Here is a 61,934-nt window from a genome sequence, read left to right on the forward strand (position 1 = left end):
TGTGCCCACCCCCCCTCCGGGCCCCTGCGATAGCTGGGGGGTGGGGGTGTTAATTGAGGCCAGCTGCAGCAGCAGAGGTCTGACCAATCTCACTCTCTCGCAGGGCTTTGTCGTTGCAACTGCACATGTGCAGCCATAGAGGTCTACACATGTGCAATAGCTCCCTCTGCTGATAGAACAGGCTGGCTGGTGATTTAAGCCCTGCCCACTGCCTCTAGTGGCTGGAAATGGTCTAGTCCATTTTTTCATTGTCTATGTGCATAAGATTCTGAGTAAAGACTCATCCAAAAAACAGATCTGAAACTCTCCCGTGTTCACAATAGGTGGGCACTTGGAATTTTTCTCATAAAATCGCCCCCAAAGCCATTTTTTTTAGCATTCTACATAACTGGTTGCAGACATTGTCAAAAGTGCTGTTTTTCAGACGAGCAATTAAACCAAGGCCTCTTTTGCCCTCTCAGGCAGAGGTAAAAGTGTGTATGCCCCAGTTTAAATGTCGAAATGGGGAGTTCTCCCTCGCCAATATTATTTTCTAAATCTAACCATTGCCTCATCCATCTCCATCTCTGTAACCCTCACCCCTGCCCTACATCCCTCTGTGTTTCATCAAGTATCCAACATTGTTGTCTGTGTCTGCAGCTTGCTCGGTTTTAAGCTCTGGAATTTCTTTCTTAATTGCCTCCACCTTTCTTTCCACTGTTAAGATGCTCCTTAATATCTACCTCCTCAGTTAAGTGTTTGATAACCTAGGTATATTGGTGTAACATTTTGTTAGATAATGCTCCCATGAAACACCTTGGGATGATTTAATGCATAAAGGCATTCTGCAAATACAAGCTGTTCTTTTGCAACAACCTAAAGAATGACCTTCCTATCGTGTCCAAAGATGTGCGGGTTAGGTTGATTGGCCAGGTTAAAAATTGCCCCTTAGAGTCCTGAGATGCGTAGGTTGGAGGGATTAGCGGGTAAATATGAGGGGGTAGGGCCTGGGTGGGATTGTGGTCGGTGCAGACTCGATGGGCCGAATGGCCTCCTTCTGCACTGTAGGGTTTCTATGATTCTATGATTCTATGATTCTATGTGTTGAACCACTTCCATCATCCACAAGTGTTTCACACAATAGGTTTCTCTGAATTGCAGTGACATAGAAGTCATTGAACTGTTTTGAAATTAGACTGTGGCCGGATCAGGTGCGTGATGAAGGAGCAGCGCTCCGAAAGCTCGTGATTCCAAATAAACATGTTGGACTTTAACCTGGTGTTGTGAGACTTCTTACTGGACCTACATCGTAGCAGACAACTGGCTGATTCAGTCAGATGAACAGTCTTGCACTATATTAATGGCCTATTCAATTATTTGTACTCTATCGCATGGTCTAATCGCCAGGTGAATAATGTTTACAGAATAATCTTCTGTGTACATTTCTAATTGTGGGTGGTGAGTAAATGTATTAAACCATATCACAGATTACTACAGTACAAATAGGATTGCAATGGTTTATATAATCTGTTGCACTTGAAGTTTGGAAGAAAGTACCCTTGTATGTTTCCTTTCCTGTTCAGCTCACCTCATCCTTTAATGGAAGTACAAGTTCAACGTATTTTAAATAGTGCCAAAGATGTTCAGCATCATGCCTGGAAATGTGCAGTGACCCAAACTTACCTGTGCACCACTCTTTGCCTTTTTACAGGTGAACAATACGCACCATGAGGTTTGGTATGATGATCCAGCGAGCATTTCAATGAAGTCGTCTATCTTGAAGAAATTAAAACTTCGCGGCATAGGCGTGTGGATTGGAAATTTCTTGAATTATAGTGTCAATCCTGAAGCAGCAATGCAGACTGACAACATGTGGGATGCTCTGAAAGTTGACTGAAGAAAATGTTGAGCTTGAACTATTTAATTTTCATATAATGCGATTCTTTAATTTTACAACACAAAGTGAGATAACTTCCATCATTGAAACAATAACATAGACCTAAGGAACAGCTTTAGCATTTGATCTTATCAATGAATTTCTAGTCAATGGAAGCAAATTTATGAATATAAATTTCATTCCAAGATGAAGCCACTTCAGGCAAACCTGTAGCAATTTTCATTGTGGTTAGTGACATTGAAAGTTAAAGCTTCATGCCGAGAAATACTTACAATTCAGGGAAAATTCAACTTTGCCTTCAGGTCATAATCCAATTCTGGCATGCACATGTGTGCTGTCTGGTTTATAAAGAACAAAGAAAATTACAGTACAGGAACAGGCCCTTCGGCCCTCCGAGTCTGCACCGGCCATGCTAGCCGACTGAACTAAAACCCACTACCCTACCCAGGACCATATCCCTCTATTCCCATCCTAATTATGTACTTGTCAAGACGCCCCTTAAAAGTCACTTCCGTATCTGCTTCCACTACCTCCTCCGGCAGCGAGTTCCAAGCACCATCCTCTGTGTAAGAAACTTGCCTCATACTTCTCCTTTAAACCTTGCCCCTCGCACCTTAAACCTATGCCCCCTAGTAATTGACTCTTCCATCCACTTCTGACCATCCACTCTGTCCATGTCCCTAATAATTTTGTAGATTTTGATCAGGTCGCCCCTCAACCTTTGTCATTCCAGTGAGAACAAAACAAGTTTCTCCAACCTCTCCTCATAGCTAACACCTTCCATACCAGGCAACATCCTGGTAAATCTTTTCTGTACCCGCTCCAAAGCCTCCACATCCTTCTGGTAATGTGGCAAAATCTTATCCACATCTTAATTTTTGTTTGCCTTTTTTTTATCACAGAATCATGGAATTGTTATGGTGCAGAAGGAAGCCATTTGGCCCATTGTGTCTGTACTGGCTCTCCAAATGAGCATTATGGCTTACTGCCACTCCCCTGCCTTTTCTCTGTACCCTTGCATATTGTTTCTATTCTAGTAATCATCTCATACCCTCTTGAATGCTTAGGTTGAACCTGCCTCCATCACACTTCCAGACAGCGCATTCCAGACGAGGATCACTTGCTGTGCGAAAAAATTGCTTCTTTTACCAACACTTCAAATCTGTGCTCTCTCATTCTTGATCCTTTTATGATTTGGAACATTTCCTCCCTATCTACTCTGTCCAGTCCCCTCCTGAAATTGAATATCTCTACCAAATCTCCTCTTAACCTGCTCCTCTCGAAGGAGAATAGTCTCAACCTCTCCAATGTATCCTCATAACTGAAGTTTCTCATAAGAACATAAGAAATAGGAGCAGGAGTAGGCCATCTAGCCCCTCAAGCCTGCTCCGCCATTCAATAAGATCATGGCTGATCTGACAGTGGGTTCAGTTCCACTTACCCGCCTGCTCCCCATAACCCTTAATTCCCTTAATGGTTAAAAATCTATCTGTGATTTAAACACATTTAACAAGGTAGCCGCTACTGCTTCATTGGACAGAGAATTCCAAAGATTCACTACCCTCTGGGAGAAGAAGTTCCTCCTCAACTCTGTTCTAAATTGACTCCCCCGTATTTTGAGGCTATGCCCCCTAGTTCTTGTTTCCATTATAAGTGGAAATAACCTCGCTGCTTCTACCCTGTCTAGCCCCTTCATTATCTTATCTGTCTCTATAAGATCTCCCCTCAACCTTCTAAACTCCAATGTGTACAGGCCCAGTCTACTCAATCTCTCCTCATAAGCTAACCCCCTCATCTCTGGAATCAACCTGGTGAACCTTCCCTGTAACCCCTCCAAAGCTAATATATCCTTTCTTAAATAAGGGGACCAAAATTGTACACAGTACTCTAAGTGCAGCCTCACCAGTACCCTGTACAGTTGCAGCATAACCTCCCTGCTTTTATACTCCATCCCTCTCGTGATAAAGGGATAAATTCTCATCCCTGGAATTATTCTTGTAAATCTCCTCTGCCTTCTCCAATGCATTCAAATCCTTCCTATAGTGTGGCACCCAGAATTGTACACAATATTCCAGCTGAGGTGTAACTAGTGTCTTGTACAAGTTCAGCATATTCTCCTTGCTCCCGTACTCTGTGCCCCTTCCAATAAAGTATTATATGCTTTATTAACTGCTCTCTACCTGTCCTGCCACCTTCATTGATCTATGCACATATACATTCACATTCCTCTACTCCTGCACCTGTTTTAGAATTTTGCCCCTTATTTTATATTGCCTCTCCATATTCGTCCCACTAAAATGTGTCACCTCACACTGCTTCTGTCACTTAGCTGCCCACTACACCAACTTGTCTATTTCCTTTTGAAGTTCTACTCTGTGCTTCTCACTATTTACAGTACTTCCAAGTTTTAGATCATCTGCAAACTTTGGAACTGTTGCCACTGCACTAAGGTGTAGATCATTAACATACACCATGGTTTTATTTTGCTGTTGGATATAATTTTGAATTTGGACGTCTATTTTTCAGTCTCCCTCGCTAAGGGATGTCAATGTTTCTTTTCTTAATTGTAATAATGCAAAACATTGTAACTCTTTGAATTTTAAATCCTCGTGAGACATGAGTGTCTTGCATTTGTCTATTATGGAAAGGCAAGTTGAATTTAAATGTGTATATGTGCTTCACAAAATAAAATGTTGTTTTCAAAGAACATTTTGGTTGTGTTACTCAAGAAATGAGAATAGTGTAAATATAAAGCAAGGATGTGGTTCTGGTTTTAAAAGCACCCACGGGTCAGAGCTTGGTACCTATGTCTTTAGTTAATCACCTCTCCTCATTGCCAACGTGCAACACTCAGCATTGGTGTTGGGTGGGTAAATCTACCATTTTCTCCATGCTTGTAGTTCCACACAATAAGAATTGTGATGGTTTTACTCTTGATAAAAATGTGTGCTGTGACACTGAGCTTTTAGTAAGTTTTTGATGAGATCACTGTCTCACCATCTTCTAGATAAGAGTGCAAATGTGTTTTAGAAATTGCAAGGACACAATGAAATCAAGATCAAGGTAAAGAAGAAAAAAGGGGAAAAAAAACTATTTTAGTGATGAGGAAAGCTACCTTTCTTAGTTTTTGGCAAACTGCAATCTTCTTGTTGATTAGTGTGTTTCATTGGGTTTTAGGTGTGCAGCGGGCTGGGAAATGTCAGCGGGATGGGAAAAATGGGATTCGCCACCGGCATTCAGCCAGTCGCAAGCTTCCCGGTCCATTATTTTGGATGTAACCAGCATCATTCCGGGGAACAGCAACAATATTCGAAAGAAGAAGAAGGAGGCACATTGCATGCATTGGCAGCTGGGATCAAGTGGATCCCTTGAAGAGTATAGAGGGTGTCAGAGTAGAGTTAAGAGAGAAATCAGGAGGCCAAGAAGGTGACACGAGATTGCTTTGGCCGATAAGGCAAAGGGGAATCCAAAGAGCTTCTACAAATGCATAAAGGGCAATAGAATAACTAGGGAGAGAGTAGGGCCTCTTCAGGATCAACAAGGTCATCTATGTATGGATCCACAAGAGATGATTGAGATCCTAAATCAATATTTCTCGTCAGTATTTACTGTTGAGAAAGGCATGGATGTTGGGGAACTTGGGGAAATAAATAGTGATGTCTTGAGGAGTTATATATTATAGAGAAGGAGGTGCTGGAAGTCTTAAAGCACAGCAAGGTAGATAAATCCCTGGGACCTGATGACATGTATACCAGGATGCTGTGGGAGACTAGGGGGGAAATTGCGGGTCCCCAAGCAGAGATATTTGAATGATCGACAGCCACAGGTGAGGTGCCTGAAGATTGGAGGGTGGCAAATGTTGTGCCTTTCTTTAAGAGGGGCTGCAGGGAAAATGGGAACTACAGGCATTGAGTCGAAAGTCTGTAGTGAGTAAGTTGTGAGAAGGTATTCTGAGAGACAGGATCTACAGGCATTGAGAGAGACGAGGATTGAGTCAGCTTGGCTTTGTGAGTGGAAAATCATGTCTCACAAATTTTATTGAGTTTTTTGAAGGGGCAACCAAGAAGGTAGATGAAGGCAGTGTAGTTGACATTGTTTATATGGACTTTAGCAAGGCCTTTGACAAGGTACCGCACAGTTCGTTGTTGCATAAGGTTAAATCTCATGGGATCCAGGCTGAGGTAGCCAATTGGATACAAAATTGGCTTGACGACAGAAGACAAGGTATTTGTAAAAGGTTGTTTTTCAAACTGGAGATCGATGGCCAGCGGTGTGCCTCAGGGACCAGTGCTGGATCCACTGTTATTTGTCATTTATATTAATGATTTGGATGAGAATTTAGGAAGCGTGGTTAGCAAGTTTGCAGATGATACAAAGATTGGTGGCATAGTGGATAGTGAAGAAGGTTATCTAGGATTGCAACGGGATCTTGATCAATTGGGTTAGTGGGACTTAGGAGGGCAAAAAGAGGCCTGAAGTGTTGTTGGCAGGCAGGATTAAGGACAATCCCAAAGCTTTTTATTCGTATATAAGGAGGAAGAGGCTAGATAAGGAAAGGATAGGTCCACTTAAGGACAGTGGAGAGAATTTGTGCATGGGGCTAGATGAGGTGGGTGAGGTCCTTAACGAATACTTTGCATCAGTATTCACAAAGGAAAAGGATGTGATGGATGGTGATGTAGAAAGGAGGATGTTGGCATTCTAGGACATGTTGAGATAAAGAGGGAGGAGGTATTGGAGGTTTTGAAAAATATTCAATCTGCACACTGAGGTAATATGGGCTGAGGTTAGAAATAGGAAATGAGCGGTCACGTTGTTAGGAGTTTACTATAGGCCCCCAAATAGTAATAGAGATGTGGAGGAAGAAATTGCTAAGCAGATTATGGATATGTGTGGGGGTCACAGGGTAGTTGTCATGGGGGACTTTAACTTTCCAAATATTGATTGGAACCTTTGTAGGTCAAATAGTTCGGATGGGGCAGTTTTTGTGCAGTGTGTGCAGGAGGGTTTCCTGACACAATATGTGGATAGGCCGACAAGAGGTGAGGCCACATTGGATTTGGTACTGGGAAATGAACCGGGACAGGTGTTAGATTTGGTTGTGGGAGAGCACTTTGGAGACAGTGACCACAATTCGGTGTCTTTTGTTATTGCAATGGAGAGGGATAGGGCCGTACGGCAGGGCAAGGTTTACAATTGGGGGAGAGGTAATTATGATGCGATTAGGCAAGAATTAGGGGGCATAAGTTGGGAACAGAAACTGTCAGAGAAAGGCACTAATGAAAAGTGGAACTTTTTCAAGGAACAAATACTGGGTGTCCTTGATAGGTATGTCCCTGGCAGGCAGGGAGGAAATGGACGAGTGAGGGAACCATGGTTCACGAAAGAGGTGGAATGTCTTGTGAAAAGGAAGAGGGAAGCTTATGTAGGGATGAGGAAACAAGGTTCAGTTGGCTCGATTGAGAGTTACAAGTTAGCAAGGAACGAGCTGAAAAAGGGGCTTGTTCCTCTGTTTAAGAAAGGGAATAGAAATGACCCTGGTAATTATAGACCGGTTAGTCTTACTTCGGTGGTTGGTAAATTGATGGAAAAGGTCCTTAGGGATGGGATTTACGACCATTTAGAAAGATGCGGATTAATCCGGGATAGTCAGCACGGATTCGTGAAGGGCAGGTCGTGCCGCACAAATTTGATAGAATTTTTTGAGGAGGTAACTAAGTGTGTTGATGAAGGTAGGGCAGTTGATGTCATATACATGGATTTTAGTAAGGCGTTTGATAAGGTCCCCCATGGTCGGCTTATGATGAAAGTGAAGAGGTGTGGGATAGAGGGAAAGTTGGCCGATTGGATAGGTAACTGGCTGTCTGATCGAAGACAGAGGGTGGTGGTGGATGGAAAATTTTCGGATTGGAGGCAGGTTGCTAGCGGAGTGCCACAGGGATCAGTGCTTGGTCCTCTGCTCTTTGTGATTTTTATTAATGACTTAGAGGAGGGGGCTGAAGGGTGGATCAGTAAATTTGCTGATGACACCAAGATTGGTGGAGTAGTGGATGAGGTGGAGGGCTGTTGTAGGCTGCAAAGAGACATAGATAGGATGCAAAGCTGGGCTGAAAAATGGCAAATGGAGTTTAACCCTGATAAATGTGAGGTGATTCATTTTGGTAGGACTAATTTAAATGTGGATTACAGGGTCAAAGGTAGGGTTCTGAAGACTGTGGAGGAACAGAGAGATCTTGGGGTCCATATCCACAGATCTCTAAAGGTTGCCACTCAAGTGGATAGAGCTGTGAAGAAGGCCTATAGTGTGTTAGCTTTTATTGTAAGAAGTTTAACAACACCAGGTTAAAGTCCAACAGGTTTATTTGGTAGCAAAAGCCACACAAGCTTTCGGAGCTGCAAGCCCCTTCTTCAGGTGAGTGGGAATTCTGTTCACAAACAGAGCATATAAAGACACAAACTCAATTTACATGAATAATGGTTGGAATGCGAATACTTACAACTAATCAAGTCTTTAAGAAACAAAACAATGTGAGTGGAGAGAGCATCAAGACAAGCTAAAAAGATGTGTATTGACTGTAACATTACATTCTGCATTCTCTCCTTTCCTTCCCTATGTACGGTGTGTTTTATCTGTATAATACGCAAAAAACAATACTTTTCACTGTATACTAATACATAACAAAGAACAAAGAACAATACAGCACAGGAACAGGCCCTTCGGCCCTCCAAGCCCGCTCCCTGGTCCAAACTAGACCATTCTTTTGTATCCCTCCATTCCCACTCCGTTCATGTGGCTATCTAGATAAGTCTTAAACGTTCCCTGTGTGTCCGCCTCCACCACCTTGCCCGGCAGCGCATTCCAGGCCCCCACCACCCTCTGTGTAAAATACATCCTCCTGATATCCGTGTTAAACCTCCCCCCCCCCCCCCCCCGCCTCACCTTGAATCTATGACCCCTCGTGAACTTCACCACCGACCTGGGAAAAAGCTTCCCACCGTTCACCCTATCTATGCCTTTCATAATTTTATACACTTCTATTAGGTCACCCCTCATCCTCCGTCTTTCCAGTGAGAACAACCCCAGTTTACCCAATCTCTCCTCATAACTAAGCCCCTCCATACCAGGCAACATCCTTGTTAACCTCCTCTGCACTCTCTCTAAAGCCTCCATGTCCTTCTGGTAGTGTGGCGACCATGTGACAATAAATCAAATCAAATCAAATATATGCGATTTAGGTTGATTGGCCATGCTAAATTGCTCCTTAGTGTCAGGGGGAAAAGAGGGAATATAAGTGGGGTTATGGAGATAGGGCCAGGGTGGGATTGTTGTCGGTGCAGGTTTGATGGGCTGAATGGCCTCCTTCTGCTCTGTAGGGATTCTATACATGTAACCTCAGACCCACAGCAACGTGGCTGACTCTAAACTGTCCTATGAAACTGCCTAACAAGCTGCTCAGCTCAAGGGCAACTCGGGATGGGCAATAAATGCTGTCCAGCCAGTGATGCCCATGTCCCTCAAATGAATTTTTTAAAAATTAATCTGGGTATTGATTCTAGACAACTCTAGAATGGGAATTCCGTGGTTTGGTTATGATCATACTTGCAAAGAATTCTTTGAGGTAAGAACAAATGATCTTCCCTCCATCATAGAGTCAAGATGCAAATGTTCACTGATTCCTAACTACTTAAATAATGAGGCAGTCCATGTCCACAAGCAGCAAGATAGAGACAACATCCAGACTGGGCTAATAGATGTCAAGTAACATTTCTGTCGCCCAAATGTCAGACAATGAATAAGCAAGAAGCTAACCATCTCTCCTTGACATTCAGCAGCATAATGATTGCTGAAATTCCAGCATCAATATCCTGGGAGTTCCCATCAGATTAAATTGACATGACCAACCCAAAATACTGATGCTACAAGAGTGGGACAGAGTCTACAAATTCTGCAGTGAGGAATTCATCAACAAACTCTCTAAAACCTGTCCACAGGTCAGTATTGTGGCGGAATACTCTTCGCTTATAGAGTCATAGAGGTTTACAGCATGGAAACAGGCCCTTTGGCTCAACTTGTCCATGCTGCTCTTTTTTTTAACCGCTAAGCTAGTCCCCATCGCCTGTGTTGCTGGGATGAATTGCTAGGATAGGTGCCAGTCCAAGATCACTAAAACTCAATCCACCCAGGGCAAGCAGCCTGCTTGATTGGCATCCCAGTCCCATGTTGAAACAATTATTTCCGCCATCACCAGTCCACATTGGCAGCAGTTTGGACAATTTTCAAGACATACAGCAGTAACTTAGATTCTTTCAGTTGCAACCTCCATCACCTGGAAGAAAAATGACAGCTGACACATGGGATCACCATCACTTGCAAGTTCTCTATCAACTCACCCACTGCCCTGTCTTGGAACCATATCACTGTGCCTCCACTTTCTGGGTCAAACCCCTGAAACACACTTCCCAGCAGCACTGTGGGTGTCACTACACCAGATAAATTACAACGGTTCAAGATGGCAGCTCACCACCAAGTCATTGAGGATAATTTAGGATGGGGAATAAATTGTGGCCTTGCCAGCAATGCACACATTCCAAAAAGGGTTAAATCTAAAGATAAAGTGGTGGCAATGGGCAGTTTTATTGAGTTAGAGATCCACTTTGGGTCAAATAGAGGTTGTGAATATTCAGCCTAGGTGAATGCTGCATTATCACAAATGTTGTTGTGTTTTAGATTAGAGGCTTTTTCAATCAGGTAATTGGAAAGGATCACACGGTAATATTTGAAAACAAGTGCTGTTCTCCCTATATTCTGATCAACATTCATCCTTAACCAACAACACCAAAAGATGATAATATACCTCAGCGCTGTTTGTGAGACATTGTTGTGAGAATATTGACTGTCACTCACTCCCACATTGCAATATTGAGTATGTTACATAATTACTTCACTGGCTGTGAAATGCCGTGTGATGTCATGACCATGTGGAAGACACAATGGGCCATAACCTCCTGGCTCCCCAGTGTTACATTTGGAATTATCCCAAAAACGTGCTGGGGACTTTGTCTTGGAAGTTCCCAGGTAAGGGTTTATCTGGAATTTTGCAGAAGGGCTAACGTCACCTGGACAACTGCGCTGGGTTGGGAACTATCTGGCAAAGTGATTTAAATTGCTAACTTTGGGTGTCTCTGCCAGGTTTACACTGCTGCATGGGCTGATTCTCTCAGCGCTTCCTGTCAGCAGGATCATCTGATCCCACTGATGTAGACCCCCCTTCCCCCCCATCACGCTATATTCCCCAGCGACAGAGGGTGCGAGCCACACAAAACACCATGGACATTGGCAGGACCGGAAGATCCCACCAGCAGCCAATGACAAGTTGCCTGTGCTGCTGGAAAGCATGTGTCTGAATGGCTGGAAAATCCGGCCAATAGTTACTCTGAAAGAGTTAGAAGGGAAAAAATAATTCTACCTTCAGAGTAGCTATTTTAAACACCCAGACCAAGCCCCACACGGTACACGCCATACACCCTGAGTGGAACCCCATCATATCATTCCTTCAAATAAGCACCCACCTCTAATGCTATTCCCCAGCCACACGGAGTTCCCGACCTGAACCCCTGAGCTGAATGACAAACACCCCTGTCCCAAATCAACCCCCGACCCGCCACCCTCCACCCGATAAACAACCCCCCACTTCTCCCTGACGTGACATCCTCTGACTCAACCAACAAACCACACCACCATCACCCCTGCCCGAAAGACGCACCCTCCGACCCAGTCCCTCAGCTCTTTCAATGTGTGGATCCCCACCCTATCATGATGTTTGGTCCCCTCAACACCCTGATGTCCAGACCCCCAACTCCCCCATGATACCCAAATCCCCACCTTCCACAATGACTGGGGAAACATTTCGCTTCTTGAGTCCTACGCGGCCTAAGTCAGGAAGTTTGGGAGAGACAGGTGCTTTCCATTCCAAGTGTTGGGAAGTCGCTGTGGAATGACATTGACATTCTGAGGAAGTTAACATTTAAATACAGATTAATTCTTTCTTCCTTACTGATGACTCTCTCAGGCTGAGTAAGAAGTCTCACAACACCAGGTTAAACTCCAACAAGTTTATTTGGTATCACGAGCTTTCGGAGCACTGCTCCTTCATTAGGTGAGTGGAGAGTTGGGTTCACAAACACGGCATATATAGACAGAGACTCAATTGCAAGATAATGGTTGGAACGCGAGTCTTTACAGGTAATCAGTCTTTACAGGCACGCCTCCATCTCCACATCATCTCTCAAGTGGTAAAGGCTTGGAATGGACGGCACGGAGAGACTGTCCAGGCCACTAACACAGCAATTTGAAGAGACCATTGGAGAGACTCATACTGAAGATACTGAAGAAAAGAATGAAGAGAAACTGGGTATTTGTGATCTAGGAATGGTCAGAGAGGCAAAATGTTTCTCTCCTGAACATTTCCATGTTGGGACAAGTGGAATCTCACAAATTTTGCATCATTGTGCTCTCCTCCTGGAACACAACTGGATACTTTATTATCGATCTGTTCTCTCAGTGCCAGGAGAGCTCTGTTCTTTATTGGTTGGATGGTTGATAACGTCATTAAGGGAGTGAAGGATGGGGGTGGGGAAGAGAGAGAAGAATGTATCCATGTGGTTCAAGGTCTGAGTAATTCCTGCTCTTATCTGCTGTCATCTCTAAAACTATTCACAAAACTTTATTTCAGTTTGCTGAATACAAGATATGACAATAAACTTTCCATTCATTATCTAATGGTGTTTCAATCATCATGGAACACAAACAACTTTATTTCAACAAGGTCTTACATAGAATTACATGTGTAGCATTTACAACACAGAAACAAGCCATTCGGCCATTGTTTCTATCCATGAGAACCTCCACTCACCTCATTTCACCCTCACTCACTTCAGTTCATCCTATCAACAAAAATCCCTCTCTTCTCCCCAAACACCTTTTTCAAGCTTCCACTCAAAGCAATGACACTAACTGTGACTACTTCCTGTAATAGCTCGACCCCTAGTGGTAGCCAAATAACCCAGACACCGAAGCAACAACCAGCCAGAGCAATTGTACCAAAGGGAAGTAATATCAGACATGGTCCATTACCCTCAGCCCAAGCCCATAATACAGGAGGTTGCCGCACACCAGCTGGAGTTTGTGCCGACCTCATTGCAATTCCCACCTGATGCAAAACAGTGTTTAAAATTCCCGAAGACTTTCAAACTTTCCGTGAAGTAAATCCCTATTCAGTTCCCTCCCTGTCATAGAGTCATATAGAGTCATACAGCAATACAGCACGGAAACAGGCCCTTCAGCCTGCAACGAGTTCCAGGCACCCACCACTCTCTGTGTAAAAAATCTGCCTCGTACATCTCCTTTAAACCTTGCCCCTCGCACCTTAAACCTTTGCCCCCTAGTAATTGACTCTTCCACCCTGGGAAAAAGCTTCTGACTATCCACTCTGTCCATGACTCTCATAATCTTGTAGACTTCTATCAGGTCTCCCCTCAACCTCCGTCGCTCCAGTGAGAACAAACCAAGTTTCTCCAACCTCTCCTCATAGCTAATGCCCTCCATACCAGGCAACATCCTGGTAAATCTTTTCTGTACCCTCTCCAAAGCCTCCACATCCTTCTAGTAATGTAGCGACCAGAATTGAACACTATATTCCAAGTGCGGCCTAATTAAGGTTCTATAAAGCGTCAACATGACTCGCCAATTTTTAAACTCAATGCCCCGGCCGATGAAGGCAAGCATGCCGTATGCCTGCTTGACTACCTACTCCATCTGCATTGCCACTTTCAGTGGCCTATGTACCTGTACACCCAGATCCCTTTGCCTATCAATACTCCTCAGGGTTCTGCCATTTACTGTATATTTCCTATCTGTATTAGACCTTCCAAAATGCATTACCTCACATTTGTCTGGATTAAACTCCATCTGCCATCTCTCCACCCAAGTCTCCAACTGATCTATATCCTGCTGTATCCTCTGATGGTCCTCATCGCTATCCGCAAATCCACCAACCTTTGTGTCATCCGCAAACTTACTAATCAATCCAGTTAATTTTCCTCCAAATCATTTATATATATTACAAACAGCAAAGGTCCCAGCACTGATCCCTGAGGAACACCACTTGTCACAGTCCTCCATTCAGAAATGCACCCTTCCACTGCTACCCTCTGTCTTCTTTGACCGAGCCAGTTTTGTATCCACCTTGCCAGCTCACCTCTGATCCCATGCGACTTCACCTTCTGCACCAGTCTGCCATGAGGGACCTTGTCAAAGGCCTTACTGAAGTCCATGTAGACAACATCCACTGCCCTACCCTCATCAATCATCTTTGTCACTTCCTCGAAAAACTTGATCCAGTTCGTGAGACACGACCTCCCCTTCACAAAACTATGTTGCCTCTCACTAATACGTCCACTTATTTCCAAGTAGTTGGATAGTTGGATAAGAGCTTTGAAAATAGACCAGATGTATGAAACTCTTAGAGAAATGATTATTTTGGAGGAGTTTAAAAATTAATTTCCTGATGTAGTGAGAACCTATGTGGAAGAGAAGAGGATTAAAAGGTTTAGTGGGCCGAGTGAGGGGAATTATTTGATAAGAACGCCAGATAGAAGGAAAACTCGCACTGTGACATGCAAAAATGCTTAGGAGGTATTTTGATAGGAAAAGAGAGCAGAAGGAGGATGTTTTAGTGGTTATAACTCAGAGTGAAGAACCAAATCCAGATTATTCTGAATTGGACATTCTTCAAAGTAAATTGGACAATGAGGAAGTTATTAGAAATTGGAATAAAATTATTGAGTCGTCTTCCAGAGGAAAATCGAATTGACCTGAAAGAGTTATTAGAATCACATGGACATTTATGTGGGCACATGCTGGGAAGTACTAGAATGGTTATACATGATGTCGATATGGGAAATGCTGTTCCAATTAAACAACATCCTTATAGACTTAACCCTCTTAACTTGTCACAGGTTGAAAAGGAGATTGAAAGTACGCTTAAAAATGACAAAATTGAAGTGAGCTGCAGCAAGTGGAGCTCACCCATAGTGATTGTACCAAAATTAGCTGGTACCCAGTGATTGTTAAAGTTAATGCAGTTACAAAACCAGACTCATATCATTTTCCTCGGTTGGAGGACTGCAGTGAGAAGGGGGGGCAATCAATTCTTATCTCCAAACTGGATTTACTCAAAGCTCACTGGCAGGTACCTTTAGCCAAAAGGGTGAAGAAAATTTTCAGCTTTCGCGACACCAGGTGGTTTGTAGCAGTTCACAGTTCTGCCATTTGGAATGAAAAATATCCCAGCCAAATTTAAAAGATTAACCAACAAGGTCATTTCAGGGTTATCCAACTGTGTACATAGGCGGTCCGGTGACTTTTAGCCATACCGCGCCTGGCGGAATTATTTGATCAACTTCAGGAGGCGGGCTTGGTGGTAAACCTGGCTAATAGTGAGTTTGGAAAAGCCCAAATCACGTTTCTTAGCCATACGTTTGGACATGGACAGATGGCCCCCAGGACGTGAAAACAAATGTTATTGGGGAGTTCCCTATACCATTGACAAGAAGGAAGTAATGAGATTTCTGGGCCTGCATGGCTTTTAACCAGAAATTTGTGCCGAAGTTTAGCAGCGTGGCTGCTCCACTGACTGACTTGTTGAAGAAGCAAAGCAAATTTCAGTGGACGGCAAAGTGTCAACAGGCATTTGACAGCCTGAAGGCTGTGTTAACCACTGCCCCTCTATTGGCCACCCCAATTTACACAAAACCATTCAAGTTGGCCATTGATGTGAGTGATGTGGGCCTTGGTGTCATGATGTTACAAGAAGATGATGAAAGAATAGAGCAGCCTATTGGGTATTTTTTCCAACAAATTGAATGATCATCAGAAGAAATATTCAACGATTGAAAAAGAGACTTGAGTTTGGTGCTGGCTTTGCAACATCTTAACATTTATGTTGCCAGTAATTGATCTGAGATGATTGTGTATACTGATTGCAATCTGTTGAAGTTTTTGGAGAAATTTAAAAATAAAAATGCCAGACTGTTACGATGGAGTCTATTATTGCAGCCATTTAATTGTAAAATTATATATGTGTCAGGAAGTGAGAGTGTGATTGCCGATACTTCGTCACAAATAGAACATAGAACATAGAACATAGAACATTACAGCGCAGAACAGGCCCTTCGGCCCACGATGTTGCACCGACCAGTTAAAAAAAAAACTGTGACCCTCCAACCTAAACCAATTTCTTTTCGTCCATGAACCTATCTACGGATCTCTTAAACGCCCCCAAACTAGGCGCATTTACTACTGATGCTGGCAGGGCATTCCAATCCCTCACCACCCTCTGGGTAAAGAACCTACCCCTGACATCGGTTCTATAACTACCCCCCCTCAATTTAAAGCCATGCCCCCTCGTGCTGGATTTCTCCATCAGAGGAAAAAGGCTATCACTATCCACCCTATCTAAACCTCTAATCATCTTATATGTTTCAATAAGATCCCCTCTTAGCCGCCGCCTTTCCAGCGAAAACAATCCCAAATCCCTCAGCCTCTCCTCATAGGATCTCCCCTCCATACCAGGCAACATCCTGGTAAACCTCCTCTGCACCCTCTCCAAAGCCTCCACATCCTTCCTGTAATGTGGGGACCAGAACTGCACACAGTACTCCAAGTGCGGCCGCACCAGAGTTGTGTACAGTTGCAACATAACGCTACGACTCCTAAATTCAATCCCCCTACCAATAAACGCCAAGACACCATATGCCTTCTTAACAACCTTATCTACTTGATTCCCAACTTTCAGGGATCTATGCACACATACACCTAGATCCCTCTGCTCCTCCACACTATTCAAAGTCCTCCCGTTAGCCCTATACTCAACACATCTGTTATTCCTACCAAAGTGAATTACCTCACACTTCTCCGCATTAAACTCCATCCGCCACCTCTCGGCCCAACTTTGCAACCTGTCTAAGTCTTCCTGCAAACTACGACACCCTTCCTCACTGTCTACCACACCACCGACTTTGGTGTCATCAGCAAATTTGCTAATCCACCCAACTATACCCTCATCCAGATCATTAATAAATATTACAAACAGCAGTGGCCCCAAAACAGATCCCTGAGGTACACCACTTGTAACCGCACTCCATGATGAATATTTACTATCAACCACCACCCTCTGTTTCCTATCCGCTAGCCAATTCCTGATCCAATTTCCTAGATCACCCCCAATCCCATACATCTGCATTTTCTGCAGAAGCCTTCCATGGTGAACCTTATCAAACGCCTTACTAAAATCCATATATACCACGTCCACTGCCTTGCCCCCATCCACCTCCTTGGTCACTTTCTCAAAAAACTCAATAAGGTTAGTAAGGCACGACCTACCTGCCACAAAACCATGCTGACTATCACCTATCAATTCATTACTCTCCAAATAACTATAAATCCTATCCCTTATAATTTTTTCCAACATCTTGCCGACAACAGAAGTGAGACTCACCGGTCTATAATTCCCGGGGAAGTCTCTGTTCCCCTTCTTAAACAATGGGACAACATTCGCTAACCTCCAATCTTCTGGTACTATACCAGAGGCCAACGACGACCTGAAGATCAGAGCCAGAGGCTCTGCAATCACTTCTCTTGCCTCCCAGAGAATCCTTGGATAAATCCCATCCGGACCAGGGGATTTATCTATTTTCAGACCCTCCAGAATATCCTGCACATCCTCCTTATCAACTGTAATACTGTCTATTCTACTCCCTTGCAACCCAGTGTCCTCCTCAGCTATATTCATGTCCCCTTGCGTGAACACCGAAGAGAAATATTGGTTCAATGCTTCACCAATCTCCTCCGGTTCCACACATAACTTCCCTCTGCCATCTATAACTGGCCCTAAACTTGCCCTAACCAACCTTCTGTTCTTGACATACCTATAGAACGCCTTAGGATTCTCTTTAACCCTATCCGCCAAAGTCTTCTCATGTCCCCTTTTAGCCCTTCTAAGCTCGCTCTTCAACTCCCTCTTAGCCAATCTAAAGCTTTCTAGTGCACTACCCGAGTGCTCACGTCTCATCCGAACATAAGCCTCCTTTTTCTTTTTAACCAACAAAGAAACTTTTTTGGTGCACCACGGTTCCCTAGCCCTACCAATTCCTCCTTGCCTGACAGGGACATAGCTATCACAGACTCGCAGTAGCTGCTCCTTGAAAAAACTCCACATGTCGGACGTTCCCAGTCCCTGTAATCTCCTAGTCCAACCTATGTTTCCTAATTCTCTCCTAATAGCCTCATAATTACCCTTCCCCCAGCTAAAACCACTGGCCCGAGGTTCATGCCTATCCCTTTCCATCACTAAGGTGAACGTAACCGAATTGTGGTCACTATCACCAAAATGCACACCAACTTCCAAGTCTAGCACCTGGTCTGGCTCATTTCCCAGCACCAGATCCAATATAGCCTCACCTCTAGTTGGCCTGTCTACATACTGAGTCAAAAAACCTTCCTGCACGCTTTGAACAAAAACTGACCCCTCTAACGAGCTAGAGCTATAACAATTCCAGTCAATATTAGTCAAGTTAAAATCCCCCATAACAATTGCCCTATTACTTTCACTCCTAAGCAGGATTGACTCCGCAATCCTTTCCTCAACCTCTCTAGAACTTTTAGGAGGTCTATAAAAGACTCCCAACAGGGTGACCTCTCCTCTCCTATTTCTAATCTCCGCCCATACTACCTCAACAGATAAGTCCTCATCAAACCTCCTCTCTGACACTGTGATACAATCTCTGACCAATAATGCTACCCCTCCCCCTCTTCTACCTCCTTCCCTACTTCGACTAAAACATTTGAACCCCGGGACCTGCAGCATCCATTCCTGCCCCTGCTCTATCCATGTCTCTGAAATAGCCACAACATCGAAGTCCCAGGTACTGATCCACGCTGCAAGTTCACCCACTTTATTGCGAATACTCCTGGCATTGAAGTATACACATTTCAAACCCTGCTCCACCCCACCTCTGCAATGCCGTGCATTGCAGTCCCCATCCATGCATCCCTCACTTTCAGCCCCACTACTCAGGATCCCTCCCCCCCCCCCGAATCAGTTTAAACCTCCCTGCATGGCCTTAGCAAATTTACCCCCCAGGATATTGGTCCCCTTCTGATTAATGTGACACAGTAAGGAGGAGTGTTCAATGTTGGAAACCAAGGACTGAAATGGACTATATTACTGTTTTGTCTGCATGTTCTGATTTTGTAAAATGTATGTATATTTATTGTAGAGTACTAGTCGTGTGAAAGTGAAAGGGTTTGAATAATGAAACCATCTTTGAATTTTTTTTCTTCCTTTTTCACTTTTTCCTGAAGGGGCAGGTGTGACGTTACTCTAGCTTTAAGAAATGTATTTTTTAAAATCATGTTCTCTGAAGTTTGTGAGCAAGCTCTGTTTATTTTTCATTGTGGCACCGGCTGCCTGCTTAGAAGTTCTTTTACTGTTGCTTCAATGGTTGAAATGGGGTTTTGTTTATTTTTACTCTGAGCCTCAGATATTTTCTGGGATTTTTTTATGGTCCTGAATTGTTGGAGGAAGAATGATTGAGGTGACCAGTTCTTACTTTAGTTTTGGTCTGCTGGCTGCTGCTTTTAGGTTGGAAGGTGTTTACATTTCAGGCTGGATGCAATGTTCCCTCTCTCTCTCCCTGTGGTTTGCTGAGAGAAACTAGAGGTCAGCAATGGCATCATCTCTACCTCGAGGTCTGCTGGAAGTTACAAGGCTGGGAAGTCAGAGTTTCAACCAAAGGACTAAGTTCCAGCATTGAGTGAGCATCCTTGATTTCTGTGATAAACCTGGAGTAGAGGTGCTTGTTTATGGGGTTTGTTTGGTTGGAATGGGATTTAGCTGTAAGATTTATACAATAACATGGTTGTGTTTTTTCTTGTTTCTAATTGGTAAAAATATTGTTCATTTTCTTTCTATGTTAACTGTGTTCACAAATAAAGTTTGTTTGAGAAAAGCTCCCTTGCGGGTCATTTGAATCATACCTGGAGTGAAACATCTCATGTTTAACCAAATTCAAACCGCAAAACTTGATCCAGGATGACTACAGAAAATACCTTGGAGTTTCTGACCTGGATTGTAACGGTCTTTCTTTCTTGCTCGGATCGACTATTATTTCTAATTTCACGATAAACCAGTGTTTGACCACCTTGCTGCACACATGCCGAGCACAGCAAATGTTCCTGGTTTCCCACATTGAACACTGAGAGCACCTCACAGCTTTGTGATATCCAGCCACGACCTTTAAATTAAACCTTTGGAAGATGCTTAAAATCAAAGAATATCAATTACTCTGGGGCCCCTCTTTCCTGATCTGTGTTATTATAGAATATAGCCCATACAAATTATTAACCACAGAAAGACCTTAGAAATTATAAGTGATTAATGTAGGAAATACTTATCCAGCCTCTCCACCAGTCTGCTCCCACCCTTATAGCCTCTCCTGCTACAGCAGGGCAAGACCACTCTGAAGATTTAAGAAATTAGAAAACAAAGGGCGGCACGGTAGCACAGTGGTTAGCACTGCTGCTTCACAGCTCCAGGGACCTGGGTTCGATTCCCGGCTTGGGTCACTGTCTGTGTGGAGTTTGCACATTCTCCTCGTGTCTGCGTGGGTTTCCTCCGGGTACTCCGGTTTCCTCCCACAGTCCAAAGATGTGCGGGCTAGGTTGATTGGCCAGGCTAAAAAAAAAAATTGCCCTTAGTGTCCTGAGATGTGTAGGTTAGAGGGATTAGTGGGTGGATATGGGGGTAGGGCCTGGGTGGGGTTGTGGTCGGTGCAGACTCGATGGGCCGAATGGCCTCTTTCTGTACTGTAGGGTTTCTATGAAAGGAACAAAAGCAAAAAGCACCTCTTTCCCCTCTACACTGAATTCCCAATGTGTCCCAAATTCCAAGACCCACACTCACGCTGGTTGTTTCACACTCAGGGTGAGTTCACTCCCACTGCTAGTGCACAAAGCTCACTGATGTTTATGTGACTTTGGAACTCTCTGTGGGCAATCTAAGTGCCAAAAGAGTGTGAAAACAGAAGAGAATCACACCCATTTTTGGGCTCACTCCCAGACGCAATAGTATGGCACTTAGAATAAAAGATGCAACAATGTGTGATTCTCACCAGCAGGGGGAGTGGGCAGAGCCTATTCATGTCAGGAAATTGGCTGCTGAGCTGTAGTGGTGCCATTGCCCATGTGCCCTGATCTTCCAGTGCACTGTGTACAATCACTCCACCCCACCCCGGACATTGCTCCCATTTGCCCCTGGACATGCTCCCTCATTGGCTGATCGCTGGCCCCATTCCCACCCTCCCTGGCCGATCTCCGAGGCAGAGTTTCCACATCCCCCGGCTGAACGTTGCCCCAACCAATCCATGATGGAGAGCATCCCTCCCTGCCAATCATTGCTCCTGCCGATCCCCAGGGAAAATAATCTCACCTTGCCAATCGCCGTCCCGGCCGATCCCTGTGTCGGAGTGCATCCCCCCGTCTCCATGTCATTGACCCATCCCCCATCATGGGCCCGTCCGCTTTACACCCTGTATGCCCACCCCTTGCCAATGTCTGGTTCGTGGAGGGCAGTGCCAGGGTGGACAGTGGGGCCTGCCAAGGTGCAATGCTGCAGTGCCAGAGTGCCACACTGGCAGTGCCAGGCTGGTACTGCTCAAGGGGCACTGCATGCCCTTGCCCCCGATGACCTATGAGGCTTCAATGCCCTCCTGTCCCACCAGCTGAAGTTGCATTTTTGCTGATGACACCACCATAGTGGGTTGGTCCACAAACAATGATGAGGCGTAATACAGGAAAGAGACGAAGAAACTGGTGAACTGGTGCGACAACAATAATGTCTCCCTTAATGTTAACAAAACGATGGAGATAGCCATCGACTTCAGGAAGCATCGTGGAGGACATGCCCCTGTCTACATCAATGGAGGCAAAGTAGAAATGGTCGAGAGCTTCAAGGTTTTACATGTCCAGATCACCAAAAACCTGTCATGGTCCCTCCATGCCAACGCTACATTTAAAAAAGCCCACTGATGCATCTACTTTCTCAGAAGACTAAGGAAATTTGGCATGTCAGCTAATACTCTCACCAACTTTTACAGATGCACCACAGAAAACATTCTTTCTGGTTGTATCACAGCTTGGTATGGCTCCTGCTTTGTCGAAGACCGCAAGAAACTACAAATAGTTGTGAATGAAGCCCAGTCCATCACTCAAACCAGCCTCCCACCACTGACACTGTCTACATTTCCCACAGCCTTGGAAAAGTAGCCAACATAAGTAAGGACCTCATGCACCCTGGACATTCTCTCTTCCACCTTCTTCCATCAGGGAAAAGATACAAAAGTCTGAGGACACGCACAATCGACTCAAGAACAGCTTCTTCCCTGCTGCCATCAGACTTTTGAATGAACCTACCTCGCACCCTAGCTATGACTGTAACAGTACATTCTGCACTCTCTCCTTTCCTTCTCTATGTATGGTATGCTTTGTCTGTATAGCGCGCAAGAAATAATCGGGGCGATTCTCCCAAAAAAATTCTAAGTGTTGAATTCACTTGAAAACTGGAGTAAATCTCATTGTTTTTTTTCAGTGGGAGTTCAGAGAAGAATCTCCCACGCTCTGTGCACTGCAAAGTGCATCAGTGTGAATCACTCTGGACAGTGGGCAAGGCCTATTCCCGCTGGAGAGGCCGGAAGCACAGCGGAGAGTGAGCCCTTGTGCATGCACCGATCTGTCAGTGTCAAGATCGGCGCATGCGCAGTAGCCCCCATCTGGGCGGCACGGTAGCACAGTGGTTGGCACTGCTGCTTCACAGCTCCAGGGACCTGGGTTCGATTCCTGGCTTGGGTCACTGTCTGTGTGGAGTTTGCACATTCTCTTCGTGTCTGTGTGGGTTTCCTCCGGGTGCTCAGGTTTCCTCCCACAGTCCAAGGATGTGCGGGTTAGGTTGATTGGCCGTGATAAAAATTGCCCCTTAGAGTCCTGAGATGCGTAGCTTAGAAGGATTAGCGGGTAAATATGTAGGGATATGGGGGTAGGGCCTGGGTGGGATTGTGGTCGGTGAAGACTCGATGGGCCAAATGGCCTCTTTCTGCACTGTAGGGTTTCTATGATTCTATTATTCTATTCCGGCCTCCCGATCACTGGCCAGCCATGCAATCCTACAACACTGGCTCTCTCAACCCCTCACAGCCCGATTGCTGGCCTCCCGAACATCCCTGGTCCAGCCTTGACCATCTCCCGCTCCTCCCGGTCTAGCCATTCTCCAGTACCTCCCCCCCCAACGCAGTGCCAACACCCCCCTGCCCCCAGCTATACTGATACCCCCCCCCCCACAACCCTGACCGCCCCCCCTCCCCCCAGCAAGCTGCCCCCCATCCCAATAGCCAGCTCCAATCGCTGGCCTTCCTCCCTCACACCGAACCCAACTGCAGAGTGGCAGCCGGACACCAGGCCCATCAGGCTCTGTCCCTTTAGACCCTTCCACCTTGGCACTACCTGATGCCTGGTGTGCAGTGCCAAGGTGCCCCGAGGCATTGGCACTTTGCCCCTTGCGCAGTTCCAGGGGGGAAGACTGGCACTGCCATGGTGCCAATGCCCAGGTGGCATCCCCCCAGTGGCCAGTTCTCTTGGTGGGCCTGATTACCCTTCTTCACTCCAGCAGGGTTGGGCTGCCAGTTGCCCGAAAGTGGGGAGCTGCTGTAAACCATGCTGGAGTGAAATGCTCCTGGCAGGGGGGGGGGGCGATACTAGTGGGCCTGCAGCTTTCAGTTCAGGACCTGCTCATCGCATTTGAAGTATATTTAAATTATAATTGAAATGAATTGTGGGGCTCCGTGCCTATTCCTGGCATGGTGCTGATGGCGCCGGATACCTGGCACTGGGTGATGTCCTCGGAGCCAAACTCCCACAAATCGGGCGCTACCTAAATCTCCCAGCTCGCTGCGCTAATATTTTAGCACAGCAGGACGGGACAATAGCCCCTCAATATTTCTTACTGAAAACTAATACATGTGACAATAATAAATCAAATCAAATCAAATTAGCGAGGCCAGCACATCAGCTCCCTGCTGGTGGGGACCATACGTGATCTTCACTGGTGAGGACATCCACGGGAGGGTTGTTAAGGCAAGTGAGCCCAGATGACTGCATCTAGGACTCACAAATCATATTAAAATCAGTTCATACATATCTAAATCAGCCTTGCGCTCTTCCCGCGTGTGAGGCTGATTACGACGGCAGAACGGTCCCGATTACACTGCGAGAGGTGAGAAATCAGGCATGAACTCGGTTTTTCGCCTCTGAACCGACTGTACCAGCTTGCCACGCTGATCGACCGGTAAGATTGCCCCCTCTGTCTCAGGGATCGCTGAATATTTTTAAGGCTGGCACAGATAGATCAATTCTTGTTACACAAAGGAATCAAAGGTTATCGGGGTTACATGGGGAAAATGGAACTCAACACAAACAGATCGGACATAATCTTATTGAATCGCGGAGCAGGTTCAATGGGCCGAATGGCCTACTTTGCTTCTATTGGTATAGTCGTATGTTCAGATGAAGTGACCAGATCTTGTCGTGCTAATCATATTAGTAAATTTGCTGTCCATCGATTAGGAATTCACTCATTAACTACAATGTTAAATCAGTTCACCAGATCTGTATGAGTTTATTTATTAATGTTGGAAGCAATCTCATTTTCTGTTGCATTTTCTAGCAAAATGAATGACATCATATGCAGATTAAATTATTCAATTTCTCAATTTTCTTCTTACAGGGTACAGAGCATTCCACATTTCTTCAGTTTGCATTGCTGCTATTAGATTAACACTGTAATTTAGGCTATTTCCAAACCAGGCACCTACACCACCGAGATTTAATTTCCTTACGATCGTTGACCTTAACGAGATGCTCTCTGGATCGTCATACCAGACCTCGTGGAATGTATTGTTAACCTGCCATAAAAATCAAAGGAGTTACATAGATAGGTGACACTTTTGGATCAATGTAACATTCTAGTCATCTCAAAAAGCATTATTTAAACAACAATAAATTCCGACTTGTATTAAAAGATACACTTACTGAGAGATTGAGCAGATTAGGTTTGTACTCGTTGGAGTTTAGAAGGCTGAGGGGTGATCTTATAGAGGCATATAAGATAATGAAGGGGTTGGATAGGGTAGAAGTGGAGAGATTCTTTCCACTTAGAAAGGAAACCAGAACTAGAGGGCACAGCCTCAAAATAAAGGGGGGTCAGTTTAGGACAGAGTTGAGGAGGAACTTCTTCTCTCAGAGGGTGGTGAATCTCTGGAATTCTCTGCCCACTGAAGTGGTGGAGGCTACCTCGTTGAATCTGTTTAAATCACGGATAGATGGATTCCTGATCAGTAAGGGAATTAGGGGTTATAGGGATCAGGCGGGTAAGTGGAACTGATCCACTTCAGATCAGCCATGATCTTATTGAATGGCGGGGCAGGTCGAGGGCTAGATGGCCTACTCCTGCTCCTATTTCTTATGTTCTTATGTTCTTAATTATTGACCCAGCGACACAACTTTTCACTAACCAATACTAAGATTTCCTTTATAAAGTTCCAAAGTTTTCCATGGCTTCACTTTGAAAAAAAGCGCATCAGAAAATAAAAAATAGAATCCGGAGTAGGCCTGTTGGTCCTCCCAGCTGACTCTGCCAATCAGCAAGACCGTGGTTGACCTTTCACCTTAGCTCCACCTTTCTGCAGTTTCCCCTTTCCCTCAATGACCTTTTCCTGAACCAATCTAGCGAATCTTTGTTGTACATCTTCTCAGGCAACAATATCCTTTCTAATGTAGGGAGACCAGACCTGTGCACACAGCTTTCGATCTGCCCTCACAAATACCCGATAAAATTATTGGAATACTTATTTACATTTATACTAAAATCCCTTGGTAATAGGGTGGCATCACCAATGCCTGGTATAATTGCCAAAAGGCTTCTTTACATTTTCCATATTCCTATACAATTCTCCAGCAGGCACAATTCTCCAGCAGGAAACATGGTACAATTCTTGACAGGTGGTTCAGCACAATCCGGATCACAATACTCCTCCACTTGGTCATTTTTTTGGAGGTTGGGTGTGTTTTTCGCAGTGAATGAGAGGCGCAGGATCTATAGACGCTGGTGGGTCTAATGGTCCACTACCTCCTTAATCCAGGTTCAGCGTCCCCCCTTCCCCTTCCCCCCCTCCCCAATGTCTGGCATCAGGCCCTGCTCCACACCCAACAGCGGTGTCTAACAACCCCTCAAAGCTCGTATCATGCCCCTGCCTCAATGCTGCTCACATGAGTGAGACTCCGCTATGGGATTGCCAAAGGACCCCCATCTTCAGGCACTGTCTCCTCCAGGCGCCACCCCTTTGCAGTGCCAATGGGACAATGCCAGTTAGGCTCTGTCAGGTTGGCCCTGCCATGTCAGGTTGACACAGTGGGGGCCGGGGTGTCAGGGTGCTGTGGAAAGTTCCAGGGTGCCGGGGCAATGCCCTGATCACCGTTGGTTGCAATGGCCTCTGCACCCCTGGGTGTGGTCATCGTGATGGGTCCCCATTTTCGGATACTAATAGTAATTCCCGCTAGCATGTGGGAGCATTTGACATTCCCAGAGAATTCAGCTTAAAGCCGATTGTTAATATGTAAATCATCATTAGTACATGCGAATCTGGTTCATGCCCTCACTGGACGTGAGTACATCACTGGCCAGGGACAGGGAGAATCTCAAAATGAGATCTCCCCATCATTGTGGCCCCTCTCGCAAGAGTGAGCGGCGATAATGGGATTTGCACCTGTGCTCGCGGGGCCAGAGAATCATCCCCATCATTTTCTTTCCTAATTCATGTACCTGCATTCTAACTTTATGATTCATGTTCAAGGACACGAAGGTTCCCAGCCTCTCGCTGTTCAAAAAATATTCTGCTTTTAGTTTTTCCAACCATCCTTCCATGTTCTTGCCCACTCACCCAATGTGTCTACATTCTTCTCAGTTTCTTTGCTTCCTTCTTACCACTTACTTTCTAAACTAACTTTGTAGCATCAGCAAACAAAAGAGAAAATTCTGGAAAATCTCAGCAGGTTGGGCAGCATCTGTAAGGAGAGAAAAAAGCCGACGTTCCGAGTTCAGATGACCCTTTTTCAGAGCTAAAAGGAACAGAAAATAGAAGATGAGCCTCCCCCTTTGCTTCTCCTTTTCCCCTTTTTCTCAATTTTACCTCTCTCCCATCCATTACCCCCTCCACCACATCTCCATCTGTCACAGCGTACTCTCTGCTTTCAGCTTCTCTGCCGCTTAGCCATTCACACTCTTTATTCTCTCTATGGGCTGCCATTAGCAGCCTTTCCCCTGGTTTCTGTGGCTATGACTTATCTTTCATTCCCTCACCCTGCAGTATAAATATCTCCCACTTTCTCTGCCTTTTATCTTTGACAAAGGGTCATCTGGACTGGGAACATCAGCTCTTTTCTCTCCTTACAGATGCTGCCAGACCTGCTGAGATTTTCCAGCATTTTCTCTTTTGGTTTCAGATTCCAGCATCCGCAGTGATTTGCTTTTATAGCATCCGCAAACTTGGACGTGTTACACTCAGTGGCCTCATCTAAATCTTCATGGCACGGTATTGGTCTCCTTATTTAGGGAAGGACATAAATACATTGGAAGCAGTTGAGTGAAGGTTTGGTAAACCAATAGCTGGATTGAGTGGGTTGTCTTATGAGGAAAAGCTGGACAGGCTAGAGTTGTATCGGCTTGAGTTTAGAAGAGTGAGAGGCGACTTGATTAAAATATATATGATCCAGAGGGACCTTGACAGGGTCAATGTGGGGAGGGTCTTCCATCTTGTTGGAGAATGTAGTTGCAGGGGCCATTGGGTGGCCCTGGATCAGCATTCACATCACACCACCCGCCAATACGTGATAAAACCCAGGGAAGTCAACGATCCTACAAGTAAACTGAATGCAGCAAACTGAGTTCCCAAAATCCCCAATAAACCACAACTAAAACCACCAGCGACATGAATTCCTGTAGATCCCTCAACATCAGACCACTCTCTACATCCTGTCACTCAACATTGAGGGCTAACATCTTACACCAGACAGAGCCAGAGGTGGAGAAAATCTTGAATGCTAAACAAGTTGGATTCTGACGAGTGCGAAGCAGATGTGTCCAAGTCCTTGTCCTGGGCAAGGATAAGGAGTACCCGATCCTGGTTCTGGGAGAAAGGGGAAGGGGTACGTGCCATGGTGCGGGAGATGGGTTGGACACATTTGAGAGCCCTGTCAACCACATTGGATGGGAAACCACGATTAAGGAAAAAGGAAGACATGATAACAAAGCAGTTTTGCAAAGTAGCATCATCAGAACATAAGTGACGGAGGCGAAGAAACTGAGAAAATGGGATGGAGTCCTTACAGGATGGGGGGTGTGAAGAGCTGTCATCCAGTTCCCTGGCTATAACTGCCTCCTCTTTACCATGGATGTTCAATCCCTCTAGAACTCCATTCCCCACCAGGATGGTTTGAGGGCTCTCTGCTTCTTCCTTGAACAAAGGCCTGAACAATCCCCGTCCACCCCCACTCTCCTCTGCTGCCTGAACTTGTCCTTCCACTGAACAATTTCTCCTTTAACGTGTCTCACTTCCTCCAAATAAAAGCTGTGGCTGTAGGTATCTGTATGTATCCCAGTTTTTCCGGTCTCTTTATGGGATATGTGGAACATTCTTTGATGCAATCCTATTCCGGCACCCTCCCATAATTCTTTTACCAGTACATCAATGACTGTTTAGTGCTTCATGTTCTCGTCTGGACCTGGAGAAATTTCTCAATTTTGCTTCCAATTTCCATCCCTCTATCACCTTCACATGGTCCATCTCCGACACTACCCTTCCCTTCGTTGATCTCTCTGTTTCCATTTCTGGTGATAGACTGCCCACCAGTATCCATTACAAGCCCACTGACTCCCACAGCTACTTTGATGACAGCTCTTCACACTCCATGTCCTGTAAGGACTCCGTCCCATTCTCTCAGTTCCTTTTCCTCCATCGCATCTGTTCCAATAAATCCACTTTCCAGTCAGCGCTGCTGACATGTCTTCTTTCTGTGGTTGGCAGGAATCTCAACCATGTCCAACCCATTTCCCATTCCAGTCCTCTCATCCCGTCCCTTCCCTCCCAGAACCACGAAAGGGGCACCTTTGTGCTCACTTTTCACTCCCACCAGCCTGGAGGAGCCTCTCGGTTGCAGTTCAGTAAAGGAGACATGAGTCCTGCTTCTTCATAAACTACTTTTATTTCTTTGATTCAACACCACATATAATTCTCTCCCAACACCCAGTGCCACCTGTAACCTCTTTATATATCCCAGTGACTTCCAGTAAATGATTAACATCCAATTTAGAACTTAAATGGAAGGTAACCATTAACCCATTCCTAACAGTCTCCCCTTCCTTGGAGAAAAAAAAGTATTTTGATGAATATTGATTCCACAAAAAAAACAGAAAACATAAAACACACTCTATTTCTCCTTCCCCCATTTTTCATATACATTTCTTGAAGAAAAGAAAAAAACATATATTCACAGAAAGATACGCCCTTCCTTAATAATGTCCAAAAGTTTCTTTGAACTAGCCCCTCTCTTTGTAAAACAATTGGACAACTAATACTTACTGTCACCCCATTTAATTTTTGATATTTCCCCCTTGTCCAACACTTGCTTTAAGCAGGCAATGTCTCTCTTCAACCTTTCCTCGTTTACACTCTTTGTGGAGTGTACATTTTCCCAAAGGGACTTATTTTCAATGTGACACTCAATGGGTATTTTACCCAAATCCCCTGACCCCAGAATTTCTGTTAATATTTGGAATATGAAAAAGGCCATATCCACTGCCTCTGCAAGGCTTCGTGTCTCGGCAGCCAATGTCCTTTTTACCATTCTCCTTATTTTCTTTGTCTCCCCATACAAAAGGGCAACATTTAACATTTTCCCCCAAAAGAAAGATTATAAAACCTCCCGTGCTTGAAAACCCATCACACCAATTGGCATAGGATGCATCATTATAAACTATGAGTTTCAGGTTCCTATGATCAACCACAAACGGGAACCTCAAAATACACTCCTGCATTTTTAGTTTGGCTTTCATTTTGTTTGCTCTTATTATGTCTTCCACTGTAGGATCATTCATTTTTGTACTCAGCTCTAGGACATCAAAACTAGTGTTCGGTCTGGACTGTCTACCTAGCCAATTCAGTTGCCCAATCAAACTTCGGAGTTCCTCTTTTTCCGTCTTAGAAACCAACACATCCTTTTGTGAAGTCCTACCATGACTAATTGCTATTGGGCCGAACTCTCCAAATAAGATTGCTGACGTAAAGTGACACCTGACTCAGTCTGTCCAATTTCCAGCCCAATATATTTGAAAGCGCCTGAAGCCTGAATTCCTTCCTCAGCCCAGAAATTACAACAGCTTCAAAATCACGGACATGCATCATAAAGATACCAGAAAGTTTCCCTTCATAGTGCCAGTAAAACATCACAGGATCTGCTTTCAACTGGCAACAGCCTAACTTTCACAAAACTGACCTTACCGAAAAGTACCTAACACTAAACATATCATTTAGCCCATACACACATTTATTTAAATTCCAGAGTATCCCTTCTGTGTTAGCTGCCTCTTTAGGAGGACTGAGAAAAATGTCTCTCTGAAGCTGATGCCCCTGCAAATAGGCAGCTTTAATATCAATAGATTTGCATTCCTAGGCCCTGGTAGCTATCAGAGCCAAGACTATCTTTAAAATAAGCTTTCCTGCCATAGGTGAATCCACCCTTAACTCCTGGTCTCCTAAATTTTCTTCAAATCCCCTTGCCACAAACCTGGCCTTTGCCTCAGAAGTTCCATCAGGAAGTACCTATTCCGTGCAATTCCATCTGGAAGGTAGAGCTCTTTGTCCGCTGATGGGGGTAGCATAGAATTCTTAGTATGAGGCCCTTCATTTTAGTTTTACTATAGAACATAGAACATAGAAAGCCACAGCACAAACAGGCCCTTTGGCCCACAAGTTGCGCCGATCACATCCCCACCTCTAGGCCTATCTATAGCCCTCAATCCCATTAAATCCCATGTACTCATCCAGAAGTCTCTTAAAAGACCCCAACGAGTTTGCCTCCACCACCACCGACGTCAGCCGATTCCACTCACCCACCACCCTCTGAGTGAAAAACTTACCCCTGACATCTCCTCTGTACCTACCCCCCAGCACCTTAAACCTGTGTCCTCTCGTAGCAACCATTTCAGCCCTTGGAAATAGCCTCTGAGAGTCTACCCTATCCAGACCTCTCAACATCTTGTAAACCTCTATCAGGTCACCTCTCATCCTTCGTCTCTCCAGGGAGAAGAGACCAAGCTCCCTCAACCTATCCTCATAAGGCATGCCCCCCAATCCAGGCAACATCCTTGTAAATCTCCTCTGCACCCTTTCAATGGCTTCAACATCTTTCCTGTAATGAGGTGACCAGAACTGCGCGCAGTACTCCAAGTGGGGTCTAACCAGGGTCCTATAAAGCTGCAGCATTATCTCCCGACTCCTAAACTCAATCCCTCGATTAATGAAGGCCAGTACGCCGTACGCCTTCTTGACCGCATCCTCCACCTGCGAGGCCAATTTAAGAGTCCTATGGACCCGGACCCCAAGGTCCTTCTGATCCTCTACACTGCTAAGAATGGTACCCTTCATATTATACTGCTGCTTCATCCCATTGGATCTGCCAAAATGGATCACCACACACTTATCCGGGTTGAAGTCCATCTGCCACTTCTCCGCCCAGTCTTGCATTCTATCTATGTCTCGCTGCAACTTCTGACATCCCTCCAAACTATCCACAACACCACCTACCTTGGTGTCGTCAGCAAACTTACCAACCCATCCCTCCACTTCCTCATCCAGGTCATTTATGAAAATGACAAACAGCAAGGGTCCCAGAACAGATCCCTGGGGCACTCCACTGGTCACTGACCTCCATGCAGAGAAAGACCCCTCCACAGCCACTCTCTGCCTTCTGCAGGCAAGCCAGTTCTGGATCCACAAGGCAACAGCCCCTTGGATCCCATGCCCTCTCACTTTCTCAAGAAGTCTTGCATGGGGGACCTTATCGAACGCCTTGCTGAAGTCCATATAGACCACATCCACCGCTCTTCCTTCGTCAATGTGTTTGGTCACATTTTCAAAGAACTCAACCAGGCTCGTAAGGCACGACCTGCCCTTGACAAAGCCGTGCTGACTACTTTTGATCATACTAAACTTCTCTAGATTATCATAAATTCTGTCTCTCAGGATCCTCTCCATCAACTTACCAACCACTGAGGTTAGACTCACCGGTCGGTAATTTCCCGGGCTGTCCCTGTTCCCTTTCTTGAATATAGGGACCACATCTGCAATCCTCCAATCCTCCGGAACCTCTCCCGTCTCCATCGACGATGCAAAGATCATCGCCAAAGGCTCCGCAATCTCCTCCCTCGCCTCCCACAGTAACCTGGGGTACATCCCATCCGGTCCCGGCGACTTACCAACCTTGATGCCATTCAATAGTTCCAACACATCCTCTTTCTTTATGTCCACATGCTCGATCCTTTCTGTCCACCGCAAACTAGGCTAAGGCAATTAAATAGTGCCTTATCTATAGTGAGAATTCACAATGTGCAAAATATGCAAAGATATCATAAACTGTAAAGGTATTATAACCTGCATAACCACAAATTAACCAAGTATTATAAGGTTAAACTGTATTTTCAATATATATGCATTGTGCGCCTTGGCCAACTTCCTTCTGAATGCAGCATGATGGGAAACACAGTGGTAGACAGACCAACTTCTTTTAATACCATGGAGCATGGAAAGACAGCTTCTTTTACCTGTTTTTGGATAGGCAAAAGCAAGTTGAATAGACCTGGTATGTAAGGGAGTGGATTCCTTCATGGGTAGCGAGGCTGGAGAAGTCTCTTAAGCTGATAAGAAAAGGCCAGATTCGGGTAGAGAATGACTTCTTTCACCAATTAAAATTCACAGATGTTAGCTATGGCCTTGATTACTGGAATTGACGTGGGTTAGGTTTCCTAGGTAATGGGGGAGGACCTACAGGGACAATGAGCTAATGAACTATTCCTGTTGACAGATGGAACGTTATTGGCTAAGGTAATAATGTGTAATATTGTAATTGGACCCTCCAGTCTGGTTGATGAGGCTGGGCGGGATATTGAATTTTTCAGAATAACAACAATTTTACATTCATGAGATTAGCTCAGAGAGGACAGGCAACCCTCATTGACTGTGTCTCTCTCTTGATGCATTAGCAAATAAGTTCCTTTTCACTCTTTAACTATACACTGTCTTTCATAGGCTATGTATTGGTTGAGTGAGGTCAACTAAATACAGTTCACGCAGTGGGACACCTCAGAAAATTTCTCTTACAATTTGGCACCATGACAGCAGGGTACTCACCAGTGACTGGCGGCGAGATGTGTTCCCAAAAGGTGGGTGAGTACATTCTTTAAATACTACCCATAGTTAGGGGGCTACACGTCTGGCAGCCGGAAGCTGTAAGTTGAGTACCTCGGATGGGGGAAGAGGTGCAAAGGCAGTGTGTATGTAAAGAGCCCACGCTTAAGGTAGAGAGGTCAGGTACAGACACTTGGATCTCCTACAGAGTGTAGCGTAAAGCTGCATGTGTAGAAGGGGCGTTTGCAGAAAAGCTACGCTTAAACATAGCGGGGCCAGAGACGGACACTAGGACCTCTTATGCAGTGGACCAAAAAGCCACATCGCTAGAGAAGCAAGAAGGGGCCAGCCCATGCGTACAGATGGTGGCTGGCTCGGTCACAAGGAACTCACAGGAAGGGATTCCGGAGGTAGAGAAGGGAGTACAGGTCTCCTGTGAGAGAGAGAGCCAAAGAGAAATTGGTTGGTTTGGAGTGTCATAGACCAAAGAGGGGAGTAAAGGGTTAACAGAAGAAAGCGGGTGACTGACTCTCTGTGTATGACAAAGAGACAGAGAGAAAGGATGTAATTGTGTGATCTAGAGCATCATGTGGTGGAGTAGGGGATAGCGGGTCAGAGTGAATTTGCGTCTTTGTGTGCAAGTTTAATAATTTACTTTCCCCCAGTTGAGATTTTACGATAGTGCAATTGAGGCAGGGTCAGGATTTCTTGGTCTTGCTGATGATCGATGGCCATGGTCATTTTCAAGAATAGGAATCCGACAGAGATTGTGATCTGCCATGTTGGGAAGGGAAAATCAATTTCAAGATGGCGTTATGTTATGTCTGAAAAGTTGTAGGGAGAGTTAATCATTTCAGCACATAGTTGATTTGATTTTGTATCTGCCTGTGTTGGTTGCAGAGGCAGAGTTGTAGAAATAATTAAACATGTAAACTTCGAGCTTAAGCTAGAGAGATTGTAAGTGTAAAAGTCTTAATTTAGAAGGGATAAAAATAAATCTCATTTTGGATTAATCTGGATCAGGCTTGTTGTTAAATTCAAAAATGTATTCTTGATATAACTGACAATCAAAAGATAAATGGAAAGAATTATTCCTGAGTGTTTGAAGTGATGATGTCTATCTGAGTGAACTTACTCCGCCCCTTCTGAAACAAGCAGAGAATTAACCCATTCTGTCCCAGACAGGATGGATCTTTGTGTTAAAAGACCTGCAGTAGTTTTAAGACATAAAATCAAAAGTCTACCAGAAAGGGGGAGAACGTTTAGTGGGGAGCTACATAAGGTGAAATAGGAATGCATGTTTAATGATGGGAATTATTATACTGCCATAATGCACTCTAGTTGAAAGGTGTGACATGGATTTGCAAAGTTAGTGAATCAATCACAAGATTGGAGTAGTTCTGAACATAAAGCACACCCTGTTGTAAATTATGAATATGGGAAGGTTGAAAACTGTATTAGATGCCAGATGGGCTAACAGAGAGAGTTCCGCCTATAACACTGAATTGACAGGTGAATATCATTAGAGATGAGGGAAATTATTTGATGGAATAAATGAGAAAGGAAAATGAACAGGGTAATAAAAGATATGTTATAGAGGAGTTGATAGTAAACAGAGGAGGATAGAATTAAAAGTGGGATTCATTGGATACAAGAGAGACATTTAAAGGGATTCCAGTAAATAGAACGCAGTTTAGGTGATAGCTATGGATGAAGGGACAAAGTTTTCTTAAAAGAAAGAAGAGATAAAATAGACAGTAACGAACAGTTGAAGGCCCAAAACTCTGTTTTCTGAGTTTGGGATGATTCTGACATTAAAAAATGTGCTGTAAGCAAGTTACCCTAATCAAATGATGTTATTTAAGATAAGAACAATCAAAATAAGTTATGGCCTGTGATCAAATTGAAAGGTTTGATTTCTGTTTCAAAGATGTTATTATGTTATAGAATTCGGGGGAAAAAAAAGAGATTCCAGAGGACCGGGGGAAGGTTATTTGTTTACTAAGGCTTTTCATCGGGAAAAGGTTAAGGCAAGTATTGAAGATTTTTTAACTTTCGTAGGAATTTTGTGGAAGATCATGCCCAAGTGGTAAAACCCTTACAGGACTTGATAAAGGGAGGAAGGGCTAGTCAGGAAAAGATAAAGTGGGGAGATGCAGAAGTGCAAACTTTTATCAGATTTGAAACACGCTTTAGTGGCAGCCCCAGCTCACCAAACCATTCCAGATTTTCTGTGAGGAAAATGATGGAATACAGAGAGCTGTCGTTGCTCAGCGGCATGGGGACAGATTGAGACCAGTGGGGTATTACTCCACTCTGTTAGACTCAGTTGCCAGAGGGATGCTTCGGTGTGTGAGGGTACTAGTTTGCACGTCGTGGACGATCAGTGTGTTGGAGTCCCTCACCTTAATGGGTAAAATAATCCTCCATAGCCCGCATACTATTGTCCAGCAGACTATTGTCCAGCTCCTAGAAGCGATGGGCGAATCTCTTACCGGGAGATAAGCATGTGGAGATCAGCAGAGATGTCAGGGGAAACCCAGCAGGGGGATTGAATGTCGAGGGAATGGAAATGAATGTGCTGTAGAACTAGAAGAAGAAGCAAGTGAAGGATTAGCAGAAGAGCCGATGGCAGGCGAAGGGGAATTAACTTATATGCAGATGGTGCAAGGAAGTATGTGGATGGAAAACCCCGTACAGCATTGGGCAGTGGTGAACAAAGAGGGAGAAGCGATAGCAGGGAAGCAGTTCCCGGGAAGTGATTCAACACAAGTAGCTTTATAGCTTTAACTAAAGCTTTAGAGTGGAGCAAAGGGAAAAGGGTTAATGTTTTTACAGACAGCCGTTACACTTTTGGAGTCATGCATGATTATATGAAAGCTCGGGGACGACGTGGTTTTGTGACTTTGAGTGGGGGTCATATAGAGCATGAGGCTTTAATCAGGAATTTACTCCAGGCAGCTGGTGTTCCATTAGAAGCAGCAGTAATTGAGGACTGGAAAATTGAGACTAAAGTACAGCAAGGAAATCATTTTGCCGACCAGGCAGCAAAGGACGTAGTAGAGCAGGATTGAGAGTGGACACGGCCTGCAGGGTTGGCAGCTGTAGCAGTTGAGGACAGTCGAGATATCGATGTAAAACAAGCGCAGGAACAAGCAGATGAAGAGAAAAAGGAGCAATAGAGAAAAGATGGAGGGCAGAAAGGTCATGATGGAATATGGAGGAGAGAAGAAAAAATAATAGTTCCTAAAACAATACAGCACTCGCTGCTGAGGATTTATCATGGAATAGCTCACATGAGCAGGGACAGAATGCTTGATTTATTGAAGAAACGTTGACATTGTAAAGAGATGGGGCAAGAGATAACAAAGTGTTGTCAGGGGCGGCACGGTAGCACAGTGGTTAGCACTGCTGCTTCACAGCTCCAGGAACCTGGGTTCGATTCCCGGCTTGGGTCACTGTCTGTGTGAGAGTTTGCACATTCTCCTCGTGTCTGCGTGGGTTTCCTCCGGGTGCTCCGGTTTCCTCCCACAGTCCAAAGATGTGCGGGTTAGGTTGATTGGCCATGCTAAAAATTGCCCCTTAGAGTCCTGAGATGTGTAGGTTAGAGGGATTAGCGGATAAAATATGTGGGGGTAGGGCCTGGGTGGGATTGTGGTCGGTGCCAACTCGATGGGCCGAATGGCCTCCTTCTGCACTGTAGGGTTTCTATGATTTCTATGTGTCTGCAGTGCACCCTAGTGGAGCCAGGACATCCCTGCAAGATTAAAATGGGAAGTCAACCCAGACCCAAAGGACCCTGGGAGAATTTACAAATGGATTTTATAGATCTGTTACCACAGGTACAGGGAAAAACAAACTGTTTAGTAATTGTTGACCAGTTTACTCGATGGATTGAAGCATTCCTATGTAAAGATGCCACAGCTACAACAGGAGATGTGATATTAGCAAATGAGGTAATTCCCCGGTGGGGAATGCCTCTTCAGCTGGATTCTGATCAGGGAACTCATCTCACAGGAAGAGTTTTGAAAGATGTCTGTTGAATGTTGGGAATAAGGCAGAGGTTTCACATACCATATCGCCCTCAGGGTTCAGGGATGGTGGACAGGATGAATCGAACACTGAAGAACAGTTTAGCCAAAGCTAGCTTAGAAGAAGGAAATAACAGGATGTGGGCCTTGCCTGCAATTTTGCTGCGTCAAAGGGCTGCTCCTGCTCGTAGAACAAGATTGACCCCTTTTGAGCTGATGACAGGGAGAGCAATGCATCTCCCAGAGGACGCAGTTACAGGTGGAGGAGAATTAGAAATAGGCCGAGTCACAATATTTCAGTTTATGAGGGATCTACTAGAGTGTCTGCATTTTCTCAAAAAGCAGGTGATCACGCAACGGTAGCATGGAGATTGGACTAAGTTGGCGGGAGAGAGTACTCCCATGTTGCCTTCACCGGGAGATAAGGTAATGGTGAAACTCATGACAGACAAAAAGGACTAGGAACTTGCTGGGAAGGGCCTTTTGATGTTGTGGTTACAGAGCAGACATGTGCCCTGCTTGATGAGAATTGCGGCCCACGCTGAAGACACTGGACTCAGTTAAAGCTGTACCCTGGTGGTAAGCCCCACAATAGCGAACTTGACCCAGCGACTGATAATTTATTATAATAGCAGAAGTAGAGAGAATCTGATTAGATCAAATTTATTCTAATTGCTAATTTTAAGGCCGCGAGTCCATCTGGGTTGGATTACAGATTGTATGCTGGAAGAAGATTGTATGCTACAACGAAGATGACAATCAAGGCACAGCTCCAATGAAGATCGACTGGACGTCCCCCAATGTAGAAGCAAGTCAAGTCACGAGCGCATACAACATGTGGAGCGGTGATTGGGCAAGTTTTATAAACAAGCTTTATTACTACCTGACATCGATTAACAATTGTGTTTGATTGTAAGACAGAAGTTGTAGAGACTGCTATAATGAATGCATGTGATTATATCTTTTTAATATTGAATGTACAGATTTTGACTCGGGTGGGACCAGCAACTGAGGTCCTTTAGCGTTCCCCTTGGGAGGTACGTGTTAATACTTACTTATGTCTGGCACACACATATGCTAGATTGACCAGTCAGGCGAAGTGTTGGATATGTTCGCACATCCCCATACATGCAGGAGGGGGAATACCATTACAGCGGCACGGTAGCACAGTGGTTAGCACTGCTGCTTCACAGCTCCAGGGACCTGGGTTCGATTCCCGGCTTGGGTCACTGTCTGTGTGGAGTTTGCACTTTCTCCTCGTGTCTGCGTGGGTTTCCTCCGGGTGCTCCGGTTTCCTCCCACAAAGATGTGCGGGTTAGGTTGATTGGCCAAGCTAAAATTGCCCTTAGTGTCCTGGGATGCGTAGGTTAGAGGGATTAGTCGGTAAATATGTAGGGATATGGGGGTAGGGCCTGGGCGGGATTGTGGTCGGTGCAGACTCGATGGGCCAAATGGCCTCTTTCTGTGCTGTAGGGTTTCTAAGATTCTAAGCTAATGCCCTTAACATGGTCAGAGTTAGTAATGGTGGATCAAACAGCCGAGAATTCCAATTATCCTGGACACCCAATACCAGAATTCATCAGTAGAGAGGTAGGGAAAGAATTTCATAATAGTGAGTCTTATGCAGGGAGGTTAGGTCATATAAACACCTATCGATAACCTCGGGAAATCAGTTTAGTATTAAAACACCCAACACCAAAACCAAAAGGGATATATTGTGCTGGAAACATGGAAGGCCAAGGAGAAAATTTAGGCATGAGTGAATGTGACCACATGGTAGATTGAACCACTTGGTTATGCCTGCGTCCACCCAGTAAGGACCAATCTTGCAATAATTCTTATTGCTACAGAGAAGGCAACATTTATCCAACTCTCAATGGAGCATATTGGATTTGTGGGGATAGGGCATATCCTTGGCTTCCTGTTGGATGGAAGGGGTCGTGTTACCTCAGATATGTAATCCCATACAGATATCACACTCCTAAACTCCCTTCCCTGCCAAGACATCGACGAGCTATTACAGAAACAGAACGATTCATTGGCATATTGTTTCCCCAATATGGTGTGTGCTCTGTTTCACGGAGACGTGGCTCACTCCTGCTTCTCTGGACTGTGCCCTACAACCAGAGGGCTTCTCAATCCATTGAATGGCCTGCACAGCAGCCTCCGGCAAGAGTAGGGGAGCTGGGGTTTGCTTCCTAATCAACACTTCATTAGTGACTAGACATAGCAACACTGGTGTGTTTCTGTTCCCTGGACCTAGAAGACCTGACACTAAAATGTCGCCCCACTACCTTCTGCGGGAGTACACCTCTGTTATTCCGATGGCAGTTTACATCTCACCTCATGCAGATGTAAAAATTGTGCTGGACCAAATATACACCGCTACAAATAGCCTCGAGTCAAAACATCCGAGGCCTTGTTCATCGTGGTCGGGGACTTCAATCAGGCTAAGCTCAAGAGCGTACTTCCAAGTTACCACCAAGACCTATCCTGTTCCAGCAGAGGCCCAAACATCCTAGACCACTGCTACACAAATATCAAACATGCCTACCGCTCTATCACCCGCCCCCACTTTGGCAAATCAGACCACAAAGCTGTGCTCCTGCTCCCGGCCTATAAACAAAAACTGAAGCAGGATAATCCATCAAAGAAAGTCATGCAATGTTGGTCAGAGGAATCCGATGATCTCCTACGGGTCTGCTTAGAGTCAGTGGACTGGTCAGTATTTTAAAACTCTGCGACCAACCTGAACGAGTACATCACTACAATAACTGACTTCATTAGTAAGTGTGCAGAAGACTGTGTGCCAAAGCAGCAAATCTGTGTGTTCCCCAACCGGAAACCATGGATAAACAGGGATATCCACTGCTTGCTGAAGTCTAGGTCTGAGGCGTTCAAGTCAGGCGACCTGACTTAGACGAGAAAGCCAGATATGATCTAAGGAGATCCATCAAAGATGCCAAAAGACAATACCGGACCAAGCTAGAGTCCCAGCCAGTTTGCTGATGACACCACCGTAGTGGGTTGGATCTTAAACAATGATGAGACAGAGTACAGGAATGAGATAGAGAATCTGATGAACTGGTGGGACGACGATAATCTCTCCCTCAATTTCAATAAAAAGAAAGATATTGTCATCAACTTCAGAACGCGTAGTGGAGAACATGCCCCTGTCTACATCAATGGGGATGAAGTAGAAACGGTCAAAAGCTTCAGGTTTTTAGGTGTCCAGATCACCAACAACCTGTCCTGGTCCCCCCATGCCGACACTATAGTTAAGAAATCACAGCAACGCCTCTACTTTCTCAGAAGACCAAAGAAGCTTGTCATGTCAGCTACGACTCCCACCAACTTTTACAGATGCACCATAGAAAGCATTCTTTCTGGTTGTATCACAGCTTGGTATGGCTCCTGCTCTGCCCAAGACCGCAAGGAACTACAAAGGGTCATGAATGTAGTCCAATCCATCACGCAAACCAGCCTCCCATCCATTGACTCTGTCTACACTTCCCGCTGCCTCGGCAAAGCAGTCAGCATAATTAAGGACCCCACACACCCTGCACATTCTCTCTTCCACCTTCTTCCGTCAGGAAAAAGATACAAAAGTCTGAGGTCACGTACCGACCAACTCAAGAACAGCTTCTTGTGCAGTGATTGGATCAGAGTGATTTGTGCAGTGATTGGATCAGAGTGTTGCACTTACATGCCAGGTAGTTCAGAAAACATAACTAATCTGGTTAATCAGATCAGAAAATAGGTGGAGAAACTCAAAGACCCTGAACCATTTACCTTAGGTGGTTAGCTGTCAGGCTGGCTAGGTTCCTTGGGAACATCAATCTTAAAGGGATTGCAATACTCTTCATGATGATCTTGGCATTGATTGTCAATGTAGTTAAGTGTGCCTGTGCAAGGTTGTCCAAGTCCAGAGAAGAGATGGTACCAGTGATGGCTGTTCAGTTGAGCAAGCAAGGATACAAAGGAACCAGACATCCTTCAGGACACAGGAACAAGTATTGGGACACTTCTATTTAGTGGCCTTATCTTGGGATATAGCCAAGGGCCAAAAACAGGGACTGATGGGAGGTTGTAAAACATTCTTATTATGAGGCCCTTCATTTTAGTTTCACTACAATAAGTAGACTAGGTTAAGGTAATTATAAAGTGCCTTATATATAGTGAGAATTCACAATGTGCCTGGAACAAAATATGCAAAGGTATTATAGACTGTATAACCACAAATTAACCAAATATTATAAGATTAAACTGTATTTTCAATATAAATGTATTGTGCGCCTTAGCCAACTTTGTTCTGAATGCAGCATGATGAGAAACACAGTGGTAGACAGACCAACTTCCTTTAATACAATGGAGCATGGAAAGGCAGCTTCTTTTATCTGATTTTGGATAGGCGAAAGCAAGTTTAATAGGCCTGGTATATAAGGGAGTGGATTTGTTCATGGGTAGCGAGGCTGGAGAAGTCTGTCAAGCTGATAAGAGGCCAAAATCAGACAGAGAATGACTCCTTTCACCAATTAATGTTCACAGATGTTAGCTATGGCCTTGGTTACCGGAATTGACGTGGGTTAGGTTTCCTAGGTAAATGGGTTGGAACCTACAGGGGCAATGAACGAATGATCTCCCATTCCTATTGACAGGTAGAACGTTATTGGCCAAGGTAATAATGTGTAATATTGTAATTGGACCATCCAGTCTGCTTGATTAGGCTGGGCAGGTTATTGAAATATTTAGAATAATGTAACAATTTTACAATTGCGAGGTTAGCTCAGAGAGGACAGTCAACTCTTATTCACTGTGTCTCTCTCCTGATGGAGAGGGGGGGCTTCTTCACGCAGAGAGTGGTGGGAGTGTGGAATGAGCTGCCGGATAAAGTGGTCACTTTTAACATTTAAGAAAAACTTGGACGGGTTCATGGATGAGAGGGGTGTGGAGGGATATGGTCCAAGTGCAGGTCAGTGGGACTAGGCATAAAATGGTTCGGCACAGACAAGAAGGGCCAAAAGGCCTGTTTCTGAGCTGTAATTTTCTATGGTTCTATGGTCTATGGTTCTATGCATGCATCAGCAAATAAATTCCTTTTCATTCTTTAACTATACACTTTCTTTTGTAGTCTATATATATATTGGTTAAGTGAGGTCAACTAAATTCAGAGCATGTCAGTGGGACACCTCAGAAAATCCCTCTTTACACACCCTATCTACTACCTCCGTGTATACCCAGAATTCACTCCAACTATGCACTTCTTGCTGTGTGACATCTTTTATAACTTTTTCATCTAACTTATTGGAAGCCACCAAAATGTCATGAGCATGTGGGCTTCTACTCCTAGTAGCATTCATAGTCTTACCCATATTCCGAGATCTTGTTAAGCTATGCCCCCTATCCTGCCTGATATCGCATTCTGAACTACCTCTGCTTGATATTTCCCTCCTGTTGTGGGATGATCTTTCAATAATTCTCGGTCTCTTCCTGTGATCTCTTTCACTATTGGACTTACTGTCTGAACTGACACTATGTTTCTGTGGCCTCAATTTTTGAACTTCATGTTCCCAATCCATGGTCCAGACGTCCTCCCCTGTATTCTGTACATTCAACCAGTGTTTATATTTCCAGTGGCTTTTCCTGCTCGACTAATAACAGTTGCACCCTTCTTTTGACTAGACCCTTCAGGCAAGTAAGTCACTTTTGTACCAACATTTGGCAGTTGTCCTTTGGAAAAAAATGACCTGTTCTAGTTCATCAGAAATATTGTGTTCCTCTACAGATACTCTGTTCATTTCAGATAACTGGTCCTCATAACTCGTGAGTTTCAGATGACCTTGGTTCTTCATCATGTTCATCTGCTCTTTCTAAATTCACAAGTTTGTAATCTGTACCCATTATCCTTGATGAATGTACCCTAACAGTCTGATTGCCATGTTGCAAAACAATTGTTTTGCCATCTATGCCCACAACCTTCCCTGGGCCTTTCCATTCATTAAAATTGTCTCTCTTATAGTATACTAAGTCTCTTTGCTGAAAAATGGTGTTTGATGGCTGTACATTGTGCCTTCAAGCCCTGTGAAGTCTTTCAGAGACCTCTGCTTCCATAAATGCTTGTCTACTTCTATGCAATGCATTTAAAAGCTCAGCAAAGGCAGAGCTAATTGTAGTCCCTTCCCAAGCTGGAGGCTGGTCATGCAAAAAGGACAGAATTTTAGGATTTCTACCAAATACTAATTGACATGGACTATACCACCCGACCATCTGCAATGCATTCTTTGCATGTACCGCCCATGCTAGGGTTGAATTTAACATGTAACTTGGTCGATCTGCCTAAATTTTCTGAAGCATGTAATCTATTCCTGCATGGTTCCTCTCACACACCCCATTATTAAATGGGCTTTCTGCAGCCATATCCATGACTATGATATTCATGTTTTCAAACATGTCCCTAAACTCATCGTGAGCAAATTCCCTCCCCCTCCTTCACCAATTGTCTGTAAAGAATCTTGCCAGTTGCCCCATTCCTGTCCCTATCCATTTTCCCATGATCTGATCCAGGATTACTCTCTTTTCTTTACTGCGTATAACTGTTGATTGACTAAATCTGGCCGCTAAATCTACAAAGTGCAAAATGAATATTTTGTTTGCTTTACCCAGATCTTAGGGTCTATGGCTACAACGTCGTTAAAATCTCTGGCCAAGGGTAGAGTTACTATGGGTCGTGATGGTTTCCTTCTGTACTTCCTACAAACCTCACACCGATCACTGACCTGTTCAATCAGCTAAGAATAGTCCTCGTCTCTTACGGCTCACCCGTTAATAAATTTTGCAACCTCTGAGGAGACGGATGCGCAAATTGCCAATGCCAACTTCAATAAAATGAGCTTTTTATCAGCTTAAGTCCCATTTCTACATGCTAATAACACTTCCTTAACCTCTTTATCCAAAAAATTATTTTTCATTAAGGGAATATAATAGTGTCCCAACTGTGTAAATTGTAAGTCATCGTTTTTCCAAAAACTGTTGCCTCATCATTTTCCATATCCAGTTTCATGTGTGTTTTCTTCATCGATGGTCTACTCAGAAGCAAAGGTATCTCACTTGACACAACATCTGTGCTGATGAAATGATTCACCAGTCACAGGCCTCCACTCAGCAATCCTCCACAACCACTCTCTGGCTTCTTCCATTGAAAGAAGTTTAACAACACCAGGTTAAAGTCCAACAGGTTTATTTGGTAGCAAAAGCCACACAAGCTTTCGAAGCTCTAAGCCCCTTCTTCAGTTGAGTGGGAATTCTGTTCACAAACAGAGCTTATAAAGACACAGACTCAATTTACATGAATAATGGTTGGAATGCGAATACTTACAACTAATCAAGTCTTTAAGAAACAAAACAATGGGAGTGGAGAGAGCATCAAGACAGGCTAAAAAGATGTGTATTGTCTCCAGACAAGACAGCCAGTGAAACTCAATGGTTCTTCCATTGAGCCAGTGTCTAATCCAATTTACTACCTCCCCATGTATACCCAGCGACCGAACCTTCCTAACTAACCTCCCATGAGGGACTTGTCAAAGGCTTGCTGAAATCCAGGTAGACAACTTCCCTTCATCAACTTTCCTGGTAACCTCCTCAGGGATCGGTGTTGGGTCCATTGTTGTTTGTCATCTGTATCAATGATCTGGATGATAATGTGGTAAATTGGATCAGCAAATTTGCTGATGATACAAAGATTGGAGGTGTAGTGGATAGTGAGGAAGGTTTTCAAAGCTTGCAGAGAGATTTGGACCAACTAGAAAAATGGGCTGAAAAATGGCAAATGGAATTTAGCGCAGACAAGTGTGAGATATTGCACTTTGGAAGGAAAAACCAAAGTAGAACGTACAGGGTAAATGGTAGGACTCTGAAGAATGCAGTTGAACAGAGGGATCTGGGAATACAGGTACAGAATTCCCTAAAAGTGACGTCACAGGTGGATAGGGTTGTAAAGAGTGCCTTTGGTACATTGGCCTTTATAAACCGGAGTATTGAGTATAAAAGTTGGAATGTTATGGTAAGATAGTATAAGGCATTGGTGAGGCCGGATTTAGAGTATTGTGTACAGTTTTGGTCACCTAGTTATGGGAAGGATGTAAATAAGGTTGAAAGAGTGCAGAGAAGGTTCACAAGGATGTTGCCAGGACTTAAGAAGCTGAGTTACAGAGAGAGATTGAATAGGTTGGGACTTTATTCCCTGGAGCGTAGAAGAATGAGGGGAGATTTGATAGAGGTGTATAAGATTTTGATGGGTATAGAGTGAATGCAAGCAGGCTTTTCCCACTGAGGCTAGGGGGAAAAAAACCAGAGGGCATGGGTTAAGGGTGAAAGGAGAAAAGTTTAAAGGGAATATTAGGGGGGGCTTCTTCACGCAGAGAGTGGTGGGAGTGTGGAATGAGCTGCCGGATAAAGTGGTAAATGCGGGGTCACTTTTAACATTTAAGAAAAACTTGGACGGGTTCATGGATGAGAGGGGTGTGGAGGGATATGGTCCAAGTGCAGGCAAGTGGTATTAGGCAAAGAATGGTTCAGCACAGACAAGAAGGGCCAAAAGACCTGTTTCTGAGCTGTAATTTTCTATGGTTCTATGGTAAACTTGCCATCCCAGGAATCAGCCTGGTAAACCTTCGCTGTACTCCCTCTATAGCATGGACATCCTTCCTCAGATAAGGACACCAAAATTGCACACAATACTCCAGGTGTGGCCTCACCAGTGCCCTATACAATCGCAGCAAAACATCCCTATCCCTGTACTCAAATCCTCTCACTATGAAGGCCAACATACCATTTGCCTTTTTTACTGCCTACTGTAGCTGTCGCTTACTTTCAGCGACTGATGCACGGGGACAACAAGGTCTCATTGAGTATCCACCTCTTTCAATTTACACCCATTGAAGTAATAATCCGTCTCCCTATTATTGTTACCAAAGTGGATAACCTCACATTTATCCACATTATACTGCATCTATCATGCAGATGCCCACACACTCAGCCTGTCCAAATCATGCTGAAACATCTCTGTATCCTCCTCATAGCTCACCCTCGCACCCAACTTTGTATCATCTGCAAATTTGGAGATAATACATTCAGTTCCCTCTTCCAAATCATTAATATATAATGTGAACAGTTGAGGTCCTAGCACAGATCCCTGCGGAACCCCACTAGTCACTGACTGCCAATCAGAAAAAGACCCATTTATGCGAACTCTTTGCTTCCTATCTGCTAACCAGCTTTCTATCCATCTCAAGACATTATCTGCAATCGCATGTGCTTTAACTTTACATAGTAGTCTGTTATGTGAGACTTTGTTGAAAGCATCCTGAAAGTCTAAATAAACCACGTCCACTGGTTCTCCTCGGTCAACTCTACTAGTTACATCCTCAAAAATTTCCAATAGATTTGTCAAGCATGATTCACTTTTGTAAATCTATGCTGACTTTGTCTGACTATACTATTGTTTTCCAAATGTCAAGTTATGAAATCCTGAATAATGCACTCTAGCAACTTCCCCAGTACCAACATTAGGCTCACTGTCTATAGTTCCCTGTTTTCTCTCTACCTCCCTTTTTTAATAGCGTGTTTATATTAGCTACCCTCCAATCTGTAGGAACTATTCCAGAATCCAAAGAATTTTGGAAGATAACCACCAATGGATCTACTATTTCCAGGGCCACTTCCTTAACTACTCTGGGATGAAGATTATCAGGAGATTTATCCACCTTCAATCCCATCAATTTCCCCAAAACCATTTGTCTGCTAATGCTGCTTTCATTCAGCACTTTCTCTCAGCACTTCTGGCCCATTAGTCATGTCTTCCTTTATGAAGACTGAAGCAAAGTCCAAATTCAATTCCTCAGCCATTTCCTTATTCCCCGTTATGAATTCTCCTGTTTCTGACTGTAAGGGGCCTACATTTGTTTTTGTCAATCTTTTTCGCTTTACGTATCTATAGAAACTTTTACAGTCAGTTTTATGTTCCCTGCTAGCTTACTTTCATACTCCATTTTTCCTTTCTTAATCAATTCCCTTTGTCCTCCTTTGCTGAATTTTAAACTGCTCCCAATCCTCAGGCCTATTGCTTTTTCTTGCCAATTTGTATGTTTTTTCCTTGAATCTGATACTATCTCTAATTTCCTTTGTAAGCCATTGTTGGCCACAATTCCCTCACCCCTCTTGCGCCAAACAGGGACAAACAACTTCTGGAGTTCATCTATTAGTTCTTTAAATGTCTGCTATTGCCTGTCCACTGTCTTTCCTTTCAGTAATGTTTCCCAGTCCGTCATGGCCAATTCATGCTTCATACCATCATAGTTACCTTTATTGACATTCAGGACACTGGTCTCAGAAGCAACTACATCATTATCCACCTTGACAAAGAATTCTGCCATATTATGGTCACTCGTCGCCAAGGGTTCTCTCACAACTAGATTGTCAACTAATCCCTTCCCAGTCCAAGATGGCCTGATCCCTTGTTGGTTCCTCAATGTATTGCTCCAGAAAACCATCCCGTATACACTATACACTGTGACTAATTTGACTCTCCCAATCTATATGCAGATTAAAGCCGTCTATAATCACAGATGTTCCTTTAACACATGCATCTCTGATTCTCTGTCTAATGCTTTTCCCAACATTACCACAACAGTTTGCTGGTCTGTACACCACCCCATCAATGTTTTTCACCTCTTGTTGTTTCTTACCTCGGCCCATACAGATTCCACATCATCTATGGTAATGTCTTTGCTCAATAGTGTATTAAAATCATCTTTAATCAACAATGCAACTCCACCACTTTTCTTTCTATCTATCCTTCCTAAACATTGAATAGCCCTCAACGTTTATTTCCCATCCTTGTTCACCTTGGAGCCATGTCTCCATAATGCCATGACCTCTGTCTTATAACCCTCCCACTTCAGGACACCATGATGCTGTTCAGTGACATCCTGGACCCTGGAGGAGGCAACACACTATTCTGGAGTCACGATGTATAAAAATGCTATCAACTTACCTTCCTTAAGCTAACATTACATCCTTTTCCCTACTTACTTACATTACTGTATTATAATAACCATGTTATCACTTATTTCAATTGTTTTCCAGTTAGTCCCTTCTTCCAACAAAAATATATCTCTCTCCACCCTTAGCCTAAGTCTCACTCTTAAAAAATGCCACTCTCACTGCTTCGTGCACTCTCTCTTGTGCTAATAAATCTAGTCCTTACAAACTATAGACCACAAAATAAAGACCTTAAAAACTATAAGTGAAGCAGTCTGGGAAGAGTGTCCTCACAGTCAGCACTGCAGTGAAACAGTCTGGGAAAACTAATAGTAAATACTTACATGACCAGACACAACCAATCAGCTGCTTCCACTTGTCCAATATCACTTGAACTCTGACGTCAAGGAGCTCAAAATTACAAACAAGCACTCAGATTTTGCACAGCTCACTCACGGGCATTCTGCAATGCCAACATTCATTCAGTTTTCAACAAGAACTGACTGCGGGGACACTCTTCCCAGACTGCTTCACTGTAATGCAGGCTGCGAAGTCACTCTTCTCAGACTGCTTCACCATAATGCTGACTGCGAGGACACTCTTCCCAGATGACTTCACTGCAGTGCTGACTGCGAGGACACTCTTCCCAGACTGCTTCACTGTAATGTTGACTGCGAGGCCACTCTTCCCAGACTAATGCTCACGAGGAATTTGGATGTGGTTGCGGTGACAGAGACTTGGTTGAAAGAGGGACAGGGGTACAAGTATTTTAGGCGAGACAGAGGAGGGGCCAAAAGAGGTGGGGGAGAAGCAGTATTAGTTGGAGAGCATATTACAGCGGTGCAGAGGAAGGACAATTCAGAGGGGCCATGTAACGAGTCACGCTGGGTGGAGCTTAGAAACAGGAAGGGCGCAGTCACTATGTTGGGGGTATACTACAGGCCCCCCAACAGCCCAAGGGAAGTGGAAGAACGGATATGTCAGGAGATACTGGATAGGTGCAGGAAAAATAGGGTTGTTGTAGTGGGAGACTTCAATTTCCCTGGTGTAGACTGGAAATCGCTGAGAGCTGGGACTCTGAATGGGGAGGAATTTGTAAAATGCGTACAGGAGGGTTCTTTGGAACAACATGTAGATAGCCCAACTAGAGAGGGGGCTATACTGGACCGAGTACTGGGGAATGAGCCCAGTCAGGTCTTCAAAGTTTCAGTAGGGGAACATGTGGCAAATAGTGACCACAATTCTGTTAGCTTTAGTATAGTGATGGAAAAGGATGAGTGGTGTCCCAAGGGTAAGGTGTTGGATTGGGGGAAGGCTAACTTTATTGGGATTAGGCAGAAATTGGCAGCTCTTGATTGGGAGAGGCTGTTTGAGGGTAAATCCACATCTGGCATGTGGGAGTCTTTTAAGGAACAGTTGTTAGGGCTGCAGGACAGGCATGTGCCTGTAAAAAAGAAGGATAGGAAAGGTAGGATTTGAGAACCGTGGATAACCAGGGAAATTGAGGGACTGGTCAAAAAGAAAAGAGAGGCGTATATTAGGTCCAGGCAGCTAAAAACGGAGGGAGCTCTGGAGGAGTACAAAGAAAGTAGGAAAGAACTCAAACGGGGAATTAGAAGGGCAAAAAGGGGTCACGAAATGTCCTTGGCAGACAGGATTAAGGAGAATCCCAAGGCATTTTATTCATACGTTAGGAACAAAAGGGTTGTCAGGGAAAAATTGGACCTCTCGGGGACAAAAGTGGGGAATTATGCTTGGAGCCCAAAGAAGTAGGGGAGATCCTAAATGAATTCTTTGCGTTGGTATTCACAAAGGAGAGGGATGTGCTGACTGGGAGTGTCTCGGAGGGGAGTGTTGACCCGTTAGAGAAAATCTCCATTACAAGGGAGGAGTGTTAGGTTTTTTAGGGAATATAAAGACTGACAAATCCCCAGGGCCTGACGGAATCTATCCCAGGCTGCTCAGGGAGACGAGAGATGAAATCGCTGGGCCTCTGACGCAAATCTTTGTCTCGTCACTGGACACAGGTGAGGTCCCAGAGGATTGGAGGATAGCTAATGTGGTTCCATTATTTAAGAAGGGTAGGAAGGATAACCCGGGTAATTATAGGCCGGTGAGCTTGACGTCCGTGGTAGGGAAGTTGTTGGAGAAGATGCTTAGAGATAGGATGTATGCGCATTTAGAAAGGAATAAACTCATTAACGATAGTCAGCATGGTTTTGTGAGAGGGAGGTCATGCCGCACTAACCTGGTGGAGTTTTTTGAAGAAGTGACTAGAATGGTTGACGAGGGAAGGGCCGTGGATGTCGTCTATATGGACTTTATTAAAGCGTTTGACAAGGTCCCTCATGGTAGTCTGGTGAAAAAGGTTGGATCTCATGGGATAAAGGGGGAGGTGGCTAGATGGGTGGAGAACTGACTTGGTCACAGAAGACAGAGGGTGGTAGTGGAAGGGTCCTTTTCCGGCTGGATGCCTGTGACTAGTGGTGTTCCGCAGGGCTCTGTATTGGGACCTCTGCTGTTTGTGATTTATATAAACGATCTGGAAGAAGGTGTAACTGGGGTGATCAGTAAGTTTGCGGACGACACAAAATTGGCAGGACTTGCAGATAGTGAGGAGCATTGTCAGAGGCTACAGAAGGATATAGATAGGCTGGAAATTTGGGCAAAGAAATGGCAGATGGAGTTCAATCCTGATAAATGCGAAGTGATGCATTTTAGTAGAAATAATGTAGGGGGGAGCTATACGATAAATGGCAGAACCATAAAGGGTCTAGATACGCAGAGGGACCTGGGTGTGCAAGTCCACAGATCCTTGAAGGTGACGTCACAGGTGGAGAAGGTGGTGAAGAAGGCATATGGCATGCTTGCCTTTATAGGACGGGGCATAGAGTATAAAAGTTGGGGTCTGATGTTGCAGATGTATAGAACGTTGGTTCGGCCGCATTTGGAATACTGCGTCCAGTTCTGGTCGCCACACTACCAGAAGGACGTGGAGGCTTTGGAGAGAGTACAGAGGAGGTTTACCAGGATGTTGCCTGGTATGGAGGGGCTTAGTTATGAGGAGAGATTGGGTAAACTGGGGTTGTTCTCCCTGGAAAGACGGAGGATGAGGGGAGACTTAATAGAGGTGTATAAAATTATGAAAGGCACAGATAGGGTGAACGGTGGGAAGCTTTTCCCCAGGTCGGTGGTGACGTTCACGAGGGGTCATAGGTTCAAGGTGAAGGGGGGGAGGTTTAACACAGATATCAGAAGGACATATTTTACACAGAGGGTGGTGGGGGCCTGGAATGCGCTTCCAAGCAAGGTGGTGGAGGCGGACACACTGGGAACGTTTAAGACTTATCTAGATAGCCACATGAACGGAGTGGGAATGGAGCGATACAAAAGAATGGTCTAGTTGGACCAGGGAGCGGCATGGTCTTGGAGGGCCGAAGGGCCTATTCCTGTGCTGTATTGTTCTTTGTTCTCTTTGTTCTTCTTCACTGCAGTGCTGACTGCGAGGAAACTCTTCCCAGGCTACTTCACTGTAATGCTGATTGCGAGGACCCTCTTCCCTGACTCTTTACTGCCTGATATTACTTGCTGCCTCAATAGCAAGGACACTCTCCACTTTGCGACGATCTTGAATATGAGGACATCATTCACAGACTGTTTAGTTGCAGTGCTAACTACGAGGACACTCTTCCCAGACTGTTTGACTGTGGCGCTGAATGCAAGGACACTTTTCTCAGAGGTGGCAGTAAACTGATTGCAATGAGATATGCAATCACACTAAACACAATGATGTGCAGCAAAACAAATCAACAATTTGTGACAGAAGGCTACAGCAGAAATTTCCTTGGGAACTCTCCTACAATGGCCCATCTCCATTGTCAGAATCTCCAATACACTTGCTGGGGTTTTCCACTATACTTCCAAAGTAGTCATGGAACAAGGGTCCACAAAAATTTTTTTAGTTCATTGTTAACAACAACAAATTTAATGAACTCATCCAGATACTGTGCGGCATGAGAACACAGGGCAGATAGAGTCATAAAGTCATAGAGTCATAGAGGTTTACAGCATGGAAACAGGCCCTTCAGCTCAACTTGTCCACACCGCCCTTTTTTTTAAAACCCCTAAGCTAATCCCAATTGTCTGCATTTGGCCCATATCCCTCTATACCCATCGTATCCATGTAATTATTTAAATGCTTTTTAAAATACAAAATTGTACCCACCTCTACTACTACCTCTGGCAGCTTGTTCCAGACATTCACCACCCTCTGTGTGAAAAAATCGCCCCTCTGGACACTTTTGTATCTCTCCCCTCTCACCTTAAACCTATGCCCTCTAGTTTTAGACTCCCCTACCTTTGGGAAAAGATATTGACTATCTAGCTGATCTGTGCCCCTCATTATTTTATAGACCTCTATAATTTTCATCCCCCGGCCTCCTACACTCCAGAGAAAAAAGTCCCAGTCTATCCAGCCTCTCCTTCTCAATCGATCCATCAAGTCCCGGTAGCATCCTAGTAAATCTTTTCTGCACTCTTTCTAGTTTAATAATATCTTTTCAATAATAGGGTGACCAGAATTGCACACAGTATTCCAAGTGTGGCCTTACCAATGTTTTGTACAACTTCCACAAGACATTCCAACTCCTGTATTCAATGTTCTGACCGATGAAACCAAGCATGCCGAATGCCTTCTTCACCACTCTGTCCACCTGTGAATCCACTTTCAAGGAGCTATGAACATGTACCCCTAGATCTCTTTGTTCTGTAACTCTCCCCAATGCCCTACCATTAACTGAGTAAGTCCTGCCCTGGTTCAATCTACCCAAAATGCATCACCTCTCATTTGTCTAAATTAAACTCCATCTGCCATTTGTCAACCCACTGGCCCAATTGATCAAGATCCCGTTGCAATCCGAGATATCTTTCTTCACTGTCCACTATGCCACCACTCTTAGTGTCATTCGCAAACTTACTAACCATGCCTCCTATATTCTCATCCAAATCATTAATATAAATGACAAATAACAGTGGACCCAGCACTGATCCCTGAGGCACACCGCTGGGTCATAGGCCTCCAGTTTGAAAAACAGTTCTCTACAACCACCCTCTGGCTTCTGTCAAGAAGCCAATTTTGTATCCATTTAGATACCTCACCCTGGATCCCGTGAGATTTAACCTTATGCAACAACCTTCCATGCGGTACCTTGTCAAAGGCCTTGCTGAAGTCCATACAGCCAACATCAACTGCACTGCCCTCATCTACCTCCTTGGTTACCCCTTCAAAAAACTGAATCAAATTTGTGAGACATGATTTTCCATTCACAAAGCCATGCTGACTGTCCCTAATCAGTACTTGCGTCTCTAAATGCTTGTAGATCCTGTCTCTCAAAATACCTTCCAACATTTTACCCAACACAGACGTAAGGCTCACTGGCCTGTAGTTCCCAGGTTTTCCCCTGCAGCCCTTTTTAAACAAAGGCACAGCATTTGCCACTCTCCAATCTTCAGGCATCTCAACCTCATGATTAAAGAGTAAATATATTCCCCAACATGGTAATAATCCGCTGTGTCTGTTTTCTCTGATTGATCGGTTTACATATTGGCTGTAGATATAAAGATTCTGAACAAAAAAAACTGACCATAGAGAAGTAATGGTGCAGAAAGAGTCCATTCAGCCAATCGTTTCTGCATTTCTCGATTTGCATTTCAGTAGCATCTTTTACAACCTCAGAATATTCCAACACATCGTGCAGTTAATGAAGTGCTTTTGAACAGAGAGGATAGACGGGAGATTAATTTAATGCTGTAAAAAACTAAACTGGTTTGGGTCCTTTGTTGTCAGCTCCCATTTTCCTATCAATTTTCCAGTTACACACATTTTCCACTGTACAAACTGAACACCCTGAACTTTGCTAAACTCCATACACAGTGAATATGGAATCATGCAACACTGCAATGTTCCCATTTAAACAAATTTAAAATGCACATGTCTCCAATGTGCTTTGATTGAGAGTCTTACCTTGTACACAAAATATGGGGATTCGGAATTACCATCCCAATGTCTGCCAGTAACAGATTTGGGCAGCAGCTGCATGACCTGTTTGTACAGAATCGGCTTCGCAACAGAAGAACTGCAACGAGATCCTCCAAAATAATGCTCTTGCAATTTGCATCTGCCAGGCTGGTAAAGAGAAGGATAACAAATAGCATTCATGAATATAGTTACTCTGTCAATATCAAAAAACAAGTAGCCCCCAACTGATCTCCCCTTGTACAGGCTATGACAGAAAAAAGTCAATGGAAAATTACAAATCTGAGATTGATTGATTATTGTTGGTTACAAGTATAAAGAATTATTGAATCAAGATTGGCAAAAGGAATTCAGATCAGCGAGCATCGAATTGATTGGCAGAAAATACTCAGAGATTGAATTTTCTATTCCAGAGCCTATATTTCTCTGATTTGATGTGTAAATGTTTGTCTTTGGGGGAAAAGATCTGAGAAATGTATGATTTGCAGTCTGGGAGAATGCATTGAAGGGAACGTCTCAGTGAAATAATGCAAAAAAAAATAGGCTCTTCCAAAATGTGATTAAACGTTCTGATTGGACAGGATATTTTATTCCTTCACAGGTGCAAGCATCATTGGCAAGGCCAGTTTTTGTTCCCATTTGTTCCTTGAACTGTGTGGCTTGCTGGGCCTTTGCAGAGAGCCTTAGGAATCAACCACATTGTTGTGGATCTGCAGGCACGTAGAGGATCTCAAATTTCCTTCCCTGAGGGACTTTAGTAAAGCAGATAGCTTTCAGAGCAATCAGAAATAGTTTAATGGTCACCATTACTGAGACCAGCTTTCAGTTCCAAATGTTACTGAATTTAAATTCTACCAGAAACCTGGGTGGGATTTGGACCCATGTCCCGAGAGTATTAGCCTCAGCCCCTGGAACACTAACCCACTGAAATTACCATCACATCACCATCACCAATTAACATGCCAGAGGGATGTATTTCAGATTAACTGAATTCACTCCCATTTCTTGTGCATTGCAAATTAATCATTTGTCCTTACCTCAAAGAGTTGCGTACAAGGATAGTCATAACCAAACCACGGAACTCCCGTTATCAGTTTTCTGGCATCAATACCCAGTCTGATGTAAGCAGCAAGACCTAAATGGACAATAATATGACTCTATTAGGTTCATATTGATATAGGCCAGAGTGCATTAATTAAAATGTTTAATGGACATACCTGCGTAAGTCTGGTGATAGGGAACACTTGCTTTTGCAAAACAATCATCCCCCATTTTTATGTTAAAATCAGAGGGCATCACGAGTAAAAAGTCACAGAATTTTGCAAGTGTCACAAAATCATAGCATCGGCCATCAGTGCAATCAGGAGACCAGGGCACGTTCATTATAACCTGAGGGCCAGAATGTCACAAATGTTAATTTAATCTCAAACCTCATCCTGAATATAACTGGTAGTCAGAGTACAGGTGTATGGTTTATTGAAGTTGTGAATTTGACAGGTTTGAAGTTCGACAGTGTTCAGGCCTGTATAGAATGGTACACAATCCATTTGGGGAATAAATTGGGCTGGACGTAACAGGATTTCAGATCCCCACCAGCTGCTTCCTGCGAGTGAGCCAGCCCCCACTCCAGCAGATTGCCCCATAGTTGTTTAATCCTTGGAGGGGTATTAATTGCTTTAAGGCAAGACTCCAGCCTTAATTTGGGCCAAAAGCACCACCTCTAAGGTCTGCTGCTCAATCAAATGGCCAGTAGATCTCCAGCGCCAGGAGCTCCAATCGGAGCTGCATCCAGTTCACAAGGACTGGAGTTACAGGAAAGGTCGGAGTGACTGACCAGGGCCAGGTCGGACAGGTGGATAACCTGGGCAAGAAGCCAATGTGTCTCAATTCAGTTGTATAACTCAGGGTTACCAGGATTGCATCACCAGGTCTGCTGAATATCCAGCAGAAGCTGATTGATTGTAAAATGTCTAATCACAGCAATTGTCCAAGCCACATTTTGAACTTATATATATATTTTATTGTATATTCTTTCACAGAATAAGCAGCGAGGGCATCATTTTCACTGGCCATCATTAATTGCCCTCAAGGACCTGATTTGACAAAGGGTCGGCTGGACTCAAAACGTCAGCCCTTTTCTCTCCTTACAGATGCTGCCAGACCTGCTGAGATTTTCCAGCATTTTTTCTTTTGCCTTCTTGAACTGCAGCATTACATATGGTGTAAGTTCACCCACAGTACTATCAGGGAGGGAGTTCCAGGATTTTGACCCAGTGACAGTGAAGGAATGACAGTAAAATTCCAAGTCAGGATAGTGAGTGTCTTGGAGAGGAACTTACAGGTGGGGGTCTGCTGCTTTTATCCTTGGTGATGTTGGGATTGGAAAGTATCATTGAAGGAGCCTTGGTGAGTTCCTGCTGTGCATCAGGTAGATGATAGGTACGGCTGCCACTGTGCATTACTAGTGGAGTATGCCGAAGGTGGTAGATGGGGTGCCAATCAAGTGGGTTGTTTTATCCCAGGTTTTGCTGAGTTTCTTAAATATTGTTGGAGTTTGTATTCCATCACACTCCTGATTTGTACTTTGTAGATGGTGCAGATATTTATATGTCTGGTTCAGTCCAGCTTCAGGTCAATGGTAACCCTTGGCTGTTGCTAGAGGGGGATTGAATGATGGTAATTGCATTGAATATCAAGAGGAGATGGTAAAATCAAGGTTGAACTTCTGTTGTTGGAGATGGTTATTATCTGGTACTTGTGTGGCATGAATGTTACTTGCCACTTGTCAGCCCAAGCCTGGATACTGTCGATGACTTGCTTCATATGGGCACTTCAGTATCTGAGGAGTCAGCATTGGTGGTGGACATTGTGCAATCATTAGCAAACATTCCCATATCTGACAATATGATGGAGGGAAGGTTACTGATGAAGATGGTCAGGCTTAGGACACTACCCTGAGGAACTCCTGAGTGAGGTCCTCGATCTGAAATTAATGATCACAAACAAACATTGTGCTGGGCTTAACTTTGGCCATTTGAGACTTTTCCACTGATTCCTGTTGACTCCAATTTTGATACCACACTTTTAATAACTTCTCAAATGCCGACTCTTCAAAGCATCACTTAAATTAATTTTAAAATTCAACATGGTGTGTGTGGGGCAGGGGATTTTCACAGTAACTTCATTGATGTGTTAGTGTAAGCCTATTTGTGACACTAATAAAATAAACTTGAAGCTTCAAACCTTCCCCAGATGATGCACGAACAGTAGTTAGAAATCACCATGTCAATTCATTTATCCAAAAATATATCCATACTTGTTCACAATTAATTACAATAAACACAACTTTCGTGTTCCCATTTGAAAGAAAAATATATTCACCCGTGATCCAGGTATTGCATGGTGCAACAAATGTGCAGTTTGATTAACAAGCTGAGTGATTGCATGAGACAGCTGAGATCCAGCGAGAGCAACTTCCTGCAAATCCAAATAGATGCCATCCATGTACAATGCTTGGAAACGTTGTTCACTGTCAGGGAGCCATTCTTCTCTACGATCACGATGCATGATATCATCTTTTGTAATACTTACTGGTAAATGAGGAAGAAACCACAGTTTACAACTTCTGCATGAGTTGCACATGATACCCTAGAACAGTTGAGAGAACAGATAATAACCCGGCTTGGGTCACTATCTGTGTGGAGTTTGCATATTCTCCTCGTGTCTGCGTGGGTTTCCTCCGGGTGCTCCGGTTTCCTCCCACAGTCCAAAGATGTGCGGGTTAGGTTGATTGGCCATGCTAAAATTGCCCCTTAGAGTCCTGGGATGCGTAGGTTAGACGGATTAGTGGGTAAATATGTAGGGATATGGGGGTAGGGCCTGGGTGGGATTGTGGTCAGTGCAGACTCGATGGGCCGAATGGCCTCTTTCTGTGCTGTAGGGTTTCTAAGATTCTAAGAACTGCCAACATCAAACAGGAAGATCAAGATTTGGATGGAACTTGCATTGCCTTTCACATCCTCAGGATTTTATTAAGCATTTAATAATGCGGCACTGTGGTACGGTGGTTAGCACTGCTGCCTCACAGCACCAGGGACCTGGGTTCTATTCCCGGCTTGGGCCACCATCTGTGTGGAGTTTGCACATTCTCCCCATGTCTGCGTGGGTTTCCTCGGGGTGCTCCGGTTTCCTCTCACAGTCTGAAAGACGTGCTGGTTAGGTGCACTGACCCCCAACAGGCACTGGAATGTGACGACTAGGGGAATTTCACAGTAACTTCATTTGCAATGTTAATGTAAGCCTTACTTTTGACTAACAACTAAACTTTAACATTTTAGCATTTGTTATTAAGCAATTATGTTTGATGAGCAATCACTGTTGTTTACTAGACAGATGTGATAGCTATTTCCTGCATACCAAGGTCCCAAGGGAGAGAAACAGAAAGCAGGAATCTATATACAGCTAACTTAACATCTGTCAAAGGAAAAATGTTAGAAGCTATTAGTAAAGATGTTATAACAAGGCAGATGGTAAAATTCAGGGTAATTAGGCTGAGTCAATAGGGTTTTGAGAAAAGGAAATCATAGAAACATAGAAAAACTACAGCACAAACAGGCCCTTCGGCCCCACAAGTTGTGCCGAACATATCCCTACCTTCTAGGCCTACCTATAACCCTCCATCCTATTAAGTCCCATGTACTCATCCAGGAGTCTCTTAAAAGTCTCTATTGAGTTCGCCTCCACCACCACTGATGGCAGCCGATTCCACTCGCCCACCGCCCTCTGTGTGAAAAACTTCCCCCTAACATCTCCCCTGTACCTACCCCCCAGCACCTTAAACCTGTGTCCTCTCGTAGCAGCCATTTCCACCCTGGGAAAAAGCCTCTGAGAGTCCACCCGATCTATGCCTCTCAACATCTTATTTACCTCTATTAGGTCTCCTCTCATCCTACGTCTCTCCAAGGAGAAAAGACCAAGCTCCCTCAGCCTATCCTCATAAGGCATGCCACTCAATCCAGGCAACATCCTTGTAAATCTCCTCTGCACCCTTTCAATTATTTCCACATCCTTCCTGTAATGAGGCGACCAGAACTGAGCACAGTACTCCAAGTGGGGTCTGACGAGGGTCTTATATAGCTGCATCATTATCCCCAGACTCCTAAACTCAATCCCTCGATTGATAAAGGCCAGCACACCATATGCCTTCTCAACCACCTCCTTCACCTGCGGGGCCGATTTTAGAGTCCTATGGACCCAGACCCCAAGGTCCTTCTGATCCTCCACAGTACTAAGAGTCTTTCCCTTAATATTGTACTCCTTCATCCCATTTGACCTGCCAAAATGGACAACTATGCATTTATCTGGGTTGAAGTCCATCTGCCACTTCTCCGCCCAGTCTTGCATCCTATCTATGTCCCTCTGTAACTTCTGACATCCCTCCAGACTATCCACAACCCCACCAACCTTCGTGTCGTCGACAAACTTACCAACCCATCCCTCCACTTCCTCATCCAGGTCATTTATGAAAATGACAAACAGCAAGGGTCCCAGAACAGATCCCTGGGGCACACCACTGGTGACCGACCTCCATTTAGAAAAAGACCCATCTATACACACTCTCTGCCTCCTTTGGGCAAGCCAGTTCTGGATCCACAGGGCAGCAGCACCTTGGATCCCATGACCTCTCACTTTTTTTAGAAGCCTTGCATGGGGGACCTTATCGAACGCCTTGCTAAAATCCATATAAACCACATCTACCGCTTTCCCTTCGTCAGTGTGTTTAGTCACATTTTCGAAGAACTCCACCAGGCTCGTAAGGCACGATCTGCCTTTGACAAAGCCGAGCTGAGTATTCTTGAGCATACTAAACCTCTCTAAATGCTCATAAATCCTGTCCCTCATGTTTAACCAATTTATTGGAGTTCTTTGATGATGTACCATACACTGTGGATAAAGGTGAACCTGGTGGATGTAATGTACTTAGAATTCCCGAAGGCATTTGATAAGGAGCCACATCAAAGTTTGCTGCAAAAAATAAAAGCTCATGGTGCAGGGGGTAACATATTGGCATGGATAGAAGATTGGCAAGCTAACAGGAAACAGAGGGTAGGAATAAATGCATATTTTACTGGTCAGCAAGATGTGACAAGTGGTGTGCCACAAGGATCAGTGCTGGGGCCTCAACCTTTTCAATTTATATCAATGATGTGAATGAAGGGCTCGAAGATATGGGAGATAAATTTGTTCATGACACAAAGGTGATGCATTTTGGTTGAACCAGGTTAGGACTTACTCAGTTAATGTAGGGCATTGGGGAGAGTTACAGAACAAAGAGATCTAGGGGTACATGTTCATAGCTCCTTGAAAGTGGAGTCACAGGTGGACAGAGTGGTGAAGAAGGCATTCAGCATGCTTGGTTTCATTGGTCAGAACATTGAATACAGGAGTTGGGACGTCTTGTTGAAGTTGTATAAGACATTGGTAAGGCCACACTTGGAATACTGTGTACAGTTCTGGTCACCCTATTATAGAAAGGATATTATTAAACTAGAAAGAGTGCAGAAGAGATTTACTAGGATGCTACCGGGACTTGATGATTTGAGTTATAAAGAGAGGCTTGATAGATTGGGACTTTTTTCTCTGGAGCGTAGAAGTCTGAGGGTTGGTCTATAGCGGTCTATAAAAAAATAAGGGGCACAGATCAGCTAGATAGTCAATATTTTTTCCCAAATGTTGGGAGTCTCAAACTAGAGGGCATAGGTTTAAGATGAAGGGAGAGAGATACAAAAGTGTCCAGAGGGGCAATTTTTTCACACAGAGGGTGGCGAGTGTCTGGAACAAGCTGCCAGAAGTAGTAGTAGAGGCGGGTACAATTTTGTCTTTTAAAAAGCATTTAGGCAGTTGCATGGGTAAGATAGGCATAGAGGGATATAGGCCAAATGTGTGCAATTGGGACTAGCTTAGGGGTTTAAAAAAAAAGGGCAGCATGGACAAGTTGGGCTGAAGGGCATATTTCCATGCTGTAAACCTCTATGACTCTAAAGACAGGTATGTGAAGAGAATATACGGAGCCTACAAAGGGATGTAGATAGTTTAATTGAGTGGACAAAGACCTGGCAAATGGAGTATAATTTGGGAAAATGTAAAATTGACCATTTTGCAGGAAAAATTAAAAAAACATTATCTACATGGTGAGAGATTACAAAGCTTTGAGATGTAGTGGGACCTAAAGGTCCTAATGCACTAATCGCAAAACAATAATGGTATGCAAGTACAACTATTAATTAGGAAGATTAATTAGAAATTAATAGAATGTTACCATTTATTGCAAGGG

At 44.3% G+C, this 61,934-nt stretch overlaps 2 protein-coding genes across 2 annotated transcripts in view; one reads left to right on the forward strand and one right to left on the reverse strand.

The window, feature by feature from the left end:
• The window catches only part of LOC144497784 (di-N-acetylchitobiase-like), a 21,961-nt gene extending 20,085 nt beyond the window's left edge, over positions 1-1,876 (forward strand). The window contains exon 7 of the mRNA XM_078219221.1: positions 1,691-1,876. Within this exon, the coding sequence (XP_078075347.1) occupies positions 1,691-1,876 (186 nt within the window). The remainder of the gene's footprint in view (positions 1-1,690) is intronic.
• A 13,930-nt stretch (positions 1,877-15,806) lies between these two features.
• LOC144497785 (di-N-acetylchitobiase-like) lies at positions 15,807-57,060 on the reverse strand. The gene is made up of 7 exons (XM_078219222.1): positions 56,941-57,060; positions 55,819-55,990; positions 55,639-55,736; positions 54,590-54,751; positions 24,767-24,946; positions 24,078-24,143; positions 15,807-15,923 (listed from the first exon to the last, which is right to left on the reverse strand). The coding sequence occupies exons 1-7, from the start codon at positions 57,058-57,060 to the stop codon at positions 15,807-15,809; spliced, it is 915 nt and encodes a 304-aa protein (XP_078075348.1).
• Positions 57,061-61,934: the final 4,874 nt, after the last annotated feature.

This window comes from Mustelus asterias, chromosome 8 (assembly GCF_964213995.1).
Source record: "Mustelus asterias chromosome 8, sMusAst1.hap1.1, whole genome shotgun sequence".
NCBI classification, from domain to species: Eukaryota; Metazoa; Chordata; class Chondrichthyes; order Carcharhiniformes; family Triakidae; genus Mustelus; species Mustelus asterias.

Excerpts from the sequence above, each read along its gene's own strand:
- LOC144497785 (XM_078219222.1), bottom strand. The coding sequence starts at position 57,060 with ATGCACAGTGGCAGCCGTACCTATCATCTACCTGATGCACAGCAGGAA. Across the intron at positions 55,991-56,940 it reads AAAGCAGCAGACCCCCACCT|GTTATAATGAACGTGCCCTG; the intron begins GTAAGTTCCTCT and ends TCTGGCCCTCAG. Across the intron at positions 24,947-54,589 it reads CCCCATATTTTGTGTACAAG|GTTAACAATACATTCCACGA; the intron begins GTAAGACTCTCA and ends TTTTTATGGCAG.